Raw genomic sequence first — 71,239 nt, forward strand, 5'->3', positions numbered from 1 at the left:
GTTGATGTATATAGGCATTGTAATGGCAAATGGCAGTGCGGATGCGGCAATGTCTTCCACGCGTCTTCTGAAAAGCTGGGAGCTTTTGACAAAGTGGCACGCGTCTTCTGAAAAGCCGGGAGCTTTTGACAAAGTTGCACTCGCTTTCTGGAAAGCTGGGAGCTTTCGGCTTTTCACCCACGTTTGTCGGCTAAAGTGTGCAGCTGATTTCTCGCCTTCCACGCGTCTTCTGAAAAGCTGGGAGCTTTTGACAAAATTGCACACACTTTCTGAAAAGCCTGGATTGCGTCTGAAGAGCAGGCGATCTTTACGCCGGGAAATCCGGTTTTGAAGAGTGGTGTCTCTTCATTTCTGAATCGGTGAACGCCTCTCCTTTAATAGAGGTGATCGATCACCTCTATCTGCACACTTTGAAGACTTCCCAGAAATCATCTTCGGCCCGTCGAGATTTTCCTCCATCCAACCCTTCTCTTTTAACTTCTTGAACAATGGCTAGCTCATCCAACCCATCGAACATTTGCTTAGATTTGAGTCTAAGCAGTGATCCTGTTGCGTCTCGTCCGGGTAAGGTATGGTGCCCGTCTTTCTTATCTTCCCATGGCCCTCTTACAGATGAGGACTCTGTGATGACGGATCCCACAACGGCTACGATAGTGGCTCGGAACCTCCTCACTCCCAAAGACAGTCAGCTGCTTTCAGGACGGTCCGATGAGTTAGCCGTTCAAGAATCCCTGGCTCTGAGTGTTCAGTGTGCTGGCTCTGTGTCCAACATGGGCCAACGCCTTCTTGCTCGCTCCCGTCAGGTTGAATCCTTGATGGCGGAGGTGGAGAGTCTTAAGCAGGAGATCAAACAGCTTAAGTACGAGAACCGAAGTTTGCACGTGCTTGCCAACAATTATTCGTCAGGCATGAAGAGGAAACTTGACGAGCTTGATGACCGTCAAAGGCTTGCAGCTTTCTTCCAGAGGCACCTCTTTCCTGGGTCATCCAGCGTTCCACCAAGGTTTGGGGCCTTGAATGATCTATCTTCGGTGCTTTCCGCTCCTATGCCTTCAGCTCCGATGCCTCTTGCTCCAATGCCTTCTGCTCCGAGACCTCCTGTTCCGATGCCTCCTGCTCCGATGCCTCTTGCTCCAAGAGTGTTGCCACGTAGTGGGGCCTCACGTACTCAACCTTTGTAAAGGCTCCATCTTTCTGCCATGTTTAGATACAATTGTAATTTATCGAAAAAAAATCAATGAACAAGCAAAAGTTTTATTTACTGTATTGGGTTGCCTCCCAAGTAGCGCTTGCTTTAACGTCGTACAGCCGGACAAAGAACTTCTTTCCTCACTTAGGACCCATGACATGGAATTTATCTTTGAATGGTGGGTGGTACTTGAGATGATCCGGTAATGGTTTAAATTCTAGAGTGGGTGCCTGGATCATTAACAACATATCAGTATAAAAGAAAATTGAAATTCGGGGAGGTGGCTTACCTGTGTGCTCCGTCATAAACTCAAGAATAAACACCACTCCCTGGAAAGTTTCAGGGATATTGGACTTGGCCAGATTGCATGTGATGGTTATGACTTGTCCCATGTCGTCAAATTCAACTTCTTTGGGAATTGTTGTCTCAAGTATATCCTCTTTGATGAATTCTAGACATTCCTCAGTCACATCTTGCTCTTGATTCTTTGGAAAGGATTCGAAGATGCCTTTCTCACCCTCTTCTTCCTTGGATTGCATGATCCTGCAAGGAATAGGGATATTAGGTGGAATGGGGTTAGAACTAATTGAATTTGGAACAACCTTACTTGAATTAGATGGCGTAGGAGCAATAGGTGCCTCCGGCAAAGGTGTTTCCACTCTTTCCGTGGGTTGGGTGTATTCCTCTTCCTTGTGATTTGATTTTGATGGTTGATGGTCCGTTCCAACCTCCTTGTCACTTCTCAACATGATTTCCTTGGCAGTTTCAAATTCTCCCTTCGGATTTGCAATGGTTGAAATAGGGAGTTTGCCTTGGTCTTGAAATTGTCCTACGAACTCCGCTATCTGCCCAATTTGCTTCTCCAAGTTGTCCACCCTCTTATCTTGGATTTGCCTTTCTTTGTTTTGGGTTTGGACTTCCTGCGTCAAAGTAGTAAGTAATTGAAAAATCTTATCATTATCACTTGAATTACTTACATTGCTTTGGGCAGGTTGTGGTGGCTGCATAGGCGTTGTATAGAACTCCTCATATGGTTGCCAATATTCTCCTTGTTGAGCCTCCTCGACTTGGTTTTGTGAGCCCTGCACCAAACAAAGTAATTCATTAAGCTTTTGATTATAATCTATTGATGAACTTGAGTTTGGTTGGGCATATTGAATATGAGGTTGTGGTGGATGCATAGACGTTGAATAGAACTCCTCATAAGGTTGCCAATATCCTTCTTGTTGAATATGTTGAGGTTCCCACCACATAGAGTTTGAATGATCACTCCAATCCGAATTGTAAGTATTGGAAAACACGTCGTTCCTTGATTGATTATGATCAAATGCACCAACTCTTTGTGTTTGGTACTCTTCCATAAGCTGTGACAAAAGAGAAGCACTATCAAGTGCCATGTCTTGCTTCTAAAATCAATAAAACTAAAAATATAAACACACAAACGAAAAATAAAACAATCCAAGAGATTAGCAAAGTTGCTAATCCCCGGCAACGGCGCCAAAATTTGATGCGTGAATTATACGCGCACAAATTAAACCCTCTTTTTGACAATTGTAGTATGGATGTAAGTAGGGATCGTTCTGGACCGGGGATTAGGAGGGATTGTTAATCACTTGAATTTGACTTAAAAACGTAAAAACACAATATAAAACAATATTTAATGCTCAAAGAATGCAAAACTAAAAATAAGAAAGATTAAGACTAAAACTTAAACAAAATAAGGGGGGATTGGATTTGGACGAATTTACTAAAATAAATACTTGGAAACAAAACAAATTGTGAATATGGATTTGACGGAAATGAATGGATGGGAAGCTAGCTAAGGGGTTCATCTCCACACATGTTATACTTGCATACAAAACGATTTCTAATTACTTTTCAATAAACCATGAATTCTCAACGCTCCGGGTTAATTAGGTCCGCTTAAATTAACCGTCAAGTTTTCCTTAAGTTAATGAATTGGATGATTGCATACGACAACCCAAAGCATTCCTCACAAGTTCCCTACATGAATTGCATAATAGAGATACAAGCAAGAATCATTAAGCATCATGAAAACTATAAGTGTTGACGAGGCATTCGTTACTATGATTGCATGAAACTTATGCCAAGAATTTGTTTAACGCGATTGTTTATAAGCAACCTCCACTACTTGTGAATATAAGTTCATAACTATTACGTGAAACTCACTTATATTCTAGCGTCAAATTCATGCATGAAAATTAAGCGTCGACTCTCAATAAACATACATAAATAGGTTATCAATCAAATAGTTAAACAAATTGAATTCACAACTTATGAAACGTAATTAGAAGTACTCAAATCATAATGCAAGCATAAACATATATTTCGAATCACCCCCTAGCTAAAGGGGGTTTAGTTCCTCATAACTTTGAAATCAAAGAAACACCTAAACATTCCAACAACTCAAAACTTTGAATTGTATGAACGTTTAAGCACTCTTTTCTTCCAATTCTCATACTTACAAAACAAAGAGAATTAAAATGAAACTTTGAAATCAAAGAAACACCTAAACATTCCAACAACTCAAAACTTGAATTGTATGAACGTTTAGGCACTCTTCTCTTCCTCGTTGTTGTAGCACAAGGTTTAAGGATAGGTTGGTTGGGGGGATGGAAGTGTTGGGGAATTATGGAAATGGATGAGGATTGGTGGAAATGGAAGATGGTTTTTGGATTCTAAGGGAGACTCACGGCTAGGGAGGAGAATGGATGATTTTGAGGAGTGTTGTGTTGTGAATGAGATGATATTTGAATGAATGAATGCAAGGGTATTTATAGGAGGAGTGGAGATGTATATGGCTATTTGTTTAAGGTGTTTGTGGCTACAATGATGAAGAATTGCATGTGGAAATAAAAGGGAAAATGTGGTGAAATGATGAAGTAGGAAGGTGGAAATGCATGTGAGATGTTGGAAAGGAAATGGGAATATGAGTAGGCCATGACATGGGAGTTGTTTTGTTGGTGTAAATGTGCCATGGTTGCAATGATGAAGAATAAAGGGTGCATGTGGGGTGGAATTGAATGAATGCAAAGTGAATGAATAATGAAATGAGTTAAAGAGGGAGAATGTGGTGAAATGATGAAGTAGGAAGGTGGAAATGCATGTGACTTGTTTGTGGAATAAAGAATGAATGGTGGTGTAATGATGAAGTGAATGCATGTGGAATTAAAGAGGGAGAATGTGATGAAATGATGAAGTAGGAAGGTGGAAATGCATGTGAGATGTTGGAAAGGAATTGGGTTAAAGAATGGGAGTGCATGTGCAAGGTTGTTGTTGTGATAAGTGATAAGTGATAGGTGTATGGTTATGATAAGGAGATGAATGAATGATATGTTAAGTGATAAATGAATGATATGTGGTGATGATAAGTGATAAGTGAATGGAAGTGAATAGTGATAAATGGACTAGTTTAAAGGGCTAGGGTTTAAGTACATAGAATGGGCCTAAAATAGGTTGGTTTGCATGGCATAATATGTTTGATTGGGCTAGAGGTTTTCCATGGCTCAAAGGATTTGTTTGATTGGGCTAGGCCCTTTGTTTGATGTCCCCAAAGAGCATACAAGGCTTCAATTTCGTCCATCCTCTTTGCTCCATGATTAAGCTATCCAATCCATGCCCAAAAGTGCCCCAAATAGCCTCAAAATGCACTTTCTTGCTCCCTAAGCCCTTAGAACCTGAAAACACACAAAAGAAGCATAAAGGACTAAAATAACTATGAATTACCAACATAGATGCACGAAAACAAGCTAAGTAAGTCGCCTAAATATGCTCCTATCATGATGCCTAGAGCAGAAGCAGATGTAGCATTCGACCTTGGGGTGATCAAAGCAGCTCGGAATTCTTCGGATAGTTCTGGAGATGTTACTGCCTTATGGGTCACTCATCGTCTCGAGGAACTTGAGCTGATGCAATGGAAATATCGTGTGCTGAATTAATAGGGCAATAGATTTTAGGCGGTTTGGTGATTAAAAGCCATTTCTTTATGTCAACCCAGTCCTGTGGCTAGATAATTTTTGTTTCTCTTCTTTTCTTCCTAGGAGGGGACCAATGTCATAGAGACAGTAAGAAAAAATATGAAGTATTTGGAGCTAACAGAAGATTAGGCGCAAAACCAAGCGCAGTATCATCAAGGCCGTTCCTGAGATTTTGGAGGCCTTGTGCGAGACTAAAACGGAGGCTCTTGCATGGTCTAAAATTTTAGTTGCTATATTTTCTTTTATATTTTTATTTTTTATTGTGTATAAATTGATATAACGCAAAATAAAAAAAATAGAGAAAAATGAAGCATAGTGTGGTACTGTGGTGGTCATGTACCTATATGCGTTCTCTATGTTTTTTGTTCGAATCTCCTTATTTTTTAAATATAAAAAGCATGGTGTGATGACTATCTACCTATCATATCACCATACAAATATTATAATCTAAACCATTCATGCTCTTCTTATCATCTAGAGTTCACCTCAAGAAAAATTATGAGTTAAACGAATCACTGGTTATGATATTAGTAGCATCTAATAATGAACATTTTTTATTGCATTTTTTCTCACGCCCTAAAGTGAGGATGATTCTCACTCCCCCTCTCCTATTGATTGCCATTAAATTAGTTAAAATTTGAGATTCATGTTTTAAACAATTAAAGCAACTTAATCTAATGATAGGTGTAGTTGTACTATAATTTTCTTTTTGATATAGATGACTGAATAATCTTCAAATGGAATGAAACATAGATGACTTTTAAACGGTGACAAAAAAAATAAATGATTCTAATTATGAAATGTATTCTATTAAATGATATCATATAAGAAAGAGGGGTTTTAAAGATTATATCATATTTAAGAATTTTAATTTATTATGATATTTCTAACTGCAGATTTATTAGCAAAATTATCTTTTTTAATGAAAGATTTTTTTTTATTTTTTTTATTTTTTGAACAATATAATGAAAGAAACTAAACTACAAATATTTAAAAATGGAAAAAATAGTGTAGCTCAAAAATCCCAAAATAGTTACCCCGCACATGCCATATATATGAGAAAGTAGGAAGTTGAACCTGTAAATTACCACATGGAAGTATCAGTGCTTGACAACCATGCTATGAAAGCATCTATATATTATTTCCCAGCTTATATATATATATATATATATATATATATATATATATATATACACACAAAAAATTTAGAGTTCAGGGGCCCTATGCGGTCGCACTCCTCACACCCGTCAGGATGGGCCCTGAGTACTGTCCTAAGATTCATACATAAAACCCCACTTAGTGAAATAAAACATGATTGTTGTTGTTATTTTTAACCTTAGCTACACCAAATTTTACATATTGATGGTTAGTTTGTGGAATCAAGTGACTAATCTCGACTCACGGCATGAATGGGTAATTGCATTTGCAGTGTTGAATCACAACATTACTGGTGCGATCACATCCATGGATGAGTGTGGGATTTGTTGAGGACCTATGAACATCAATGGCTGGGCTAGCGTCACATACACACGTGATTGTCACGTCCACACGTAACTGACGCTAGTATGTTCCACAGAAATGTTATGCTTGTGTATTTCCGATATCCGAAGTTTTTGTTTGGAAATGAACCAATAGTACTTCAAAGTGGACTTTGGTGAGTTGTTATTTTCAATCTCCAAATTTGTATTCCAATATCCACTATTATTAGACCAAAATGGACTGAAGAAGAGCATTCCAATATTTTAGTTGAAGGCTGCCAAATTTGGTTGGCTTGGATCATTGCCCAATTTGGTCGGCTTGGAGCCTTGGATCATTGCCCAATATTTAAATGCTACAATGATCTGTGATTGGTAGCTAGATTGTAATTATGTAGCTACCGCTATTGTATTAATCTAACACAAACAATGATTACACGCGACTGAAAGTATTTTAGATAAAAATGTTTTTAAAATCAAATTTTAATAAAAATACGAATTAATTTTAGAAAAACACTTGGAGTGTTTTCTGCTAAAAATACATATTATCTGCTTCCTGGTGAAAGCACTGTTAAAATCTAAAAACATTTTTTTTAAAAGAACTTTCAGTCATTTAAAACACTTACTAAATTATCCTAAAAATTGTCTGAGATTTTCTCTATCAGCATACTCTTTTTTATTTCCAAACGCAACCATTTTCCCAGAAAAGAATAATAAGGTGGTGAGGGAAAAAAATAAATAAAAATATCAAATGCGACCAATGATAACAACAAAAAAGCCGTAACAGTCATTAAGTTATTAACAGATAAAATCAAGAAATTAATGGAATATAGCATCTCCAGTCAAAAACTTGAGTCTTTGAATTTTCATGTCAGCATTGACGCCTCCCTCCAAGGCTGGACATCCCATTCCAACTCCAACGACCACCTTCATCTTCATCTGTCACTCTTTGGCAATTCGCACTCCTCCATCTCTTATTTAAGCTGAAGAAGAAGAAGAAGAAGGAGAAGAAGAAGTTCGAGCTCCCTCACGTTGGCGGAAAGAGGTGACTTTTCTTTAGCTCTCAGCCGTTTTTGTTTCCTACTCGGTACTGAGAGCTCTGTTATGTTTGATTTCGGCAGTTGGGGTTTAGGTTTGGCTTAATTACGTTTTTACAACTCTATTTAATGCTGGGTTTTAGGGTTCTCGGATTTCTCCTCTTTGCTCTTCTTCATATCCGATTTCAATGATGTTTCGGGTGATTTTTCTTCAAAATTTGGGAATTTTCCATCTGTTCATCCGATCGGCAAAGTATATGGTTATCTAAAGTTGGGGAAGTGGCCTCTTTCGTCACTCGAATTCGGTGTTGGATTGAGAAGTAGTTATCAACTTTGATATAGGTTTGTATTTGCAATGAGTTCTTTTGAAAAGAATGAAACCGATTTGGAAGGTGGAAAATTGCAAAAAGATGGAGATAAAGCAACTACCCATAAGGTGGTTAAGATACAGAATAAGGCATTATTGTCTGGCCTTGCATATTGCCTGTCGTCCTGCAGCATGATATTAGTTAACAAATTCGTCCTTTCGAGCTACAACTTTGATGCTGGAATTTCTCTGATGCTTTACCAGGTAACAATTGTGATCGATTTTGTTTGCATAAAAAGAGTGTTTTACTCAACTCTATTTGATCGAATAGTTATTTGTTGAAATCTAACTGTCTCATGTTGCTAATGTGGATGCAGAACCTAGTCTCGGTTATAATCGTTTCTGTGTTGAGTTTTACCGGCATCATATCAACGGAGCCACTAACATGGAGATTGGTTAAGGTCTGGTTGCCTGTGAATGTTATATTCGTTGGGATGCTCATTACAAGCATGTTTAGGTATGAAGTAGGTAGAGCATTTCCTATTTTAGTTCATCTTGGTGCATAATGGCTTTAGGTAAAGTTTAAGTAGTTGGTCTAATATTACATTTGATGCCAGCGTCATCTTGTTTACATGCAAAATTTCATCTTGATGTTTTATTAACACCACTTAACAAGCAATCTACTTGGTTGGTGATACTTGTACTTAAATTGTTGTTACATAAAAACCTTCTATGAATCTTAAAGTTAAGTTCGACGTAATTACCATTCATGTAAGTATTCTTGGGTCTTTAATTCCTGCAGATCTAAATTAATCTTTTTCTGCACATTAAGTCAACCATTCAGTGCATTTTTTGTATTCTACAACTAGACAAGCAAGGATGTGTTTTTGTTCATCTGATTAGGCTCCTTAGGTAGTTGCTGTAGGGTGCACCCATTGTTGGTGTGCAACCATTAATACTCCATGGCCTCTTACTTTTCTCAACTCTAGTTAAATTCATGTTTGCAGCTTGAAGTACATCAATGTAGCGATGGTCACAGTCCTAAAGAATGTTACCAATGTGATAACTGCTGTTGGTGAAATGTATCTATTCCAGAAGCACCATGACAGCAGAGTATGGGCAGCACTTTTCCTAATGGTATGCTTGATAATTAGGAAAATGTCAATTTGAGATTTCAGTTGTTCATAAATGTTTCAATTGGGATTTAAAACAATAATTCAACATGCTCTTTCGTCTTCTGATTGCTGGCTTGTTTCTTTTACCTGAGAGGTCTTGTCTATCTTTCCTTTCTATGTTGTTATTTGTATCATCTTTTTTAACTTTTTCTTGTTTTTTGAAGTTTTTATTCATATCTTAATTCCTAGGATTTATGTTAAAAACAACATGATGTGTGGGAAAAGAAATAAGTTTTCTCAAAAAAATATGTCATATATAATTCCTTTTTCTTTTTCATTGGTTTGGAGCTTGTGCTTGGCAATGAATATACGAATTGAAAAGGCGAGTGCATACATGAGTGTAGTTAATTTTTTAAATTTTGGTTTTGATGAAATCAAGCCAAATCCATTAGGACAAGTGCTTTGCTAAGTTGACAAAAATATTGACTTCTAGGAGTCTGCACTTCTATCTTTGATGCATCATAATAGTTCTCTAAATTTGGGGGTTGATGTCCCGTGGGGTAAGTGGATTTTGTGCGAGTGCACTTGCACACATGCATGCATGCTTGCATGTTCATAGAGATATTGTCCTTTATTTCCAAGATCATTTGTCACCAACCTTATGCTATTCTTGGGTATCTATAAGATTATATTTTTTGAGTTCTCATTTGATGATATGGTTTGACATGGTTTTGAATCTAACATTTGCAGATAATTTCAGCAATTTCTGGAGGAGTCACTGATTTATCTTTCCATGCCGTTGGCTATGCATGGCAATTTCTGAACTGTATCTTGACTGCATCATATTCTGTGAGTTCAATATGTTCAATACATTTTATAGTGTCATTCTGTGTATGGTCTTTATTCCACCTCCCTCATCTGTGAGGACGTTTTTAGCAATAAGAATGATTAACCTAGTTTCTTTGATTTGAGAATATGAATTAGGAAGCTACATGATAATTTGGTTTTGGACCTACCTTAATGAGGATTATTTTCAGATCTAAGAAAAATTGAAGTCTTTAATTGTTAATTGTGGCCAGGACTAATTATGCACTTCCTTAGTGAAAGAAAAGGCAGTACTTGCCAAATCTAATTGTAGACAATAAAAACCATGCTTATCAGGTGGAAAAACGGTATCCTTTACTGGATTTCTGGTTTGGTCCAAGACCATCTATATCAACTCTGTTTCTCATCTGTATCAACTCAGTTTCTTTCTTATATATCAGAGGTCTTGTAGCCCTTCAAATATTGAGTTGATAAAATTTATACTTCATAGTGCAAAATCAACAAAGATTTCAGAAATGGACATTAGGCTTCTGTCTGAAATCTGAGTGCTTTCTTGTAGTTTTTTGGTCTGTGACTCTGTGTCCCATTCGGTTAACTTGTTTTATGTTTTAATTGTTGAATAACTATTTTATTTTGACAGCTTACTCTACGTAGAGTCATGGATACAGCAAAGCTGGTCACGAAATCTGGAAAGCTGAATGAGTTTTCAATGGTCTTGCTAAATAACACGCTTTCTCTACCTTTGGGGATTCTGCTTATTTTTGTTTTCAATGAAGTGGATTATCTCTTTACAACGTGAGTATTCATTTGTGATACTATTTCCCCACTTCTACCACTACACTCTTTCGACTGTGCTATAATGCCGTAACTATAGTTTTGACGATAAAGACAGGTGTTTGGAGTCTAAATGATTTGTTTACGTGTTATAAGTTTAGGCATTTCGATAGCTTAATGTGTGGGAGGATTATCAAAGCACTTTTTCTCTTATACAAGGTCATTCTGGTCAACGTAGTTCAAACTCTGGATGTTTCTGGAGAATTATAGAAGTATGGAAACTACTGCAATAGATAGACAAGTGTGAATCATATAGTGGAAAGGAATGACTTTCACACTCACATCGTCTTTAGAATCTGTCATATTGATGATTAAATGAAAATCTAGATGAGAGGTGTGATGTGAAAGCTTGCAACTGCTATTTTATGATGTCATTCGGCAAGAAGGCCCGTTCCCGTTCCTCTTTCCCTTGTGAAATATTTGTCCAAGTTTGAAATCTTCCAGATCGATACCACTTCCTCTTAACATATGATACAATCATGGAAAAGTAAAGTATGCACGAAGTACTCCATAGTTTGTTATTTCATTGTTGGTTTTACTATGTTGTTTGTTTTCTACCTTAACATGCAACTACTAGCTAATAACATGTATGCCAATCCATTTAGCTATGACTGAGGTCTAGAATCACTTTGTGGGATGTCTTGGGAATTAGGACCACGTTTACTTGTCAAAAGAAAAACAGGAAGGAGAAAATGTTAGGGTTGCGTTTCACATTGTTTTTCTTACAAATTTTCTTTCTTTTATCCTATTGAATCTAATGAAGGTTGAATCAAAATGCAGACCACTTTTGAGGTCTTCAACCTTCTGGTTGGTGATGACATTAAGTGGATTTTTGGGCCTTGCAATCAGCTTCACGTCTATGTGGTTTCTTCATCAAACAGGTGCCACCACATACAGGTAAGATAGAATGCAGCTGATACATAATATGATATCTATGGTTGTGACCTGGTTTAAGTGAGACTTTGATTACTCAACTTAAAGCTGGATACCTTACTCTTAGCTTTCAAATTTCCTTTTTTTTTATTTTTTTTTTAAATAAACTAAATAAATTTTATATCCCCTTTTCCAGGCTGCATACTTTTTGACATCTAGCCTGATAGCTTATATTCGTGATTTATGTAGTTTTGATAATCATAGGGTTCTTGTGTTTCACTTTGTCAGTTTCTCTGGCTTGCTTCTCGACTTTCCACTCCAGTTATGTAAATAAGAACTTGGAATTTGGAACTTGATTTTTTGCAAATTAAAAAAAAAAAATGTAAAAAAAAAAGAACCTCGGACTTGGAAGTCAATTTAAGACAATCCCAGATTTAAGTTTGTATGTGAAACCCTTCTCTTGTTGGCTTTGTGTTATTCGTTGGTTTAGTGTGATTACATTGCTATGCTTATTTTGAATCATAAGGTGTTAGTAATCCATTTAACTGGACATCTCTGATCACTGCTCAATCTCTGCAGCCTTGTTGGGTCGCTGAATAAGATCCCTCTATCTGTTGCCGGTATTCTACTTTTCAAAGTGCCGACCAGTTTAGAGAACTCTGCTAGCATTTTCTTTGGTAAGTTCTCTCCATCAAACAGGAAGAAGAATATGATGTACTAGACAACTTCGCAAATGCAAGCTTGAGTTTTCTAGCATTACCGATGAATTTTTTTCAATTTGTAGGTCTTGTGGCCGGAGTATTTTTTGCAAGAGCCAAAATGCGGGAGAGAGCTTAATCCTGAACATTGTAACTTGTGTGGATTATCTTAATGACGTCCGAGTTTTTACTGGGTGAAAGCTGCATCTGGCTGCTTTAATATCTCATTCTTCAACTGTGGGAGACCGGTTATAGATTCTCATGAAGTCTCGTGAAGTGACGGAGAAAGGAGTGAAGAAGATTTTGTCCGTCGGAAAACTTCCATTCAACTTCATCAGGCCATCTGGATATGTTGTATTGTACCAAAAGGAATACCTTTACCCACTAATTCTTTTACCAGTCTGTAATTTGTACTGTAACTCATTCTTCTGTATCATCTTTGCAAATCTTTTTATAGAAACATGTTTTGCTAAATCGGGAGAAAAATTAGCCCCCCAAGATGATATTGAAATTATTTCGGTATCAGTTTGGTTATTTTTGGGATGTGACATGAAAGCACAACTTAGCTGCATGAAAATGCATAACCTTACTTCTGTTTTGGTGCAAGGGAACGTATTCAGAATGGATAAGTGTTTTTCTTTTTAGAAGCTATGTAACTGTTCCGAGGGGAGGACGAGAGTTCAAACTCGAACATGATGAGTTGAAGACGAATGCTCTATCTACCGGGACAAATGCAATGCTTTCACCAATAGATTGAAAGTAGTTTTTTTAAATAACGATATATTTACATTAAGAGGTGCAAGAATCAAACCTAAAATCTCACAAAGAGAAGTAAATGGGCATAGCTAAAGTCACTCACATCTTGTTTTTCTTTCCATTATGTTTTTCTAATAAAAAGAATATTTCAGACTAAATGCATCTAAATTACAAGGAGCGACCAAAACATGATTTTGCTGCCAAAAAACGCATACTAAACTTATCAACACTAGTTTGCCAAAAAAAAAAAAAAAAAAACTTATCAACACTATGCCAAATGAATCTGGTCTGATTAAATGTTTTTCTCATTAGATTAAAAATTAATTTTTTAACATAACGATATATTGATACTAAGGATGTGAGAATCAAACTAAGACCCCACACATAGAAGTAAATAGTTGATGGGCATAACAGAAGTCATCACGTCTTATTCTTCTTTCCATTACGTTTTTTTATAAAAAGGATATTTCAGACTAAATGCATCTAAATTACAGGGAGCGATCAAACTTGAATTCAAATGGGGGAGCACGACAACTTTTCTAACAGGTTGGCTAAGTCTAGTTAAAGCTTCAACATGACTTCGCTGCCAAAAAATTATATTCAAACTTATAAACACTATGCCAAATGAATCCGATCAAATTTATTTATAACAAGTAAAAAAAAACAGAGACGTCCATGTAACTTGAAGACTTAAACCAGCTAAGTAAATTCATATGGTCTTCTTTTTCTAATAAACTAATTTGCATAATTAATTACGCATAACTAGATGATTATATAAAGTTCAATAATTATCCTGCAGCAAGAAAACAAAGTCAAGTGCACTTATCTGTTAATATTATATTAATTAATAGTATAATCAGAATATAATTGTGTTTGTGTACACGTATTATACACAGCAAGTACTCGGCAGCCTACGTCGATTACTTTTCTCTCAAATACATCCTCAAATAAGCCGATTCAAAGTATTTTCTTAATATACATTTTTTAGTATAAGCGACAGAAAAATTTTAATCCACGACTTACTAAATTAAAGAAAAATGAACTAACTATTTGCGCAATTCACCGCTTGCCCTTCTAATACATTTTTAAAGAGGCTAATTTTATAATTGATGCAGTTACATCGAAAATCGATAGTTTGACTCATACTTCGTGCACACAAAAAAGAGTGATGTTATTCCCATCCTAATGTCTTATCTTCCCACCTATCTTTTAATGAATTTTTTTTATTACAAATTTGTCCATTTGCAAAAAGACTGATAAAGACATTAATTATCTTGTTTTGCTTAATTTAAAATAAAAAAAGTTTGGGTGTGGGAGACGATTTGTCTACCTTAAACCCTAACTCATATTTTCATCTCCTTTCATTCGGAGAAAGTAAAAAAATATCAACGGACTTAGAAGATGACTTTTTTATTGAACAAGTAGAAGTGACGCTTCTACGGAAAAAGTAGAAGATTATGTTTCTATTGAAAAGGTAGAAGAGTAATTTGTGTGTAGGTCATTTAAATTTTTACATCGTATTTTTGAATTTGTCGTTGTCGAATTCTTTTGAATTTGGATACCTTTGTCGTTTCCATTTGAATTTGCAGACCCTAGTGGTTTTCATTTAGATATCATTTGTTATATTTTTTAAGAGACAATTTTATAATTTCATATGTATGTATATATATATTAAAGGTTATTTTGAGAATAATAGTGGGTGGGGAAATAACATTTTAATTTTTTTAACTTTTTAAGGTGGGTGGGATTATAACGTAGATGAGAAAATAAGACAATGAGGTGGGTCTAATAGCTATCACAAAAAATATTTACCTGTAACAATGGTATACAACATCATGAAAAACATAAAATAATTCGTATGCATTCCACCGTTCAAGATTCTAAAAGAAGCTAGGCGCTAGTTAGGCAGAGAGCTTGGGCCTAGCGCCTAGGCGGTTAGGCTGGGTTTAGGCGGGTGCCTAGGCTAATTTAACTAAAGCCATTATATTTCATGTAAAAAAGTGTACGTTTATATTTAAAATATGTATAATTTTATCATAAACTACAAAATAGAATGATATATATATTATGAAGTATTGGAACATAATGAAAACATGGGGAACATACATATAATGTGTGCTTATTTAAGTATTTGACAAGTCTCTTATAATTTATTGAAAAAATAAAATGCAAAATGAAAGTTATCTATTTTCTGCTTAAATGAGTCGCAACCTAGGCTGGTGCCTAGCTATCTAGACGAGTGCCTCAGTAGGTCTATGTGCTATTTCTTAATTTTCAAATGCCTAAATATTAATTAAGACGGTGATCAACCGTCTAGCGCTCGAGAGATAATTTTTAGAACAGTGCCACTGTTACACGGTTCACCTCACTACCATTTTATGGAGCTTTGACAACGTACTATATGCATGATACAGTTGACTTTTGCTGAATCTAGTTGCTTTTGAGGTTTTATTTCGTAATTTTAGCTTTAATTATAAATAAATAAAAAGTTAAAAAAACAATTAATCTCCAACAAACCAGCAAACCAACAAACAGATTAATTAATTAAATGCATAGGCTCATAGCTTTATCAATGCCAAGCTAATAACAATGGATTAATCCCTGCATTACAGTAATTAGGGATATAAATTTATGCAGTAATGATTACAATGGCACTGCTACTGTCTTTTCTTGTTGATGAGGTCACTAGAAATGTCTAAAAAGTCAAGAAAAACAAAACTAAATAGAGGGGAAACTTCCGGATTAGAAATTATTTATATGGATACAAACCTTCTTTCTCCATAGCTAGGAAGGAAGGAAGGAAGAAAAGAGAGAAGAATAATGGGGAGCCTAACGGAAGAACAACTGATGCAAATGGTGAGAGACTTTAATGAATCTTATTCATCAGACTCCTCCTCCTCAGCAGCTCCCAATTCAAACCCCCTCAATTCCAATCGTCAACCTAATTTACTCACTCTACAGGTCTCTTCTCTTTCTCAGTCTTCCTCCTGCTCCTGTACATATATATCTGTGTGTGTCTATATATATATATATATATAGTATATACATTTCTCCTTCAGTTTTCCTTGTGCTACTAAATTTTATAATTTTCGGAGTGGCACTTCAAAACATTCTCAACTTGAAATTCATAAAAATACGATCTGCTGTATTCAATCTTATATATGTTGATTTTTTTAATTAGGACTTAATATGGAAGGCAACAGACTGTGAGATTGAGATTCTTGAGAAAATCTTGAAGCATTTGAGCGACATGGGGACCGTGGTGGAACCCAACAATCTGAAAAATAAATGGGTTGTGAGGAAACTAAATGAGGATGGTTATGAAGCCTCCCTTTGCAAAACTTCATGGGTTTCTTCTTTTAGGCTCCCTAAGGGTAACTCTCTCTCTCTCTCTCTCTCTCTCTCTCTCTCTCTCTCTCTCTCAAATTTCATTATTATGGAAGAGTTCGCTTTTCTCCTCTCTCCCTGAATATCGCTTGTATTGAATAAATTTCATTTTCTTTTCTTGAGTATCCAAACGATATGATTTTGATGGGTTAATTTTGGTTTTTAAGCTGTTGAATATACAGGTGGATATGAGTACGTTGATGTAATGGTGAGGGAGAAGAAGAACAACAATGTTGAAGATGGTGGAAAAGTGACAAGGCTGATAGTGGACATGGATTTCAGGTCACAATTCGAAGTGGCAAGACCTACACAGAACTACAAGCAGCTCAAAGACGCTCTGCCAACCATTTTTGTTGGAACTGAGGCAAAACTTGACAAGATTATATCTCTGCTTTGCTCAGCTGCAAAACAGTCTCTCAGGGAGAATGGCCTCGTTGTTCCTCCTTGGAGAAAAGCCAGCTACATGCAGTCCAAGTGGCTCTCCAAAGACTGCAAAAAAATCTCCATCTAACCCAAAACATGTGGAATTTGGGTAGTTTTGTTCATATAGTTTTGGAACTGTCCTGGAAGCGGACTGAATCAATGGGAGAAACGCGTCCCAGCATTTTGTGTTGGCTTTTTGTCTGATGTAGGTTTTTTCAATGAAAGAGAAACAAGGTACTCTCCTCTTCCGCTTGGAAAAAACAAAATGCCGTTGGGCCATTGGTAGGGCGCCATTTAGCGGTTTGTCTCTTGTGACGATAGAGAAACAGGAATGCCACTAAATTTGTAGACTAAATTAGCAAACCAAATGAAATATCACCAATAGAAAATGAGTACGTTTATCAATGATTAAATAATAATTCAATTACCAACTTCTATGTTATTTAGTTTACAAAATTTCAACTTCTATGTTATTTAGTTTACAAAATTTAATCTATAAATTTAGTCTCCTTAGAGAAAGAGAAAGAGACTTGGGATCCAAAAGTCTAAGTCACAGAGAGACTTCGGATCCAAGTCACCGCTAGAGCATCAGGAAGGTGCTGATATTTTTGGATGAGGGAAAATGTCCATTTTTTCCCCCATACGAGCTGAAATTTTATGAATTAAAATTAAGAATTTACTCCTCGTAATAATGTAAAGAAAATTAAAAGATACTAATTGGCAAAAGATTATAGGGAGTGTTCAAATATTTCCCTTAATCGGAGAATCCGTAGTGAAAAAGTCGACGATCGATCGAGTACTACAGTCATGTAGGTTATAAAAGATTTAGGAGAGAGTTCAAATACTTCTTTTAATCATAAAATCTGTAGTGGAAAAGTCATTGATCGATCGAGTACTGCAGTCATTGAGTTGTAAATTAGAGAAAGTTCAAATACTTCTTTTAATCATAAAACCTGAATCAAAAAAGTTGTCGGTCGATCGAGTAAGTCATGTAGATCGTAAAAGATTAGGATGAGAATTGAAATACTTCAATTGAGTGTAAAATAAAATTTTTAGAGTACTAATAACAATTCTACTCTTTTTTTCTCCCCTCATCTAATTTGTTGGATAAAGTACAAAAAACTACCTCAACTATTAGGGACACGACAGTTTCATACCTCATCTTTTAAAATTGATAATGTCATACCGCATCTTACGAATTTGTGACAATGTCATACCTCCGTCAAATTTTCCGTTAGTTTTTCTGTTAAGTGCTGATGTGGCAAGAGACTGGGACCACTTTCTTAAAAAATTAATAAAATATTATTAAAAACTAAAAAAGAATATTTAATATTTTTTAAATATTAAAATAATAAATAAAAGTAAAAGTAAAATAAAATTTTTTTTTGAAAACCCAACCCCACCCGCCCCACTAGGAGAAGGAGGAAGAACCGAAGAAGAAGAAGAAGAAGAAGAAGAAGGAGGAAGAAGAGGAGGAGGACAAAAAAAAAAGAAGATTGAAAACCCAAACACCACCCCTCCCCCCACAAAAACAAGAGGAGAAGGAGGAAGAACCGAAGAAGAAGAAGAAGAAGGAGGAGGAAAAAAAAATGGAAACTGCAACCCAAAAAAACAAAACAAAAAAAAAAAAAAAAAAAAACCAGAAGAAGGAAGGAGAAGAAGAGGGGAAAGGGGATGCCGCACCTCTAGGAAATTTTTTTGTTTCATTTTTTCATTCTTAATTTTTTTTAATATTTAATTATTAAAAATATATTTAATTATTTTTTAATTCAGCTGGATTAGTAAGTGGTCCTTTTTTCTTGCCACGTCAGCCCTTAACAGAAAAATTAACAGAGTTATGACATTGTCACAAATTCGTAAGATGCGGTATAACATTGTCAATTTTAAAAGATGAGATATAAAACTGTCGTAACTCCAATAACTGAGGTAATTTTTTGTACTTTACCCTAATTTGTTTATCTACACCAGAGAGCTAACCTCAATAGCTCAAAAACTTTTGGCCACCACGTTTAAGTAATAATCATGCTAATCACTTTATTAATTGTCAGTTAAAGTATTATCTTCAATAAAGTTTCAGTGTAAGATACTGGTCAACTAGGGACGAAAATCAAAGTTTTTGATTATTTTATATGGCAGGCGATAATAAACTTACAATCTTAAAAATTATGTGATGACAACCGGCGTAAAATTTCAGTCTGTATATCTTCTTTCTCTTGAAATTAGAATAAAAATTAACTTGGTTCATCCACAATTCACTGCATGGCCGATTTATAGGATTTTATGCTTATAATTGACAACGTTCATATTATAAATTTTGTTTTAGAAATTATTACTGCAAAAAATCAATAAAAATACAAGGTCGTTTAGGCATCAAACTGTATAAAAACAAATAGACAAACCCCATAAAAGAACTATGAATTGTTTAACTATTTTCTATCGTTAATTAATTGAATAACGTTATTTTCAATTAATTTTTCGTAAAAATAATCTTTACAAAAGATTTATAATACAAACGATTTCAATCATAATAGATAGGCCACCTATTGAATTAAGGAATAACTCCTCCTCAATCTTAAGGACATCCCCCAGATATTCTAATTCCTTTTTTAGATTTTAAACGATGACCTTAATTGGTGACCATCAGAGACCATATATCATGGATGTTTAAATTCGGCTTTTTGAAAGAAAAAACAAGCCAAAAAAGTGTAGATTCATAATATTTCTATCGTGCTACCCCCTTGCCCGGCAGGATCTTAATTCTTAATTTTTTGTCCGAGTGTGAGGATGCCCAACTTTTAACTAGCATCATTGCAACAGTGCCCCTATAATAAAAGAACATTTAACTTTATATTTTATTTTGTTCTGAAAAAAAAACATATTGAATATTTTGAAGAAAAAACTCAAGAGAAATGCTAAGTAGAATTTTTTTTTTAATTTTAAACAAGAAATATTACTTACACTAAGACTTCTGATTTATAAGTGAAAAGAAATATTATTAGATTGTAATATAAGTGAAAATATCTATGAACTCTCCGCCACCTTATATTTTTTGCACAATATTTTATAATGTTATTACAAAAATCAACGTTAAATTCTAAGATGACAGAAAATTCATAAACCCTCTAGTAAGTCCCTTTTAATATTTCTCATCATGCTATTCTATAAGCCACACTTAATTAGTTATTTTTCGTGACTAATATATTTAAAAATATCATCAGTAAAAGACGGAAATGACATCGAGCAAATCAAATAAATTGAAAGTTGTTTTTACAAAGAGAAAGCCATCTACAAATCAATCACGCTAAGTTGCCAATTCAGTTATAAAGCTGCTGCTATACATTCGACAGAGAGAAAGCTCAAGAGCTGCTTCTGCTGCTACTCAAGCTAGCTAAAGCTAAACTTATCCGACTAGGACTCGCTTCTTCATACCTTTCTTTTTCTTCCTCTCACATTTTCTATTTTGTTCTTCTCTTTCTATATAAAATTAATATAAGATATTGACGTGGCTTAATCGTAACTGTTCAAATAGGAGAGGAAGGAAGGAGAGGGGAAAAAAAAAAAGAAGAGAATCATACTCCAAACTTATCTAAGCTGCGACGGCTTGTCAGGTTCTTGTTTGTCTTTTTCCCCACCAAAAATAAGCCACGCAGAAGTCAGGAGAGGGGATTCTCGCCAGATCCTCTTTGTGAGAATTTTGGAGATCTTTCAATTATATTCGTTCATCGTACATTATACAGTTAGTTTTCGTCATATACTGTTTATATTTAATTTTAAATAAGAAAATTTACAATGATTTTTTACCGCACGATGTATAATAGTGATTTGAGAATTCTCAAAATTGTACCATTAGAGTCAGGACAGTCATCTCTCCCATTTCTCACTTTCCCATGCATGCATAAAATACTACGGACACTTGCAGTGATCTAAGTACAAAAGTTGAAGGTTTTTATTTTTTATTTTTTACAAGAAGAATAGGTTGTTTCATTAAAAAATAAAAAAATAAAAAGAAAAATAAAATGTACAAGAGATGTAAGATGGTTACTACTTAAATACTCTCCAGTTACTAATTCTATGATCTGTAGATGATTTGGACAACTTTGTCACAAAAAGTTGATAGGCACGACAAACCTAAGCATCGAGACTTACAGAAACCTTCACAAATAGCAAGGCCACATCATATCGCCTAGGCGACACAAACCTAATCTAGACGGTGCAAACCTGATTTAGGCGGTACAAAAGTTGAACCTGATGGCTGATGCCTATAATAAGAGAATAACTTATATGAAACAAGTTTGATGAAATTATGATGTTCCGATTCTATTATACAATGATATGTATAAGTTTTCTCTACAAGATGTTGCATTATTGAATATTTGAACTCAATTTACACTTGTATAGTTACTTTATCAATGTTACTTAGGTTTTCACCTTCCTTGTAGTGAGAGGTTGAAATTTATGTTGTGACCAAAGTGTGATAACCAAAAACTTCATGGGGCAAACTTGCGACAAACCCAATAATCTACAATGAAGAAGCTATATACATTACACACAAGTATTTATGCATCCGTTTGAGGTCCTATATGTAATGTTTCATTAGTTAAGTTCTATAATGATGTAAGATGATAGTCTCATTCTCCTAGACCATGGTTTCAATCTTAATCCAATTCAAGAAATTTGTGGTCGCTCACTATCGATGATGCATACAGTACAACAACAAAAGTTAAATAACCATCTACCATTGAATTAAGATCGAATGGTAGATGACCAAAACTTTCTTGGATCATGGGGTCCACATAACCCTAATGGGTCTAATGGGAAGGCAAAACACTCATTTTCTCTCGTGCATCTCTCTTGAAGAGTAGAATACAGTAAATCTAGACTTTGTTTCTCACAATATCACAAGTACTTGCATGAATACAAGCTATATGTATAAAAGAAAAAGAGAGATTTAGGTATTGACATGTTTTTACCAAGGCATAGAAGTACACGTTATGTTAGTTCAGCTCTAGGGATATCTGGCTTGGTTAGCAGAAAAAAATGGTTCTTCTCACCGGTTCTTCTCGGAGGGAGGGTCTGAACTGCTATGGATCTTAGCCTCCAAATTTATGGGATACGTCTTCCTTCAGTTCTAACTCCAACAAAATGGTAAACAAAAGGACGTCCTGCAGTAACAGAGGGTTGATTCGGATGATCCCCCAAGCACGTGTAGCAATTTTTGATATTACAGCAAGTGAAAAACAGAACACCCATACACATCCACGACCACTTATCCACATCGCTATTCAAATGCTAGGCTATACAAGAAACCAACACTCAGATGGCATTGCTAGTACGAGCGATTCTCTGAGCTTCTTCCAAGTCCTTCAAGAACCTGCATTTTCCAGCGAAGGAATTATTGAAGCGGGACATCTTATTTTAGACAATTTCCATAAGCTAAAGTAACTAACTAGAATACCCTCCAATAATTTCAACAGATAATTCAAAACCTCCAAAGAAAAAGTATTAATATTTGTTCCAAAATCACTTAAGCAACTATCTACTCATCACAATCTCCCATTGTCCATAATTGGTTAGGTGTAAGTGGATGCTTATTTATCACGTTCTTGAAAACATTGTAGGAACTCAAATTGTAGATGATTTGGACCAATACAAACTAGTAGTGCAACCCGAAATAACCCAAAGAACTGAATATTTATCATGCCAAAAACTCTCAAACTTGCATCCAACACAAGAAAGAAGTGGTATCAAGTTGGACCACTAAAATACCATGTTTGAGATCCAAGCATTAGGTGCAGCTATTACAGCAATGTAAACTTCTTTTTCACTTATAATGCAAGTATTTTGGCAAAGATGACCTGAAACATACCTTTTAGAATTGAGAATCACAGAACCACCAAGTATAAAACGAATTCCAGTATTCATAGAATTTTGTAAAGCTACACAACGAGACTCCTCGTATGTTGTCCCCCCAACAATGAAAATGACCACTTCTTGAGGCCTGCATAGAGATAGGAGCCATAATTCAAAACAATGAGTCAAAATATAGTATTTTTCTATCCTCACACCATCATATTATAACTTTAACAAGATGATGAAGAGGCTATCACAAATTTCAAAGATTTATGCTAGGCTGTGGGTCCTTATAGAAAATCAGACAAGATAAAGTGGGATAGAGAGAAACAAGGTCAGGCAACTTGAGAGGAAGGGAAAAAGGATGACCAAGCAGCTGGTAATTAAAAACAGGAAGGGCTTATATCCAAGTCATTTGAGATGTCTAGGGAAAACCAGCAAGAAATCTGAACACTACACATGGTGTCTGAAATTATGAAAATTGTGAACTGTGAAGCATTCATGAAAACCAGTGATTAAGTTTAAGGTCCTTTAGATGGCCATCCTGCCTACAGGTCGAGGTAGTATGGCGTCAATGCCCTCCTAACTTGTCCATAAGCATTGATTTCTATGTATCTGACCAGTGAGCTCAGCACTGAATAATGAACTGTCAATAAGCTCTAGGTTTGTATAAAGAAGCACCCAAGAAATGGGCGGCAGCATGCACAGCATACAGGTTTCAGAGCGCAGGAGCTTCATTTCAACGTTCCTCAAGGTTTAAATGTTGGAGATATGAAATTCCAAAAATTAGTAAAATCCTCTAAACTAAAACACATAATATTCAAAGGTTGGAGACATATGGGTAGCATCAATTGAGTACATCTACATCTACATCGTACATATATTAAAACATGGGCTAAAAGTTTGGCATTCCCATCATATTTCTGATGAAATTAAGTACATGCAGATGGCTTTGAGCTTGTAAAAAACAATTGCTATGAATGAAACAACACCATCACCTAGCTGCAGCTACATTATAACTTGAAAGTGATTTCCTAGGGAAATTGCTTTAAAATGAAACAGAATAAGACTTCAGAGACCAACCTGCCCTGCTGGAAATGATTTCCCACAAATGGGTAATCCACATCTCTCAGCCGTCCCTTGGTAATGCTTTCCATAGTTTGGAAGAGAAGAGGCTGGTGTTGTGTGTACACATTCTCAACCCCCTAAAGCACATAATATATTACCTATAAGCTTGTAAAGCACACCCTACAATATGCACAGAGTATAAACTTTCCCAAACAAACCTTCAGCCCACGAGCCATGTTACGTGCGATGTTTAAGAAATCTCGATTTCCATAAAGATCCCCAGTTCGTTTATCCACACCCGCTTGCTTCAAGAGAAACTGGACAAGCTGTAATTCCACAATAGACAAGTTATTAAACTGTGAAATTACTCTAGTAGCTAAAATAAAGGTATATTAGAAGCTTAGGGTCTAATTGCTGCTCAGATGGTCAGTCTCCAGAACACTGGACAAGCATAACTAAAATTACAAATCACCACCATTGATTATCTAAATGAAAGTATCTTTTGAAATACCAAAAGTGTCAGGCTTTAGGAATGGAAAATTCCCACTTAAAAACAGATCTGTGATCCCCTTCCTCCCAAAGAAAAATGAAGGAAAAAAGTACATGAGGGTGAAAGAATCCAAACCAGGATGCTATTGGTTATATTACCCCAGGTTTGTACTTGGGAGACTTGGATGACAGTTTGTTAAATAACTGCATTAGTTGCACAGGACTCTCCTTCTCATAGCGTAAAGCATACAGCATGACAAGTACGTAAGCGGTCAATGTCAGATACACTTTCATTGTTTAATAGATTTGTCACCGCCTGCAATATACGTAGGAAAAAGAGATTGTTGTTTCTGACTTCGAATTCAAATTTCAATGACTGTTAAATAGTTGTTATCTCAAAGTCAATAACAGAACAAGTATATGGTAATGGTACAAAGCAACTAAAAATCAAATTCTCATATAACTTGCCACATGAATAGTAAGGCAAACAAAAACAAGAGTGGTAGATCTTGTGTCAACTTTATAGCACTAATTATTTTGTCGGCTAAAAAGTAATTGTATATTAATTTCAAGGAACTCCACCCTTTCAGACATGGAACAAGTTCCTTTGCATTTAGAGATAACGTGTGTGGTCATCCAATCATGAGTAGAAGGTTTACAAGTTGTTAAGGAGTATGCATGTCATTTTTCCATGGTAGATGCTCTCAGTGGAGGGAAATCAAAGTTAATAAATAACTTCAACCCTGTGATAAAACATTTACCCTGAGCCCTTACTGCGCCTTCTCTTTTTTGTACTTATGAAAAACCTTAAATCTATCTGAAATGCAAATGATAATAAATTCTCTCTCAATTGCATTAATTTCAATACTCTTGACCATCACCAATAAGCAGGCACAACTATTTAAAAAAGTATAGACATGTTCATTGCTCCTCATATGACTAGACCCTCTACACACCCTGCATGTACAAGCTTGGTTAAAAAAAAGGGACAAACACATTTGAAAATACTACTAAAACAACAAAATTATAAAATAATAACTCCTCCCTTATAGGTAGTTAGGATATGTAGAAAAGAGACAAAAATGTAATTGTAGACTTGTAGTGGGATAATAGAGAGGAATAAAAAGGGGAGAGAGAATGTAGCCGAAGTGGTTTCAATTTCATTTAATTATTTGAGAAATATGTTGTTTTAGTTAGTACCTCAAAAGCTGCCACCTGCCCACCGTTGCAAGCCAACTCCTGTTCTGTCTGTGACACTACCATAAGTTTTCGCTCTTCAACTAGCTTACTCATTTCTGTTACCAGTGCCACATGCTTTGAAACATTTCCATGCATCTTTCTGTACTCAGGGTAATTGTCAACAAACTTGGCCATGTCCTCTGCAATAATGAACATACACATTTGGTTATCAACGAGTAATCCCTGAGCGGCAACAGTTAGTAACTACAAGTCAAGAATCTCAAATTTTCAGTTTTGCATCCTACGAACCTATAGTCTGAATGTTCTGGTTACTTTTTGAAATTTGCTGAAATTCATCAACCAACTGCTTGATGTTCATCCCAATATCACCAAAGTTCTCATACATGTTCTTTTTGAAAAAGCATCTTGCTCTGATGACAGCACAACCTCCTATAAGCATCAATACAGATATATATTTGTTTAGCAAGAAAATTACAAAACACAGATATGTACAGTACTGAGAGAAATTACAACTCAACCTCTTGATCCTTCGGAAATTTTCCAATGTTTCTTAAGTCGACTTTGTTGTCTTGAATACCAATCAATTCGTGAACCATAGCCTGTAAGTAGTTTAATCAATGAGCTCAATTTATATTTCAGGTGTTTTTTATCCCAATGTAATTTAAAAGATAAGCATATATGAGCCATTTGCACATTTGTTGTAAAAGTTAACAACGACACAATTACCTGATAGGTCCATTGATTCAGCAACGGGGTCACAGGATCATCCCTCCTATCAATTACCAGCAACAACGGAGAAATTTCTGTTCGTCTGAAATCAAAAAGTCCACTTTCCTGCTGGTACATCAGCTTCTGTTACATGCCCAAAATACAATATCAGTTTCCCTGTGCAAACTTTCATGGTGAGAGTCTTCAAGCTGTAAAATCCCCTTTATATGACATGTGACATGCATAAAAAGTTGAGCTTATAGAAAACGAGAAACGGGAGAATACAAAACCCTAAAAAAGTTCACATTCAAAATAGTATCAATACAAGCCCACATACAAAACTATTTGGAACACATGATTATACTTACTGCTGTTTCCTGCGCAATCCTTTTAGCAATATCAGATGTTCTCTGATAACGAATAACTGGTCTTCGTTTTAATGCCAAAAAAACAGCTGCAATTCCATCAACTACCCGATCACAGAAGCGCTGTAAATTTGAATGATCTACAACTGCTGGGAGCATATACATGTGATTTGATGGCATGTTCAAAGTGAAATGGTAAGGATCAGTTGCAACAAAGTCTGCATAGAACTCCTGCAAGACCAAGATAAACCTCATATGAAGAGTAAGAAAATAAACCCATATTTGAAGTATAATGACGGATTTGTTGTTATTAAGTTTAATATTAGAATGGCTATGTTACACAATTTTATATTTTTTCTAAAATGAAAACTTCACATGCAAATTTGATCTGTCTAGTCGTGCATTAGAGCAAGGTTTATTATGATTAGTTTTTGGCTTAAGCTATTTCATCAGTTCTTCAAAAGAAACAAGGATTTAACAGAAAAGTAAAACCGATTCCAACTTGAATAAAAACAATATATTTCGCATTAACTTCCTTACAAAGTGAGTAAAAGAAAAAATATGCATCCTCATAATATATAATAAGCTTGCTTGGGATTAAGGTCCCGTTCTCTTGGAGACTTAGTGACCAAGAGTCCCATTCTCTTGGCGACCTAGTGACCAAGGATTCATGGTCACCAACCTTGGATTTGATATTAAAGGTTGAGATTAAAACACTAAAATCACATTCATTTAAGTTGAGATTAAGGCATAAAAAAACAAATTGATTAATTCTCCACCCTTGATATCAAATCAAAGGGTAAGTGAACATGCATTCCTTGGTCACTAAGTGACCAAGAGAACATTTCTTCGTTAGTGACCAAGCAAACATTTTTGCCTGTCACAAACTTACTACTTATGAATCTATGATGTATTTCTCGAATTGCAGGCATCCCAAATAAAACTGGAGTCCAAATTTAGTTAGCAATTTACATTACTACATAGATAAATTTTCAGATAAACCGAACAAATGATCAAGAAAGCATTTGAGTGAATGATGAATTACCTGAAGCTGCTGCACAACTTCATGCTCATCTGAATCAGCTAAAATATGAATCTGGGTATCCTTCAATATGTTGGAGAAAACTGCAAATTCCAGTATTGCATGAGAAATGAGCTCCAAATATCATCTGGGTATCCTCCAAACACACTCCACAACCAAATTAACATGAAGAAACATCAAAACTTACAGAGGTGATACTCCCCAAATCGAGGAGAAACCAAGTGCCGGCGCAAAAACTGTATGTTCTCTGAAGTGGGTGCAAGAAAGTAAACAGCTTTGAGATGCGACATGGATTCTCTGGACTTGGAAATGGAATCAACCAATTCCACCAAAAACACTTCTTTCTGCAGAAGCTCGGATTGCGAATACGCCACGCTCACTATACTAACCTGCGCCACATTCAATTACCCAAAACAACAACAACCCATTATTTACTCGATCAAAATTGCTCCAGAAATTCGTGAAATTTTGAAAGTTTTCCAGAGTTGAAAGGGTTGTTACCGTGTGGGAATCGAGGATGAGAACCTTCATGCCGGAGATGTCCTGCAACATCCGGTTTAAGTAATCCCGTACGGCCGTGACCAGCACCATTTTCAAGCTACGATCTGATGCGGATGATTGTGATGATGATATGTTCAATTGTGTATAAGAAAAGAGAAATTTGCAGATCTACATAGACCCGAGGGGGAAGGAAGAACAAGTGAAGAAATGGTCTCTAAAACGCGCCGTTTTGATCTTCATTTACTTTCTTTTTCAACTTTAACTAAGCTACTTAATCTACGATCTAGGGTTATTTCTCGTTTTGTTAGTAAAAAGTCCAAAGTTCGACTCTCATAAATAATGATTAGGCTCCATTGAGTAAGCACATCTACTTTACTTTATAGTTGCAAGCTACCTATTATTATCGATGGTGGTAGGGATGTTGCTGGCGATGGTGGTGTGCGGCCGATAGTAATGGTGGTATAGGTGGTGGTTTTTGCTTTGTGAACCAATATGTTTATTTCTACACTGAATCAATTTTTGATATAGATTTTGCCATATTTTATCATCTCATTTTTATAAGTTAGAGATACATGAATATAACTTAGGTGTGCAAAATACAGTTACACAGGAAAAGAAGGATAATTTCATTTTTGAACATTAATGATGATATTGAAGGAATTAATAAAGGGGTAGATTCTTTCCTATTCTAGTCTCCTCCCTTTCTCTCATCACCTCTTACACTTTTTACTTTGACTTTCTCTTTTTATAAAAACATTAATATGACATGTTTAACGTAACTTAATTATGATGACTCAAATAGAAAAAGAAAGAACAGAATCTTACTGCATTAAAAAAAATCCTCCATTCGGCTTTCTGTAGAAGCAACTTTTAAGAGTAAGTGAGAAGTTGCTTTTGTGTTAATTATTAACAAAAATGGGTGAAGCAGTTGAGAAATAGTCAAAGGATGAATGGAAGACTTTCAACGAATGGTTATGGCATGACTGACATGTATTGTGTATATGATATTTGACCCAAAATAAAAAACAAGAAAATTCAGATTCTATTAACTTGTTTTCTGACCCCCGTTTAATTACACTGCAACTGCTTTCACCTGTCTTCTTCTTTACCTTCCTTCCTTGTTCACTCACGGATCATAGATTCCCAACGACTTTTTCTTCAGAACAAATTGGAATCATTTTCCTGGAATTTGTGTCTTTCCAGTTTTTAAATTTTTGTAGGAGAATAGTCCCCATTGTTTGGTGTGTTGATCCTTTTGAGCAACAGCATAGAGAGACTCCCATCCATGTTTGTTCTACTGAATCAGCAACCATGAGAGCTTCCTCCCCAGCTCCCATTGAGCACCGACACCGCCTTTCTGCTTCTGCCAGGTCTCTCTCTTTCTCTTTACTGTGATTTGCATTCGTTTTGCCGACGGTGTTTGATTCTTGGTTTTCACACTCGGAAAAATAAGCATGTAAGAAAGCCCTCACTTGAATTTCTCAAATTTTGGGTCATGATTCGTTTATTTTGATGAACAGCGGGTCCCGAACCAATTATTATTCTGGTGAGAATTTGAACGTGTCTTGATTAATTGACGAGTTATGGTAATGATTAGGCTACACTTTACTCAACTGTTTGAAAAGGGTTTGGCAATATCATTAGCAACATTTCTGAATTGTACGGCGTATTCTTGGTCAATGGGCATCGTGCAAGCGGTTTCGCTATCGGATTTTAATGGGGATGTAGAACATTCATTATTTATACATGTGCTGTTTTCACATATCAGTGAGCAGTGCATTCTCAACGATCGATTTGATTGCCTAACAATCGATTGTATTGCTGGGTGGAACTTGTTTCCAATGGCGTTCGCTTATTTACTGCTCGATCTAGTTGTTATGCATTCCGTTTATTGCCCTTTGCACTTTTTTTAACTTGCCATTCACACATGTGCTCATGTATGCAGTTGCCAATCCCTTTTTTTTTTTTTTTTTTCAGTGAAGACTGTAACAGAAGAAGGCCCCAGAGGAACAAGGATTTTAAAGATAGGAACTTGAAGCCCACCTTGAAGCTTGTGTTGGCTGTTATCATACTGGGGACTTTTCTCACACTCTTCTTCTCTCCTGGTGTTCATCATTCAGATCATCAATCCCGTTCCGTATCTAAGTAAGTCCCTATTGGCTGATTACCTTGCTTTTACTTATTAGTTATGTTATTAGTTTACTCTTTGTTACTTTCTTGCTCAAATGGAAAGTTCTTTGGCGTTAGGTTTTCGAATAATTTTCCCCACCTGGGAAAATATGTTGTCAGCGCATCCCTCTTTGTTTGGAATTGGAAAAGTCGTATTTTCAGTTTTCAGGCAAATGGGAATTGGTCTTTTTTTTTTTTTTTTTATCGCTTTGCTCTCTCTGCCGTGGAGATTTTTTGTAACAAAAGTTTATTGCCTGCAGCCCAAATTCTGATGAAGGTTGACAAAAAAGAGTGTTGCTCAAGATTTACGTTATGTATCATCTGTAGAAACTAACTGGGATGAAATTTCTGATGCTATTGAAAATCTGACGGACAAAAAGGATTATCAGGGAATTGGCCTGTTAAACTTTAATGACAATGAGATTGACCATTGGAAGGAGCTGTTGCCAGATTGTGAGCATGTTGTCCTACGCCTCAACCATGCGTCAAAAAACATAACATGGGAAACCCTGTACCCTGAATGGATAGATGAAGAGGAAGAATTTGAAGTTCCTACTTGTCCCTCTCTACCAAAGCTTCAAATTCCTGGCAAACCTCGGCTTGATCTGGTTGCTGTTAAGCTTCCCTGCAACAAGTCAGGCAGCTGGTCAAGAGATGTGGCTCGGTTGCACTTGCAGCTTGAAGCAGCAAGGCTGGCTGCAGCTTCCAAAGGGTATCACCCAGTGCATGTGCTTTTGGTGACAGACTGCTTTCCAATCCCAAATTTGTTTACTTGCAAAGAGCTTGTCAGACGGGAAGGGAATGTTTGGCTTTATGAACCAAAACTGAATACGTTGAGAGATAAGCTGCAGCTCCCTGTAGGGTCATGTGAGCTGTCAGTTCCTCTCACGGCTAAAGGTCAGATTTAAACTAGTGTCTCTCTTTTTTCATCAAAATTTGTTTTTGTGCACTGAAAGCTGCTAGTCTTCCTTCTGTTTTCCTTTTATTGTTCAAATTTCACTGTCTTGGAATCCTTTATAATATAGAGTTCAGTTCACTCAATAAATTATTTTCACATTTTGTATGTTATAGCTGGGCATTGTACAATACAATCGGTAGTTGTTCTAAAAAAACTTGAGTTGTTTCTCTGGAGCTTAATTTGAGGTGTAGGTAGTGATCCACACCAAGGAGACAACATCACTTATGTAAATTATGAATTAGATAGGTAGTGGTCATCCACCGCATCAAATGAACTTACAATATTGAAACAAGTAGTGTATTCATATGGTTCCAGACCAAGGCAGATATCACGATGACAATGGTTTAGGTGTTTTTGAGTTTTAGTCAAACTTTTTTTTGGGTCAAGTATAGCCGGTCCATCCAGATGTACATGCATGATGCAAATGCATGACATCCTTCAGTGTCACTGATTGTAGTGTCAGGCTCACCATTTGGTCGAAGTGATCAAATTACTCATGATTTATGATGCTCAAAATTGTCATGCAACTGAAAACCCTTTATATATGTATGACTGTGTAAACCACCATGTGTATCATGTACTCAGGCGATCTGCTACATCAGTGATTGATGTTAGTGCTGACCACCTGCTAGCCTTAATGTTAGTTGTTGAAATTTTTTTGTGAAGATCTTTTTATATTTTTACTCTTAATTGTTAAATCTAAACTCCATCTTGTAACCCATGTGGTAGGTTACCATAAGTCATGGATACTTTTGATATTTAACTGATGAACTAAATAATTGCATGCAGAAAGCTTTTACTCGGAAAGAGCCCACCGAGAAGCATATGCAACAATCATACATTCTGCCCATGTATATGTTTGTGGAGCCATTGCTGCAGCTCAGAGCATCCGTATGTCTGGTTCAACGCGAGATCTTGTAATACTTGTTGATGAAACAATCAGTGAGTATCATCGTGGAGGATTGGCAGCTGCTGGGTGGAAGGTTCACACGATCCAAAGAATCAGGAACCCTAAAGCTGAACCAGAAGCATACAATGAATGGAACTACAGCAAATTCCGTCTTTGGCAGTTAACTGATTATGACAAGATCATTTTCATTGATGCTGACATGCTTATACTCAGGAACATTGACTTCCTGTTTGAGATGCCAGAAATATCAGCGACAGGAAATAATGCTACTCTGTTCAACTCCGGTGTGATGGTTATCGAACCATCAAATTGTACATTCCAGCTGCTCATGGATCATATAGATGAAATCGTCTCCTACAATGGTGGAGACCAGGGTTATTTGAATGAGGTATTTACATGGTGGCACAGGATTCCAAAACATATGAACTTCTTGAAACATTTCTGGGAAGGTGATGAGCCAGAGAAAAAGGAGAGGAAAACTCACCTCTTTGCAGCTGAACCTCCAATCCTCTACGTCCTCCATTACCTGGGCAATAAACCATGGCTTTGCTTCCGTGACTATGACTGCAATTGGAATGTGGACTTTCTGCAGGAGTTTGCCAGTAATGTCGCACATAGAAGGTGGTGGAAAGTGCATGATGCTATGCCGCAAAACTTGCAAAAGTTCTGTTTGCTTCGGTCCAAGCAGAAGGCAGCACTTGAGTGGGATCGGAGACAAGCTGAAAAAGCAAATTACAGTGATGGTCACTGGAAAATTAAGATAAAAGACAAGCGTTTAAAAACATGCTTCGAGGATTTCTGCTTCTGGGAGAGCATGTTATGGCACTGGGGTGAAAAGAATTGGACGGATAATGCTACTGCTACTCTGTCACCACCTGCACTTACAACTGCATCCGTCTCTTCTTCGTGACTTGTTTCGCGTCACGTTTTCATACTTCATACCGAGGACACAAATCAAAACATGGTGCATGCTTACAAATGCGCGAAAGAAAAGCTTATCTCCTTAAAATTCAGTTAGCATCTAGTTCAACAACTTCCTTGTAATTCATTTTATAGTCATTATTCCTAATACATCATACACCCATTTTCGCATCAAGGTTGCATACATTTGTGTATTTTTAATGTTTTTTTTATTCTTTTTGAGGCTGCATGCCATGATGTCTTGATTTCTAGTCCCCTCAAAAGTGGCATTTTTTATGTTGGCTGCTGTCTTTTTTTTTGCGTCTGGATATCCAGGTCGATTTGGTTGCTTTTACTTGGTCTTACTGTTCCTGGATTCTGGGGTGAAGTATTTCCACCATTATCATATCTGATTTTTACAAAACCTAATAAAAACTGGCATTTTATTGGTGTTGCTAGACTAGGAAATAGACGATTCAATAGCTGCAAAAGAAAATTGGAGCAATGATCCCTGAACTTTGGTCCAATTAAAACATTGGTTCCAAACCTAAAAATCAGTGACTGTTGGTCCCTGTTTTAATGTGAAGTAATAATCTTTTTGGCTAACTTTGTAAAAAGTTTCATCCAAAATAAAGCGTTTAGAAGGGACAAAAATAGATGGAAGTTTAAACGGAGTTAGTCAAAATGACTATTGCTCTACATTATAACACGTTCAGGGACTAAAACTCACGAATTTTTAGTTCAGGACCAAAGCTCCAATAGGACTAAAGTTCAAGAACCATCCTCCAATTATCTCTTCATGCAATGGTGTTGTAGTCCAATTGGTTAAGAACATTCTCTTTTGCCCTCAAGATTCAAAGTTCGAAACCTCATCTCCCTCCATATCGCTTGTATATATAAAAAAATCATTAGGTCTATATATCATAGACTCTTTAACATTGAAAATAATGTGGTATCGTCCGACTCATAGGAAAACTTCAAAAGCTTCAAATCATAGCTCTGCCCCTGAATTTAATCCAAGAATTTCTCCATATGATGGGTGTGTTTTGACCTACCCAAAAATATTTCTCTGTTTGAAGGGAGTTGTTGATGAATGAAAAGTTTGCCATAATTCATTCTTGAAAATCATATGGTTTTTAAAACTTGTTTTTGGAACATTTCATAACTTTCTTGACCACAATCATATATGGATCACCTACTACACTAAATAATTGATATTAATGAAAATAAAGGACAATGCTTGCTTGTTTTGGTTGAGATGTCATTATTTAGTTAACATAAAACATATACCAAACACAGGTCATTACCAAGAATGGGTGAGAGTGGTTAGGTTCAAGTCATCTAATCCCACTACTAGTTAACATAAATAAACCCTATACCAAAGAAAGCTTATAAACATAATTGAGTGTTAAGTGTATCACATCACTATCACCTTTGTTTTTTATTTTTGGAAACACTCATTTTAAGGAGAGATTTCTCAACGTGCCGGAATACAGGCACATATGTTATATGCATTATACAAGTGGGGTGATACTTGAAAAGAGAAAAAAAAAAAAAACTTGCCTCTACTTGTATAGTAATATGTGAAGTACCATCCTGTATTTCAGTCACATTGAAAGTCTTTAACCGGCCCTTAGTTACTGAGGTCTTAAATAGTCTAATAATATTTTTCTTTCCTTTAAAAAGAGTCGCCGCAGCAGTCCACCCTTTTAAGGGCCAAGAAGACTCATAGAGGCATTTTAGCCTCTTCTGCCATCATCGTGTAGGGTTTTGGCACCTCTCTAGCTATTACTCCAATAGTTAGGGCTATTTTGGCCCAATCACTTATTTGGTGGGGAGAAACTAATCCAATTTGAAGTTGTTGATGTTTATATCGGTCAATCATAGAAGAAATTTTTTGATTCATTTCATTTTGATCAAGCTTCCTTCCTATTAATCTAGAAGTTGTTTTTAGAAACAAGGAAATGGTTCAATTCCAGAACCAAGATTTGTAGTTCTCGAACGAGCAATTGAAAAGATTCTGGAGCATTATCGGGTTTAGGTATTGTTCCTCCGATAATTGTAGTACCAATTACTTCTTGGCGAGCTCTAATATGATCAGATTTATAAGTAAGCATCTTTGTAAAATATGAGCAACACCAAATCCCTCTAGAACCCAAACTTCCATTCTCCTAGCCGTTGTGCCGATTGATTGGCCCTTCCTCTAAGGGGTTGCTACGTAACAAGTGCATAATGTCCATTGGAACGTCCATGTATTTATCAACTTGATGAATTAATTTCAAGATATAAGGCTTTCCTATTATAACAGGTTGTTCAAAAGGATTTCCCATTCTTCTATCCACTAATGTCAGGAATTGAAGTCAAGATGTGTCGTGTGAAATACGAACCTAAAAATCGTCCCCAACCACTGAGTCATAACGTAGTAATTAATAGTCTAATAATATTAAGTTCAAATTAGCATTAGCCTTTCTAAATTTGATAAGTCTCGGAACACGGGCAATGCTAATAAAAAAGATTGACATTAACCAAAATCAGGAATTCCACCAAAAAAAAAAAAAACAAAAAATGAAAAACCAAAATTGGGAATGAGTAGCTAATGGGTACACCATTTGACACGAATTAGCTGTCTATATTAGCAGCATGTCTAACTTTATGTTTTATAATTGTTTTTTGAATTGAGTGAGATTCTACCCAATCTAATCGTTTCGATTTTAAGCGATTTTAAGTGTACTAGAAAAGCACATTATTTTAAACAAGTTATTTGCATCCATGTGTGCAATATAGAGGAGAGTTCTATTCTTTCTTATTTGAACGGTCACAGTTAAACTACATTAACATTTTATATTAATTTTTTTTATAGAGATAATAAGACAAAAAATAATGTGTGAGAGGAGGGGAGGGAAGGAGATGAGAATATGAGAAGAGAGAATCCTACTGTAATACATTTTATAATTAGAGTTTTGCTGCCATTTAGTACTTCCGTATAATAGTACTAAGAGTTTCGTCTTTATTGTAAGTGAGAGGTTTTCGATTCTTACTAAAAAACGAATTTGAACAACATTATTACTAATTAATTGTGAAATTTATTTAGTTTTCTCATATCTTTAATCTAGATAATATCGTTGTTTTGAAAAAAAAAAAAAAAAAAAAACAATAATAGTATTCACAACGATCTTCCCTTCGATTGGGTCTTGAGCAAAATTACAAAAGAAAATCTTCTTGTTTGTCCTCTGACCAAACAGAATCCACGTGTCGTTGTTTATATGGCGTTAAGTTTTTTTAATATTACTTATCAAGCCACGTCAGTTTGGACTGTCGTCCCTATCAATTTTCTAGGTTACTTTACTTTTGTAATTCAAGCAAAAGTCTATTTTTTTCTTTAACCAGCGTTATTATCTAAATTAAAAAATAGAGTAGTGGGTTAAATATTACAATAAACTAATAATAATGTAATTTAAATTCATTTATAATGATAATCAAATTAAGAAGTAAAAAAAAAATTATTATACCCATTATTATTGTTATTATAAATAAAAAGGAAAAATTTGAAATAGGTCAAATTTTATAGACTACCTTTTGAAATATGTCAAATTTTTAATAATTTATGACTTTTGAAATAGGTCTAATTTTTAGTTTCTTTGACCAATTTCAAAAAACCCCTTATAAAAATGAGATAAGAATTGCTGTTCACTGCTTTAGGAGAGTAGGTTTGCTTTATATTTGAGCCTAGTCTTCTTCATCATTAATCATTATTGCGTAAAGATAGGGAGAGAGAGAGAGGGCCAAAACAAAAGAAAAACTTAGCGTAGAAACTTTGACACTGATGAAAAAGGGTGATGTAGATTAAATGTTAATAGCAATTAGAACGTTTATCAATATGTAAGTATTAATCGAATCATCAAATTACAAGTTATCTAGTTACACGATTTTGTTTACAAATTTAGAGGGGTGTAGTCAAATTAAGATTTTAAAAGATTTTAAAAATGATAGATTTTATAGGATTTAAGAGGATTAAAGACTCGTACAAAATTCATTTGAATTTTAAAGAATTTGAATGGATTGTGTGAATTGTGGTGGAAGGATTTGAAATCCTAGGGGGTGAGGTTGGATTCTTTTTAGTCTTGGTTATAGTTCTCAAATCCCACAAAATCCACAACTTATTGAAATCCTTAAAAATCTTAATTTTTTTTAATACACTTATATTTGAATAGATTTTAAAATCCTTTAAAATCTTTTAATTGACTACACCTAGATTTGAATAGATTCTAAAATCCTTTAAAATCTTTTAATTGACTACACTAGGATTTTAAAGTCTTTTAAAATCCTCTCAAATCTGAGTTTGACTACAACCCCTTAGTCTCTTCAATAGTTAAGAAATGAATAAGACCAAATAGGTGTACCAAAAACTAAAATAGGATGACCTAACCCACAAGGCAAAGCCAAAGCCAAGTTCCACAAATTGACCAACCGTCTCCTGACCTCGTTTATGTCTCAGTGACTCAGCCAACCAAACTCACTCCATTCCATCACATAGCATGGCTCTTATAATGACTTTTGTTCGGGTTGGATCTGTCCTTCGCACAGCTTCCCGGGGTCTTGCTTGTCGAGCAAGGGTTGCTGCTTGGTGTGCTGCAATATGAGTTTGCTATTAGTTTGAATGGTGCCTTTGTGGGGTCTTTGTTAGTCCTTGAGGCTCACAATCAAAACTATTATAGATTTGAGCGTACTAATGTTATCTTTGTATAACAAATTGTTTTTTTTTTTTTGTTATTATCTGGGTTGATTACTTAAGCCACAAGTTACTTAGACTTTTTGATCTTATTGGATTATTACAGATGGGTTAAGTCCGTATAAGGTTCTTTTTCTTGTCTTGTAAACAAGGACTTTTACTCATAATATTGTATGTCTAGATAAAGCGAGTTTAGGACCCTTCCAACCATTTCTTTGATTACAATTAATACTAAAGAAGCAAGGTTAATTAGTTTAGCTAGATTAATCATAGATGAAACTTTGAACGAAAAGCAGTTGAAAATGAATTAAAAACACAATGGAAGACGCATTAAACAACATATCTACTCTATGTAAGCACAAACAAAAGAGACTTGGGCAAGATTATAACCTTGTCAGGCAGGGTTCATCTTCTTGCGACCATTTCTCTTTGTGTTTTACAAGGGTTGTAATGTTTGGAGAATGAAATATAAAACGGGTTTACTAAAGGGATTCAATACTACAATACTGGAAAAAGGTAGCAGAGCTTCTAAACCTTGACAAAAGATGGCTTTCTATGGTTTGCTGCGACTGTGTTTTGAATTCCATCACACAACATGACTCTTATAACGACTTCAAATTTGTTGCTGTGACTGTGTTTTGAATTCCATTGTTTCTTTTATATAAAAAGTGGTTTTCTAACTTTAATCCTTGAAGAAGATTGAAATTTAAAATAAACATGGTGTTAGATTATATATTGATTATAGTTCTTTGATGTGGCTTTAATTCAAAATAATTAATGTCTATTTTATTCAATGTCTCCCATTATTTAAATTTATTAATATACACATTTTAATATATTTTTTGACCAAACAAAAGTTTTTTTAATTTATTAATTTTATTTAACATTATTCAAACTTGAAAAACTCAATTAATTCTACCTAAATATTAGTATCGAAATGTATTATATTGAATTAATGTATTTAAATGTTAGTACCCATTACCCAAATGTATGCACCGAAATGTATTATATTAAACTAATGTACCTAAATGTGTATACCGAAATGTATTATATTAAACTAATGTACCGAAATGTATTATATTGAATTAATGTACCTAAATGTTTGTATTTTAATGTATGTACAGAAATGTGTGTACATAAATGTATGCACCAAAACATATTATAATGAATTTAATGTACCTAAATGAAGAAGACAAAGTACATTGAAATATTTGTAAAATAAAAATTAGCTTATCTAAATGTTTACAGCAAAATATATTACGATGAATGAAATGAAAATTATAATTATAATGAAACAAAATTAATACATTAAAATTAGGAAGAAACAGAAAAATAATTAAAACATAAAAAATATAATTAATAAATGAGGTGATTAATGTATCAAAAGACTAAAATTATATTTTGATCTTACTCATGATTTTAGTCTAAAAGTCATCATTGCCAATGATTAAAATGAAGTTTCTTAATAAATAAAATCTCTAAAACAACACCAAGAAATAAGAATCATAAACGAAGAATATTGTGTGCAACCAAAATATTGTCACGTGCACGTAATGTTATTTTTATGTACTGACGAAGGGGATGAATAACTTTGTATTTTTTATTTCAACGGGAGCGAATAACCTTTTTATGGTCAATGAGAAAGTATGTAGTTGTTGTAGTTGTTGTTATACTACTAGGATATGTCCCACATAAAATGAAGTTTCCTATATATAGAGAGAGGTGTGTGTATATATCAAATGAGGAAATGCTTCAGTTGAATCAGCAGAAAAGATGAGAGGCCCCTCCCCTACTACTACTCCCACTGAAACCAGACACCGCCTTTCTTCACCACCTCAGTCAGTCTCTCTCTCTCTCTCTCTCTCTCTCTCTCTACATTTTAAATTTTCATTTCTTAGTGACTTAGTGTAGCTTGACTTCATTTTGATTGGGGTGTTTGATGCTTTTAGCTCCATACTAAGCATGTACGGAATTCTCTTCGCAAGAACGAAGTCGGTTCTGTATCCACACATGTTCATATGTTTTGCTGGCGACAATCATATCAACACATTTGGAAGACATAGGCTTCGTGATTTAATTACCAAACTCACTAGATGGCCTTTTTCGTTACATATATGTGAACTGTATAGTTGCAGATGAAGAGAAGGCTAGTTTTGTTAAAGGGAAATAAAAAACACACGCTTCTCATGCAAACCCCTTAGTTACTGCTCTCTTTAGTTTTTATCCATTAAATTTGTCACTCTTTGTACTTCTTTCACTTGCCATTTAGAATGCGCTCATCTTTTACGTATCCCTTTTATGTTTCAGTGAAGACACCAACAAAAGAAGGCCGCAGAGAAACAAAGTTCTTAAAGATATTGAGAAAGCCCTCCACTTTCACGCTCAAGAAAGAGCCTTAAACTGCAAGCTTACCTTGAAATTGGTGTTGATCGTTCTTGTATTCGGGACTTTTATGACGCTCCTCCTATCTTCTACTGTTTATAATACAGATGACCTCTCCAGCTCTGTATCTCAGTACGTCCTATGAGCTTATCACCTTGTTTTCACTTCTTGTTTCGTGGTATTTGTTTACTCTTAATTAGGTATTTTATTGCTTCAACATTCTGTCTCTTTTCTGATGTTGAGGCTTTTGAAAGTTTTGTTTTTCCTCTTTGCTTTCTCTCTATCTCTCTCTCCAGTGCTAATAGTTGTAACATAAGTTTATTGGCTGCAGCCTAACTTCTCAATGCAGATGGATGAAAGGAGCGTTCCAGCAGATTTACGTTATATATCATCTTTACACATAAACTGGAGTGAACTTTTGGACTTTGTTGGAAAACTTACTCACAAAAATGATTATCGGAGAATTGGCCTATTAAACTTTAATGACAATGAAATTGACAATTGGAAGAAGCTCTTTCCAGATTCTGAGCAGGTTGTTCTGCATCTCAACTATGCACCAAACAACATAACATGGGAATCCCTCTATCCTGAATGGATAGACGAAGAACAAGAATCTGAAGTTCCTACTTGTCCCTCTCTACCAAAGCTTCTAATTCCTGAAAGTTCACCGCTTGGTCTGGTTGCTGTCAAGCTTCCCTGCAACAAGTCAGGCAGTTGGTCAAGAGACGTGGCTCGTTTCCACTTGCAGCTTGAAGCAGCAAGGCTGGCTGCGTTACCGGAAGGATATCACCCAGTGCATGTGCTTTTGTTGACTGACTGCTTCCCCATTCCATGTTTATTCACTTGCAAAGATCTTGTTAGACGTGAAGGGAATGCATGGCTCTATGAACCGAAACTTACTACCTTGAGGGAGAAGCTACAGCTCCCTGTAGGATCATGTGAGCTTGCAGTTCCTCTCAAGGCTAAAGGTAAGAGTTAAACCAGTGTCTTGTGTTGCTTTTTCAATTATTCAGTTTCAAAGTTAGATTTTTCTTTTGAGTCGTTTTTGCGCAAGGAAAGCTTTTGGTATACCGTCTCTTCCATTAGTCTTTCTGTTTTCACTTTTAAGTTTCCAAAACTTGGTGTTTCCGTATCCTGCAAAATGTGGAGTTTAGTTCATTCGAAATAAATTACTTATTTAATAATGCATCTCACGAGAAAATAAATACAAGTCATTGTTACTTTGAAATTCTACTGAGCTCTCGTAACTGCATTATACTTGAGAGTGATCAAATACATGTTTGTACACAGAACATTTTGACTCGGTAAAACCCCACCGAGAAGCATATGCAACAATCCTACACTCTGCAGATGTATATGTTTGTGGAGCCATTGCTGCAGCGCAGAGCATCCGTATGGCTGGGTCAACACGAGATCTTGTGATACTGGTCGATGAAACAATCACTCAGTACCATCGGAGAGGACTGGAGGCTGCTGGGTGGAAGATCCACACAATCCAAAGAATCAGGAACCCAAAAGCTGAACCAGAAGCTTACAACGAATGGAACTACAGCAAATTCCGTCTTTGGCAGTTGACTGATTACGACAAGATCATTTTCATTGATGCTGACATGCTTATACTTCGGAATATCGATTTCCTGTTTCAAATGCCAGAAATATCAGCCACGGGAAACAATGCTACTTTGTTCAACTCAGGTGTGATGGTCGTCGAACCATCAAATTGTACATTCCAGCTGCTCATGGATCATATCAACGAAATTGTATCCTACAACGGTGGTGACCAGGGGTATCTGAATGAGGTATTTACATGGTGGCACAGGATTCCGAAACACATGAACTTCTTGAAACATTTCTGGGAAGGTGATGAGCCAGAGATAAAGCAAATGAAAACTCACCTCTTTCAAGCTGACCCTCCAATCATCTATGTCCTCCATTACCTTGGTAAGAAACCGTGGCTTTGCTTCCGCGACTATGACTGCAATTGGAATGTCGATTTTATGCAGGAGTTTGCGAGTGATGTTGCACATAATACGTGGTGGAGAGTGCACGATGCTATGCCAAGAAATTTGCATAAGTTTTGTTTGCTTCGGACACAGCAAAAGGCAGGACTAGAGTGGGACCGAAGGCAAGCGGAAAAAGCAAATTACACTGATGGTCACTGGAAAATTAAAATAAAAGACAAGCGTCTTAAGACATGCGTCCAGGATTTCTGCTCCTGGAAGAGCATGTTACGGCACTGGGGTGAAAAAAGTTGGACAGATAACGCTACTGTTACTCCCTCACCACCTGCACTTACTACTTCATCGGTCACTTTTTCTTGACCTGTTTTCTTCTTTGGTACTCGATGACATAAATCAATAAAAATGGGAGAAAGAAAATTGTATCTCCTTACTTAGTATAGCTCAACAACTGTCTTGTAAAATTCTGTACTCGTATTTCCCTATACCTATTTTCATCAAGGTGGCATTGATTTTTCTTCACTTTCGAGTGCTTTCTTAGGCTGCAAGCCATGATATAATGATTCGTAGTCATCTGAAAAATTTGTATTTAGATGTTAGCTAGTGTTGAAGAGAAAGTTACCAAAGTAAATAGTAACGACCAGCTGTCAAAAGTTAGTTAGGAAAGTCACTTTTGTAATTACCCTTTCTATTTTGGTTTGTTATTCTTAGCTTTCCTATATACACTCTTTGTAACTTAATCATTAAGAAATGAATTAAACATTTCTCAATATGGTATCACGAGGCCTTCTGTCTTCCGACTCCTGATCCTTTGGGAGAATTTTCTTACCTACCAAACAGATCGCTTCCGTTCTCTTTCGTATTCATCCATGGCGGCCAATTCCTCTCACTCCTCTTCTCCGATGAACACAAACCTTATTTCTTCTATCCAAGCATCGATCAACTCGATCACAATCAACAATATCGGCAACATGATTCAAACCAAGCTGAATCGCCACAATTATCTTGTGTGGTGATCTCTCTTTGAACCGATCTTCCGCCGCTACAAACTCACCGGCATCGTTGATGGATCTGAGCCTCCACCGCTTCGATTTCTTGCTAATAATTCTGGAAATCTCACTTCGATTTCTTGCTAATAATTCTGGAAATCTCACTTCGATTTTGAATCCAGAGTTTGAGATTTGGTACAAAAAGGATCAAAACATCATTATATAGATCAATTTCACTCCCTCTGTAGATCTGATTCCATTCACAGTTGGTGTTCAATCTGCGCTTGACCTCTGGCTTAATCTTGAAAAACGCTTTGGATGTGTATCTCGCTCTCACATTTATCAATTGTTCACGAACTTACAATCAGTTACCAAGGGTTCCCCCTCTATTTCTGAGTACTTGCAACGCATCAAGGAGATTACTGATGCTCTTGCTGCGGCTGGCGCTCTTGTTAATGATCATGATTTGCTTCTTATTATTCTTAATGGACTCCCTAATGAATATGATTCTTTTGGGGACTCGATTCAGTTTCGATTGGTTGATACTTCGGTTGATGACCTTTATGGCTTCTTGCTTAGTAAAGAAATGGCTCTTGCTCATAAGAAATAAGCTCAAGGATTTTCCACTGTTGAATCTTATCAAGTTCTTAACTCCATTCAAGCAACTTCAACTCTCCCTCCCTTGTTTCCTACACCTCAGGCATACATTGCTCAGAACACTAATCTTTCTAACTTCACCAAAGGCAATTCTCAGCGCCATAACAATTCTTACAATCGTGGAGGCAATCACTATCGATCTAACCGCTACAACAATAATTCTTACTATCGAGGAAGAAATCGTGGTGATTTTCGTTATTCCACAAATACTTTCAAAGCCAATCCTTGCCAAATCTGTGAAGATCCAAGTCATCTTGCTATTGACTGCTCAAATTGGATGAATCCTAATTTTCAGGGCTGAGTTCCACTAGCTAAACTTGCAATGTATACAAACACCAACACTTATTCTCCTCCATGGCTGGTTGACTCCGGCTCAAGTTCTCATATGACCAATAATCTTAACAATATCCAGAATCCACAACCATACAATGGTCCTGACAAAGTGTATATTGGAGATGGCCAAGGTTTGCCAATTCTCCACTCTGGTTCTACTTCACTTCATACACCTACTGCAACTTTTCATTTAAACAATATGTTGCATGTTCCACAATTAAAGCATGATCTACTTTATGCAAATATGTTTCTTCGGGACAATTTGTGTTCATTGACTCTAAATCCTTTTAACTTTAATGTCAAGGATCTTACTACGGGGATGATGCTTTTTAGAGCTCCTGTTCGTCATGGTCTCTATCCTTCTATGCATCTTCTCACTCTTCAACACCATATCATGCTTATACTGCAATCAAAGCTTCTCCTACTACTTGGCATCAACATTTGGGGCATCCCACGTTCAAGACTTTGCAATCTGTGCTCTTAAAGTTTGCCTTGCCTATTTCTAGTTCCCTTCAACAGTTTTTCTGTTCAAATTGTGTTTTAGGCAAATGTGCCAAGTTACCATTTCAGAATTCTATTTGTAATACATCTAGACCTTTAGAGTTGGTTTATGCAGATGTTTGGGGACCTGCTCCATTGCTTTCTGTAAGTAGCTATCGGTTTTATGTCATATTTGTTGATGACCTTACCAAATATACTTGGTTGTATCCCTTTAAGTACAAATCAGATGTATTTTAGGCTTTCATTGCTTTTCAAGCACTTGTTGAAAACTTTTCTGGCTATAAAATTGGAACCTTGAGATTTGATTCAAGGGGTGAGTTTCTCAATTCTGATTTCAAGCACCATCTTTTTGTTCATGGCATTCAACATTAATTAAGTTGTCCACATACACCCCAGCAGAATGGTTGTGTAGAAAGAAAGCTCATGCATGTTGTCGAAACTATCAAGACTCTTCTCATTGCTTCTAAGGTTCCACATCATTTTTGGGTAGAAGCTTTTCTCACTGCAGTTTACTTGATTAATAGACTACCTTCGGTGTCTAAATCTTCACTATGGGAACAATTCTTCAAAAAGTGTCCAGATTACTCTCAACTTAGAATTTTTGGTTGCAACTGTATCCCTTGGCTTAATCCTTATACTAAGTCAAAACTAGACCCTAAAAGCAAGCCATGTGTCCTCACTGGTTACAACCTCTCTCATAAAGGTTATAGATGCTTGGATCCCTCTATAAATTGAGTTTATGTATCTCAACATGTCTATTTTGATGAAGCACATTTCCTTTTCACAATTCAAACCTTTTTCAACAACAACAAACCACATGTTCCTCCTCACCTCATTATTTCCCATTTTCTCTCACCTTTCCGAAACTCTACTCTCTATCTCAGCATCTTCCATTTCACAATCTACCTCACTTTCTCAACCTCATACCACTGCTCCAAGTTCTCCCTCCCCTCCAAATTCAAACCCTGCACCTACACTCCTACCTGTTTCACCCATTCAAACCCTGCACCAAGTTCTCATACTCTACCAGAACCTACAACTACCATTGCACCAGCCTCATTATCCACAGTCTCTATTCACCATATGCAAGCTCGATCTAAATCAGGGATCTTTAAACCCAAAGCCTTTACAGTAACTAAACATCCACTCCCTCCTCACTTTGATACAGAATTTGTCCCTATCTACATATCTCCAAGCCTCCAAGTATTCACATGGAGAGCTGCAATGCAGGATGAATTTAATGCCCTCCAAAACACTAGAACCTAGAAACTTGTACCCTCTGATTCTACCTACAATATTGTTGGCTATAAGTGGGTTTTTCGAATCAAAAGAAAACCTGATGGATCTATGGACATGTACAAAGCTTGACTTGTTGCAAAAGGGTACAATCAGCAAGAAGACATTGACTACAATGACACTTTTAGCCCAGTGGCTAAACCAATAACTTTTAGAATTCTTCTCACTCTTGCAGTTGAATAAAACTAGTTTATGCATCAACTGGATGTAAGCAATGCATTCTTGCATGGCTTCTTGAAGGAAAATGTCTATATGTCTCAACCTTCTAGCTTCATTGATCAAGATCATCCCAATCATGTTTGTTATTTGCAAAAGTCTCTCTATGGCTTAAAGCAAGCCCCTCGAGCATGGTTTGAAAATCTTTAATCTGCATTACTACCTATGGGTTTTCAAGCCTCTCAATCTGATCACATCTTATTTGTTCTTAAATAACCTATCTTGGTCATCGTCTTAGTCTATGTAGATGATATAATAGTCACTGGACCCTCATCTACTGCGTGTGCTAATGTGATTACTCAACTTAGTGCTCAGTTTCCAGTTAAGGACTTGGGAGGTTTGCACTGTTTTCTTGGCTTGGAAGTTACTCGATCTGCTTTAGGAATTTTTCTTCATCAGTCCAAATATATTTTGGATCTTCGCAAATGAACTAAAATGGATGAAGCAAAACCTTGCATTACACCTCTTGGTTCTGCAAAATTGGATCTCATAGGTTCTCCATTAACCAACGCTGAAGAATATCGATCAATAGTTGGGGCACTTCAGTACCTCATTTGGACTTGACCAGATCTTTCACTTGCAGTGAACTTAGTGTGCCAGTTTATGCACTCTCCTCTAGAACCACATTTTAAGGCAGTTAAACGTATCTTCGATACCTTAAAGGCACTCTTGGACATAGTTTATGGTTCCCCAAAACTGCTTCACATCTCATACTTAAAGCATTCTTGGATGCTGATTGGGCAGGGTGTTCTTGGGATCGACATTCTACTGGTGGTTTTTACATATTCCTTGGTTCTTCCATCATTAGTTGGAGTGCCAAGAAGCAACACATTGTTGCTCGTTCATCCACAAAGGCTGAGTATAGGTCCCTTGCTCACACTGCTGCATAATTGACATGGATATGCAAACTGTTCATGGATATTAGATTTCAGTTGCCTTCTCTACCTCAAATTTGGTGTGACAACATTTCAGCCATTGCATTGGCTTCTAATCTTGTGTTCCATGCTCGTACCAAGCATGTCGAGATCGATTATCACTATATCCGAGAGCTAGTCCTTACCAAACTTCTCACGGTTCAGTTTGTGTGCAGCCAAGATCAAATTGCTAATATTCACACCAAATCTCTTCCCAGGCAACGATTTCTTCACCTTCGTACCAAGCTTTCACTTTAGCCTTCTCCGTTTAGCTTGAGGGGGTGCGAAGAGAAAGTTACCAAAGTAAATAGTAATGACCAGCTGTCAAAAGTTAGTTAAGAAAGTCACCTTTGTAATTTACCCTTTCTGTTTTGGTTTGTTATTCTTAGCTTTCCTATAAATACTCTTTGTAACTTAATCATTAAGAAATAAATGAAAACATTGCTCATTAAGTGTCTGTCTTGTTCCAACTTTCCAGATACATTTTATTATTTTGAGTACCAGATAAGTATTGGCGTAATTCTTACCTTCGTAGGCAAGAAAAGTTCCATTTTCTTGGTATTTCCGATGTAATTGACACTAAGAAGGTAAAAATCATCAGTCCCTAATGCATTAACAAGAGAAGTTTGGAAAATCATCGATGCACTGTAATTCTCTTATCCATCATCTGAAGCAAAACATCGATATATGCTCGAGACTCGAGCAGAAGGCACTGGTTTTCCTTCATTTCTCTCCCAAACAAGGACAAACAAGATACTCCTAACCTATTTATTAAGCATTGACATTTGCTAGAAACCACCTCGAACATAGAAAGGCAAACTAAAGAAGTGCATAGAGTTACCACACTATTCTTTCATCTTGTATTCGTTCATGTTTCTTTTAGTTAAAGATTGTAGTGGATCAAGTTTCAAAGGTACCACCTTTCCAACATATGTTAAACAGTTAGGTTTATGTAACCTGCTCAACTTTGGTTCCTAAACTTGTAAATTTGCAAGTCCTACATCTGTATACAAATGAGTAATGTCCAGTCCATTATTGCTCATTTGTATTTGCCTGACCATTTGCAAATTCCAACCAAATGGATTCTTATTCGTCTCAAGTTTCAAACTATAGGTATGTGTTTGATGAAGAGGTCACCTGAAGTCGAGTGATGAATGCTTAAACCCGAATGGGCGGGGTTTTTTCATAGTCATAACCTGCACGAATCCAACTCAACATTAGCTTGATCATTTTTTGTGTTGACTCTTTGCATGACCATACCCAACCAAACCAAACCGAACACAACTCGATCGTAGCCCAAATTAATTGATGCACATGTTAAATCCAAGTCCAACAGCCAACACCCTTCATAATATCATTTAAGCTTTGTATGAATTAAGAGCTTTTATAGTTAGCCTGAAGTTGATTCTCGGATACTTATTACCATTTCATGTGGCAAGTAATGTATAGTATTAGGGATGACAACGTGCAGATTGGGTTGTGATGTGCCACATTCCCATAACATAATCTGTTTATTTTCCTAGAACCAAAAACCTTTTCAAATGAAAACAAGGTGGTTTCGAATACGAGTTTCAAATAGATACCCCAGTAATCATAACCTAATCAAAACCGGACAATTTACTCGACGATTACCCATAATTGCAAAATACTCAAAAATTGATCCTCGAAACCAAACTATTAGGTTATGTGGGGATCAGATTTAACGAGTTAAATTGTCATTGCCACATACAACTAGTATTTAATAAGATAAATACATTAATTAACGTGTCATATACACATTATTTGTTATGTCATGTACACATTATTTGTTAGGTCAAATGATACTCAAATACGATACAAAAGAGTAATTTCCTTGATTAAATACATTACCCTTAGTATCCCAATCCTAATTTAATTGAACGCATTCGAACTCCGCCGTTGGTCTGCTGAAGCTCGAGCAGCCCAAGGGAATTCAATTCAATTCAAATACTGAACTCTGTTTCCGCTTTTTTCACTGTCAGAAGGAGAAGCAATGGACTCAACATTGAATTTCATAGCCTCTGCAGTTACATTCTCGCCAATCACATCCATCGCCAGGCCTTCTCTCTCACCTCACAACCTCTCTTTCCATTCCTGCCATGCCCAATTCCCTTTATTCCAAACAAGTCCTCTACCCTCCGCGCCCGCAAGCCGAACTCAGAGCCCGAGCCACTTCTCAAACCCACCATTATTGATGAAGTTTCAGAGGACGACGAAGACGACAACGTTATCTGGGACGACGACGATGGTACTTCTGTAAATTCACCTGTTTCCTCTTTTTATCTATCATTTTATTTGTGTGGATAATATGGCAATTGCTTTAGGGTTCTGGAATTTGAATGTTTCTTTGTAATGCTGTTTTGGTGCTTGTAAAGTAGTTAAGGAGATAATGGTGGATTATGCTTTGATGGGTAGCTGTAAAATCTAAGCAATGGCAAAAATTCCCATGCTTTACTTATATTTTTATTATCCGAAAATTCGGCCACAACTGTTAATGTTTTGCGTGTGTTCTTAATCATATAGACGCATTAATGGATGATGAGGGTGATGATTATTACGAAGAGGATGAGTTTGTGGCGGATGCTGCTGAGCACTACGTAAGTTGTGTGTATGAGTTAGTGGCAGTGCACTGTAATCTTAGGGATTGATCGTATCTAACAACCTTTTGCTTGTGTATCAAGGCTGGAGATGGAGGCGGAGGTGGTGGAATTTCTCTTGCTGGGACTTGGTGGGATGACAAAGCACTAGAAATAGCTGAAGAAGTTATTCTGTCCCTTGATGGCGACTTGAAAATTTATGCATTTAAAACGTTGCCAAATTTCAACATTCAAGTGCGCATTGAGAGGCTTTCGAATAAGTAAGCATCGGACCAAAACTAAATGTTACTGGTAAATAGTAATGGAGATACTTGTTAACCTACAATGTATAGGATATTAGTATGTGATGCATATTGCATGCTTGCCATGTGTAAGAGCGTATCTTGACAATTCCAGATTGCAATCAAGGAGTTGATTGATGTACATGCTGAGTATGTCAAAATTATGTTTGATGTTGTAGGTTTTATGGAAATGGTGTTACCTTGAGTAAACAGTTCTCTATTTTTATTTGCCAATGTCTTCAGAGTTCTTCATGTTCCTTTGTTGTAACAACTCGTCATGACTATTCTTCTGTTTGCATCTAATTTCCAATCATCTTCAATATAGCTGGAAATGGCGATGAATTTAATCAAACCATGTCATTTGTTTTTGCTTGTGGTTTGAAAAATAGCTATTAGATGATGGTGCTGGATAATTCTGGATCCTTTGCATTATAAGTTAAATGGTAAATGTCTGATTTGTCGTTTTAATTCTTGTTCTTTTGCTAAAGGTTTCATCTGAAATTATCATTTTTTTGAATCGTCCATTTGGATGTGGGACTTTAAGTTCCTTGGAAGTTATGCTAAATTTGTTAGGAATGCACTACAAAAGTTAGATAGAGCGACTATGACTAGAAGCAATACATTTAAGAGAATTTTGAAAGGTGTCATTTGAAAGTACTTTGTTTAGTGTCTTTGTAGTGTTTTGTAGGATGCTTGAGTAGTTCTTTGGTACCATTCTTGTAGTTCATTTTTAACAATCGAGTCTAAAATCCTTGGTACTTGAATGTCCCTTCTCCAAACATAGCATAAAGATTTGATGGATGCAAATTTAAAGGTGGAAAAATTGACCTAAAAAGATAAGCTATTAGGAGAAGGGATAACAAAGCATATCAAGCACAACTTAACTGCACACACTAACACTTCCTCTCATGTGTAGGGTGTCTACAGAAACTTAACCAAACTGGACCTTACATGTGCACAATAGAAGTTACCAGAACCAAGACTCGAGCCATGACTCAATAACATGTCTCTGCAACTATGTTAACTTGCCACTATCGCGGAAAAGCTTAAGGTACTATATGACACATTGACACTACCAAAAAGCAACATAAAAAACAGGTTTACTTGCCAATTTAAGTTTTCAACAGCCAGGAACAAGTGGAGTCTGGGTAAGATTTGTATTGTTACCAGTAAAACACTTGAATACTTCTCATGCAATAAGAATTAGGGATTACTGAAATCTTTGTAGGCCGTAATCAGACCGGTTCATCTAATATCTAATGCGGGTGTGATAAAGTACCGGTATTGGTTGAATTTCAGTTCCCAACTATTCTCATTTGTATTTGTTTTTCCATTTTCTTGTTAGTAGACAAAGCAAATCTGTCTGTTAATCTCCACAAATTGTGTAAGCTGTCGTATGAATGCCTTTTGAGCTCAAACCACATGGATTTACTACAGATCCGGCTCCCCGAGTATGGAAGATATTGAGGCTTTTTCTAGAGCCTATAGGGCAAAACTGGATGAAGCAGAGGTTGCTAAATCACTTCCTGAGAATTTATCTCTTGAGGTATACTTCTATTTCTCTCTCTTGACTTTCTTATTACCCTTTTCTTGGTTTTTATTCTTTGGCTTGTCATTTTTCTATGTTAAGTGGTTGGGAAGACATACATTACAGATTTCTCGGCATAAAACCGTAAGTAAAGGCTTGCGCTTGGTTGTCTAGGTTTTTACCATGGATTAAGCTGTAAAGCTGAAACTTCTGAAATTTTTACTCCCTCATTGTTTGTGTTTTTATCTCGTGGTTCTAATGACATATGTTTTTGCTTTCAGGTGTCATCTCCAGGCGTTGAAAGGGTAGTTCGGGTTCCACATGAGTTGGATCGGTTCAAAGAACGACCTATGTATGTGAAATTTGTCAGTGAGACAGCTGAAACCGGTGCTCTGTCGGAAAGTGACGGTGTTTTCAGGCTTGTTTCTTTCGATGTGGAAACAAAAAGTTGCGTTTGGGGTTTAGCAGATGTAAGGATTAATAGAGAAAAGGCAGGAAAAGGAAGACCACTCAGCAAAAAGCAGCGGCAGTGGCAATTGAACACACCATTTGATTCCTTAGTTTTGGTTCGATTGTACTCTGACATTTGATAATTCTTTCTGTAAATTACTTTCTGACTCAACAAACGTTGATGTAGTGCAAATGTGCAATCGATAACGAATTCGAGTTTCTAACACGCCTCTTCTCTCGATTGACTCGATGGTTAACCATGGTCCGTAATTCTATTGACACTAGGAAATATAGGGAGTAAGAACCCTAGAAAATGGCGACAGGCCCCTGCCCGCCTAGAAGATTAGGCATTGGGCTCTTGCCGCTGTCTGACTAGCGCCTTTTAGAACCTTGCTAGTAATGCATTGATTATTCTGGAGATACGAGAAGAGGGACAAAGCTCCATGCTGTCAATAAATAAGAGGGTGTCTATAAAATTACCAAAATTCCAACAAGCACGAACAGAAATCCTCATTAAATATATCAAACTTCAACATTCACACATCTCACTCTACTAGATTTTACAAGTAAACATGTCATTAGCGTACTTAGGTTAGGTGTTGTTGGAAGCAGCAGCTTTGTCGAGAATGTCGAAAACCTTTTGAAGGGTCACGTCCTCCACAATAACAACCTTGTCTCTTGATTTGGAGCCCGACCCGATCGAAACCTGCCGTCTTTTTACCCCTAAAACCGAGCTCATGTACTCGACCAGTGCCGCATTCGCCTCCCCGTCCTTGGGCGGCGCGTCGATTTGCACCCCCAACGCCTCGTCGCTGAAATCCGTGATGGCGGCGATTTTGGAGCCGGGCTTGGCGTGGATGGTGATGGCCACCGACGACGGAGGTACCGACCGAATACAGGCCGGGAAGTTGTTGTTGTCGGACTCAGTTGGCTCCGCAGGGCTCGCCGACTTCGCCTTGGCCTTGCCTTTCTTGCCCGGTGCCATTTTTACTTTTCTTTTTTTTCTTCTGTATTCGCATTGGCCCTTTATAAAGGTTCAAAACAGTTTTAATCCTGTAGTCCCTGTATAGAGACCTATAGCTTTGATTTAGATTCAAGTTATTTTTATTATAATGCTCTTTCTTCTTGTTTAATTAGTTTTATTTGCAGGGTCTAAATTTATTATTGAGTATGTTTGTCTCGGTTTTTGCTTTTTATCTTATTTTTTGACTTATATTTCTTTTTTTCGTTCAAGGTAATTTATATCGAATAGCGTTTGTAGATTGTCACTTAGTTGCAGTACAATGACATTTAAGTTTTGTTTTAGAAGAGTTTTTGTCCTATGTCCTCACCTTTTGTATTCTTTTTCTTTATGTTTCAGGAGGGGTGTTCTCCCTTCTCCTTTTTGGTACCCGTTAACTTATGAGGGGTATAAGAAAGTCCATCCTACTAAGGCAATAATTGCCCCATCAATTGAGAAAAGGCAATTATTGGCTTGGTAAATAGTAAAGGCCTGAGTGCATATTTACTTTGTAAATGAATTGCTGGGGCAATTGACATTAGAAAATTATTTTTTAAAAATTAATATTATGCTTAATTTCAAATAGAACTTTTAACTAATCTCGTTATGCTACGTATTATTATCTGCAATTACAATCTCGTTTTGTCACGCCATAGTTTATATTATCTTTTTTGTCACTTCTATGTATTTTTATAATTTTATAATTTTTTTTCTAATTTAATTAATATGGATGGTTGGATTACATTTTATTTTTTATTTTTATTTTTTAACAATCCAACAATCCATATAGTCCACATTGCCCCAATAGTAAAAATGTAATTTTTTAGATTGTTTTTGTTGAAAAAATTTGGACAGTAGGATAGCTAACCATTAGAAACCTAATGGTTGTTGGGTAAGTGTGCCTGCAGTGCGGGCCCCAGCGTCTGGGTTTTGGTCGGCTGACACGCCATCATATGTGCGCTTGACACCAAAAATATATATAATGTATCTGATGTTAGGCTGGGCGTCAACCTAAAGTCACATGGCCTCAGATGCTCACTTGAGCTATCCTTGGATAATTGTTCAATCCGTTTGTCTTGGGCACACGTGTGGCCCGACTGATTGAGTTGGGGTGGTGAGGATTGTTGGGGTTTTGGGGGATTCAATTGCCCAATTTTTCAAGGTAATTGTGTAGTGGGTGGGCTTGCTCTAAGGTTTTTGTCCTTCCTTGATTAAGTGTAACTTTTTTAATAAATTTCTCTCATATCGCTGAAGTTAAAAAAAAACTCAAAACCACAAAACAAACTTATAACAATGACGCAAAATTTTATCGAGAATTACACAAATTTCTCCAAAGCTATTTCTTGTTTGCTTACAATTACATTAAATTCATTTAAACCACGAAGAGTTTTTATAAACAGAAGTTAGTTTAAATGAAGAAGATTGCACAAGTTAAGTAAGGCTTGTTTTAGTGAACAAAAGTTGGGCTCCTAGAGGGAGCGGTTAGTTGGGCCCACTGACATTCTCTTTGGCGCGCTCTTTTGTCATACCATACAATTTTGGAGCCAACACCAAACGATGCGCACCGAGACTGGAGCCAACACCAAACGATGCGCACCCGTCTCGGTTAAGGCTGGCACCAGTACGTCATGAGTCAATGCGTCTCAGACCTCCTTCCTCCAAAACCTTACACTTCTTCCAACGAAAGCACAGCCTCTCTACTATTCCGTCCGAGTCGGTCTACCAAGATGGAGCATCTGAGTCCTATTACACCCATCTCTTGCAGATATGTCTACAACAATGCAAGTATATTCAGACCCGTAAGGTGTTCGACGAAATGCCTGACAGGTTGCTGGCTCGTGCTTCCAGGACCTGCAAGGCTGTCCACGCCCGCAGCTTGACATTTGGGATTGAATCCAAAGGGCTTCTGAGAAATGCCATTCTGGTTTTTATGCCAAGTGCGGTAATGTGGATTTTGCCAAGAAAGCATTTGACTGCCTTGAAAACAAGGCTGTGTTTGCTTGGAACTCAGTTTTGTCAATGTATTCGAGTAAGGGATTGCTGAAACAGGTTGTTAAGTCATTTGGGTCGATGTGGAATGGCAGGGTAATGCCAAACGAGTTCACTTTCGCAATGGTTTTGTCTAGTTGTGCAAGATTGGTTGATGTTGAATACGGTAGGCAAGTTCATTGTGGTGTTATTAAGATGGGGTTTGAGTTGAGTTCATTTTGTGAAGGTGCACTCATTGATGTGTATGCCAAGTGCAATTGTATAAGTGATGCACGACGGGTATTTGATAGTGTGTTGAAGTTGGATACAGTTGCTTGGACAACAATGATTTCAGGGTATGCTCAAGCTGGATTACTCGAGGAGGCACTTGAAGTGTTTAAGGAGATGCAAAAAGTTGGTGGTTTTCTGGACCAGGTGGGATTCATGACCGTCATAAATGCATGTGTTGGTCTAGGAAGGCTAGATGACGCATGTGAGTTGTTTTCCCAGATGCCAGTCCTAATGTTGTAGCATGGAATGTGATGATTTCTGGGCATGCCAAGAGAGGCAATGAGGAGAAAGCTGTTAACTTTTTCTTGAGAATGAGGAAATCTGGCAAAAAACCGACAAGATCCACACTAGGAAGTGTTTTGAGCGCAATTGCTAGTTTGGCTGCTCTAGACTATGGCTTGCTAGTTCACAATATGGCAGTAAAACTGGGGTTAGAGTCTAACGTTTATGTGGGAAGTTCCTTAATCAATATGTATGCCAAGTGTGAAAAGATGAATTTGTCAAAGAAAATATTTGATTATCTACCAGAGAAAAATGTTGTCTTGTGGAATATGATGCTTGGGGGTTATGCCCAAAATGGGTATGCCAGTGAAGTTATAGAATTTTTTACCATTATGAAGGGGTTTGTTAGTTGCATTCACATATCATCAAGAATAAACTTGCATCAAATTTATACGTGGGAAATGCATTGGTTGATATGTATGCTAAATCAGGGGATCTGAAGAAAGCAAGGAAACAATTTGAGCTCATAAGAAATCGAGACAATATATCATGGAATGCAATTATTGTTGGATACGTACAAGAAGAAGATGAAAACGAGGCTTTTAATATGTTCCGAAGAATGAATTTGCATGGAATTGTGCCTGATGAAGTCTCATTGGCAAGTATACTAAGTGCGTGTGCAAATGTTCAAGCACTAAAGATGGGACAACAAGTCCACGGTCTCTCAGTTAAAAATGGGCTGGAAACAAGCCTTTATTCTGGGAGCTCCCTTATTGACATGTATTCTAAATGTGGGGTCATTGGCAATGCATGTAAAGCTCTCTATTATATGCCCCACTGGAGCATGGTATCTGTGAATGCTCTAATTACTGGTTTTGGCTATAGCAACTTGGCAGAAGCTGTTAATTTGCTTCATGAGATGCAGAGATAGGATTGAACCCAACTGAAATTACTTTTTCAGTCCTTCTAGATGCATGTAGTGGACCTCTCATGTTAACTCTGGGAAGGCAAATCCACTGCATAGTACTAAAGAAAGGCCTTTTGTGTGATGTTGACTTTTTGGGTGTCTCTCTCTTAGGTATGTACATGAATTCCCAAAGCAAAGTAGATGCAACAGTTCTTTTCTCGGAGTTCCCAAAGCCAAAAAGCAAAGTATTATGGACCGCTATGATCTTAGGACTCGGTCAAAATGATTGCAGTGAGGAGGCGCTACAGTTGTATCAAGAGATGCGTAGCCATAATGCTCTACCCAACCAAGCAACATTTGCTAGTGTTCTTCGAGCATGTGCTGTCATTTCTTCTTTGAACAATGGTAGAGAGATCCATTCCCTCATTTTTCATACCGGTTTTGATCTGGACAAGTTAACTTGTAGTGCCCTCGTAGACATGTATTCTAAATGTGGGGATGTGGGTAGTTCTGTGCATGTTTTAAAGAAATGGGTACTAAAAATAGTGTCATTTCTTGGAACTCAATGATAGTTGGGTTTGCTAAAAATGGTTATGCAGAAGATGCATTGAAGATCTTTGATGGGATGAGACACTTTCATGTTTTTCCTGATGATGTCACATTCCTAGGTGTTCTCACTGCATGTAGTCATGCAAGGAAGGTAGCTGAAGGCCAACAAATGTATGATTCTATGGTTAATAAGTATAGTATCCAACCCAGGGTCGATCATGTTGCCTGCATGGTTGATCTTCTAGGCCGTTGGGGATTTCTTAAAGAAGCAGAGGATTTGTTGACAGACTAGATTCTGACCCAAATGCTATGACTTGGGCCACATTACTTGGTGCTTGCAGATTACATGGAGATTACATAAGGGGACATCGTGCGGCTGAGAAACTCATTGAGTTAGAACCACAAAATTCTTCAACATATGTGCTGCTTTCTAATATACATGCTGCATCAGGAAACTGGGATGAGGGCTAGCTCTTTGAGGAGAGAAATGAAAGAAAAGGAATTGACGAAGGTTCCTGGTTGTAGTTGGATTGTAGTGGGACAGACAACAAATTTGTTTGTTGCTGGTGATAAGTCTCATCCTAATGCTGGTGAAATCATTGCGGCTTTAAAGTATTTGACAGCAGTAATGAAAGAAGAGGGCTATGTTGATGAGACAGATTCTTTCTTGAATGAAGAAGAGTGAGAGATGCTCCTATCCCTATGGTATTGAGGCCAATTGCATATTGTAACACTATGCATGAACATCCCAAGGCCTCTCCCTTTGCAAGACTGTGAAACCCGAATTAATATCTCAGTAGTATTCTTTAACTTTGTGAGAGAGATGCTAACCAGGGTCAGACGTCATGCAGGGTATGTTGATGCCAATGTCAGTGCCTGGAGGAACTTTGGTTTACTATTTTGTTGAAGCCGAAACAGACACTGACAAGGAAGCCTCTTGCACTTTGTCTCAAACATATACTGAAAAGGAAGCCCCTAACTTTGTCTCTTTGGTCGTTGGTTCCTCTTGGTCCTCTGCAATGGAATCCAGTGAACATATCTTGTAATAGTGAGCCTTTTCATGTTTCTTAAAAAAAATTTGAGGTTTAAATTTATAGGTTCCTTATTTTTTTGTTTAATATTTTATGAAGCTGCTGCTTTGTATTTGTTTTGGTGTTTCTTCTTTGTCTTCTTTGCCATATTGACGATTCACGTTATCATTTTTTACTTTTGATAATTTTGTTGCTCAATGCTTCAGAGATGTAGCGACCTTGTGGCTTTAAAATTTTGCCGTGAAATTTGAATAGTAATGTCTTTGGGCATGAAATATGTTCCTACTAAGTGCCATGAATGGAAATAAATTCATCTATAGCATGTTAAAAGGGAAAACTGGGTTTAGATGAGCAAATTCTCATTCATAGTAGTGTCAGATTGTACAATTCAGACGTGCACCAAAGCTTGCTTGTCTTAATGATGACTTCTGCTCAGTATTGGCAATAGTTATATGCTGCCAACTTTTTTTCCAGTATTTTGTTGTCTTCTGCTGCATTTGGTTTCATGTAATCCTATATGATCATGCTAAACCAGTAAAACAATTTAAATTAGAACTGTTTTAAGTGAAAGCAGGTCACTCTTGAAATGTCATCCACTTTGAATTTATAGTTTGTAGATAGGGTACTTTATATAAATGCTTTTACATCCAGAATGAAATTACCCTTGAGGCTGTTAGTTTTAAGAAATTGCTGCATTTGTATTATTCACAGGCAGGCTCATCCGCAACAAATAGTATTTTATTGTTACTTTTGTGCTCAGGTCCAGATTGCTGCTGTATTTATGGAGATGACTTTTAAAGATATGAGATCAGCTGTCTTGTTTCTTTTTGTAAAGATGACAGCTTCCTTGGATTGAAATGGATTACTCATTTGATATGCGTGAAGTGTGTACAAATAACTAGTGAAACTAAGTCACTGTGAAATGTGTCTTTGTAATGCTGTTTTGGTGTGTGTAAAGTTGTTAAGAATAATGCTTGACCATTATGCTTTGATGGATGTTGGATAGTTATAAATCTAAGCAATGAGAATGATTATCATGTTTCACTCATATTTTATTATCGACAGTTTGGCCACAAAAGTTTCATGCTTGCGAGTGATCGTTGTTATGAAGATGAGTCTGTGTCAGATGATGCAGATCTCTATGTTAGTTATGTGCATGTAAGTTTAGGGTGCATGAATTTTTGGCGGCGTGGTGTAATCATAGAGATGTACCCTAACAACCTTTTGCTTGTGTTGTAAGGATGGATGTGGAGTTGGAGGATGTGGGATTTTTCTTGCCAAGGCATGGTGGGACAACAAAGGTTATAAAAACTGAAGAAATTATTCTGTCCTTTGATGACGAGTTGAAAAGGTAAGCATTTGAAACGTTGCCAAATTTCACCATTTAACTGCATATTGAGAAGTTATTTGATAGGTAAGCATCTAACCAAAACTAAATGTGAGTAAGAATGGTCACGGCTTGTTGATTTTCAATGTTTTCCATGTGTAAGACTGTGTCTCAAAAATTTTAGAGAGCAATCAATGAGCTGATTGATTTACTTGCTGGTTCTGTCAAAGTTATGTTTCATGGGTTGCAGGTTTTATGGAAATGTTGTTACTGTTAAACAGACATCTATGGTTTGCATGCAAAGATGTCTATAGAGTTCTGCCTTCTCAATGGGGATGGTTTTCGTGTATATTGTAATAACTCTTCATGACTAATCTTCTATATGTAGCTATTAGATGATCTGAAAATTCTTAGAGGGGGCAGTACATCCAAAAAGGTTAAGCTATTGAGAGAAATGATGCATATAAAGCACAACTTAACTGCTCACACTAACACTTCCTCTCAGGTATGGAATCTCCACAGAAACTTAACAAAACTGAGCTGTGCACGTGCAATTGATCTGAAATTTTTCAAGCTCATTAACGTTGGTTTTATTTTGGTTTTGTAGCCTCAGTTTTGAGAGTATGGTGATGCATTGTGTTTTCTGAGAGAAACCATGGTTAGAAAGGATGGCTCCACACTTGGTGAGATCAAAATGCCTAAGGGTCTCATGCTTTTGTGAGAGTGCTCTAATCAGGCGCGTGGTTAGGTTGCACAACCCGAGTTTTCTCCTGTATTTCATGCTCCCCAGTGGTAGCCATACAAACTCCACAAACTGCTCCTTGATACTGATCTTTACCTACTTGAGCTCTTATTTTCCAAATTTCATGATTAATGCATGGCCGTTATTAATTTATTAGGAGAAAGTGATGTAGATTGGTTACATATAGTCCAATATTTATGTTATTTTTCTTTTAATTCTTTGTTCGAGATCCAGTTGGTCCTGCTTTCCAGTTTTATGCCCGTTTGTGTTTGAAATGGCAAATAGAGAGGAAGGAGATATCTCAATGATTTGATCCTAAACCCCAATTAAACAAAGGCAGTTACTATTTCAAATTCAAGTAAAATGCTTTCCTTATTTTGCCAAAAAAAGCACTCCCGAAGGCTCATGGAGGGATGGGTTTTAGAAGCTTTATGGATTTTAATGATGCCCTATTAGCAAAACAATGCTGGCGTTTGATTCAGGAACTAGAGTCCCTGTGGGCGAGGGTGTTGTAGGCTCGTTACTTCCCTCATTGTTCATTTTTGAATGCAAAAGGGGAAGGTCGGGCTTATTGGGTATGATCGAATTTGTTAAGGGGTAGAGATATTCTGCTTAAAGGGTCCCACTGGCAGGTGATGTGTAAGATCCCATATTTTTAGTTGTATTTGTGGCTATTAATTTTTTTATTTTATTTTTTATATTTAGAATGAAGCTTAGATAAGTTTTTACATAGTGCATCATGTGTGATGCATGTAGCTATGCATATTTACACCTCACCATTACCATGACTAGGTTTTGAGTTGGAAGGATTAAGGTGGAGGTGTCATTAGTTTGCATTTATAGGACAAGTGTCTTGAAATTCATGTTTTTATTAGTAGGAGCTATCATTTAAAAATCATGCAAGCAAGAGGTGGAACCTTAATGTTAGAATGAAGGCAAAAGGTGTTCTTTTCATTAGTCTAGCTAGATTGCTTACTGTTGGAAGCTATATTCGAACGTGGCACACCACAGTTTATGGTAATCTCCTTGTATATTTGCTTAGTGAGCACTCTACACAGTGACTATGTGAAGCTACTTAGTTGGACGTGTCTTATCTTCTATTTCCACCTGTTATTGGCCAACCACTTGTCTAAGTCTACTGCCTATTTAGATTACCACGCAGCAGCTTGTAAGAGAAGGTCAATTGATTTGTTATATCTCTAGCCGCTAAGCCAACCAATAAGAAGTTAGCTTGACCTCCTCATTTCTAGTATAAATAGGAGGCCATGCTCCATTGTTTTCGCATATCAAGGAAACATGCAGAACATGCATCGAAGGTTCAACGTAGAGAAAGGGACTGAGGGTAAAGAGAGAAAGAAATAGGATTTAGGGTTTGTTGTGTGGAGGTTCTTTGTGTACTTGTCTTGCCAAGGTTCTAGTTATCGATCAATGTGAGTGGTTTATGTAATGTGTTTCAAAGTATTCTTATTTTCTGATAAATGAAAACCACGAACTATTGTGGGTTTTTATCTATTTATAAATCTCTATCTATTTTAAGTTAAGCATGTTGGATTTGTTGAAATGCTTTTGGAATTATTAATATGGTGATAAGTGGATTATTTGGATATGTTCATGGAGTATGAGAACTTTAGTGTTGCATAAATCCGAGGGATAAATGTAAAATGCACACGGGGACATTAGGGCAAATGACCATTAGGGGTCACGTGGTGAGTTGCAATTTATGAAGGATATAATGAACACGTGAAGGGATGATGTGATATGACATTATGTGTATAATGATTTGATATTATTATCCTATTTTATAGTGTGATTAAAATGGCAAGCTTGACTGGCATATTATATATTATACTCACTGAGCGATGATGGTTGTTGCTTACCCTTCACCTATTATTTTACAGATGAGTTATTTGGCAAGACAGATGTTATTTGGCAAGACAAGTATTGGAAGAGTTGAGGTTGTGATTGAGGAGAAGTTTAAGGATTTTTAATTTATTATTTTTGTACACCCTATAAGGATTTTGGAGTTATTTTAATAGAGGAGTTTATTTTCCAATCCGTTCCAATTTCTTTTAATTATGTAGCTTTTCACTCATGTTTCAGATTCGGGTTTGAGTTTTTATTACCGATCCCGGGTTCAGGGCGTGACATGACGAGTGGCAATCGAATTTGGATGGTTGCCCTCATTTCCGAATGGTCACCTTATTCCTTCTGGGGAGGTGCAGGTTAGCCGTAATACCACAGTGGATTCCCTTATTAATCCAGCCATTGGGGATTAGAATATTGACTTTGTTCGACCGTTTATCTCATTTGAGGAGGTTGATGCTATTTTGGCAACTCCACTTGGTGATTCCATGATAAGGACAGATTGGTGTGGCCTTTTGTTCAGAATGAGGTTTATTCTGTCAAGTCTAAATATCATTGCCAGTGCTCTCAGGTCACTTATACGCTCCCTGGAGCTCTTCTTCGGCTGTATCTATCCCAACGTTATTATGGAAGTGGGTGTGGCAGCTTAATATTCCTCCCAAACCAAGGTGTTTCATATGGAAGACTTTGCATCGTACCCTGCTCACAATGGAAGCTCTTTATAACTAGAAATCAGAGCCTTCATCGATTTTCCCTTTATGTCATGCTCATGAAGAGTTCATTGAACACTTATTTCTCCTCTGCCCGTGGGTGGAAGCTATTTGGTTAGGGGGTGCTTTAACATATCGGGTTAACAAGCAGGATATTACATCATGGGGAAATTGGCTTATGGCAGTAAGGCAAGCTAATGTTCCCTCGAAGGCTAATTTCAAGCGGGTTCTGTCTCTCATTGCCTTCTCTTGTTGGCATAGTTGGAAAGCAAGGTGTAGTTTTCTCTTCCAACATAAATCTATCAATCTAATCCAGGTATTATCTGTTATTTCCACACATGTTGCTGCTTTCATTGATGCCATGCAGGCTTCCTCCATTCGCACTGTGCAGCCGCAATCCTGTAGTGCGGTTTAGGTTTGTTGGATGCCACCGAATATTCCCTTTGTCAAAATAAATGTTGATGCAAGTTGGGATGTTGCCATGGGTGGTGGTTATGTAGGAGTAGTGTTTTTGGGTCCTTCTGGCAATTTCTTGGCTGCTCGTAGAAAGATGATAGGTGCGACTTCTGTTGCTAGTGCTGAAGCGTTGGCCTTGAAGTATGGTTGTGAGTTGGGTCTCTTGATGGGTCTGACCCATGTTGTTGTTGAATCTGATTCTCAAGCAATCATTTTATGTTTGCGGGGAACAATCTCTGATAGCAGATGAGAGGTTTTCCTATTTTAGCAAAGTGTTTGAAGCTTGAGGAAGCCTTTCAGGACTATCATTGGTCTTGGATTTCAAGATCATCCAATTTGGCGGCTGACCATTTGGCGTCACGTCGTTGTATGGAGATGTGTAATGTGTCTTGGGTTGATCGACCCCCATCCTCGCTAGTGCATGTACTAAATCATGATGGTTTACCTTGCCCGCCTAATTTTATGTTGGGGGTGCAAGGGGGGACACTTAGAGCTTTGGCTTCGAGTGCCGGGTTTTCTACCCTCTTGTACTTCCTGTCTGTTTTTTGGTTGTTTGCTTGTTGTTTGGCTTTTGTTGTCCTCTTTGGCATCTTTTACCCTGGTTAATACATTTCCAGTTTCCTAAAAGAAAAAAAAAGAAAGAAAAATCCATTGCCTACTTTTCTTTTGATGTCATTTTTCTTGGAAAAGGGATCCTCTCCGAATCTCTTCCACCTAATTCACCAAGCCTAGTAATCTAGACTGTTGAAATTTGATCCAACGATTAAAGTTATTATAACTTTGGGTAAAGTACAAAAAACTACCTCAATTATTGGTGTCACGACACTTTCATACCTCATCTTTTAAAATTGACAATGTTGTACCTCATCTTACGAATTTGTGCCAATATCAGACCTCCGTCAGTTTTTCTGTTAAATACTGATGTGGCCAGAAACGGGACCCATTTTTATTAAAAAAATAATTAAATATTTAAAAATTAAAAAAAAACAATAAACAATAAACCAAAAAAAACCCATCAACCCGTGTCCCCTCTCCCTAAAAACCCAGATCCCCTTCTCTGAGTTTTCCCCCACCCAACCCTCTATCTCATCTCTCTCTCTCTCTCTTTCTCTTTCTCTCGTCTCTCTCGCCTCTCTCGCTTATCTCTCCCTGCAACCTGCATCCCTAAAATCCCAAAACCTAGAAACCATTCCCACTCGAGTCATCACTGCCGGCGAGCTCTCAATCCTCTGAGCCGACGATCACCGATTAAGCCCAAACCCTTCCTTGCCACTCCTGCTGGCTTTGAAGCTCTCTTTCTAGCACCACAGGTGCTTCTGGTTCCTCCACTTCAAAAACCACGACAAGTTGAAATTGTGCAGAAGCTTCACCCTTTTAGAGCCCATCACCATGGACTTCACCTTCACTTTCTCCTCCTCATCCGACCTGCCTATATACACCATTTATCTGAAATTCAGACCAAATAGAGCCACTCTCAAATCACAACTCTCTCTCTCTCTGTTTCTCGCACCTCCTCTGATTTTCTCGGAAAATCTAGGAATTTTCTGGAAAAATGGAGAGTTTTTCTATTGGGATTGTTGTTTTTGTTGTTGTTATTGTTTTGTTTTTCTCTTGCAAATCGACAAAGGGGCAGGCTCCGAGGGCGAGGACGAGAAAGGAATGTTGTTGTGGAGGTTGTGGCTAGAGTTAGGGTTTGGGGGTGATTGGGGGTTATGGCTATCATCGCTGGAGTCAACGACAGAGATAGGGTTGTCGTCGGTGGGATCGGAGAGAAAGGTTGGGGGGGACGGGTGGGAAGGATTTCTGGGTTTCGAGATTTTAGGGATGTATGTTGCAAGGAGAGAGACGAGAGACAGGTGAGAGAGAGAGAGAGAGAAAGGAGGAGAGAGAAAGGGTTGGGTAAAAGAGAACTCAGATAAAGGGATATGGGTTTTTTGGGGAGGGAGGACACGGGTTGATGGGTTTTTTTCGGTTTTTTGTTTTTGTTTTTTTTATTTTAAATTTTAATATTTAATTATTTTTTTAATAAAAAATAGGTCCTGTCTCTGGCCACGTCAGCATTTAACAGAAAAAGTAACAGAAAAACTGACAAAGGTCTGACATTGGCACAAATTTGTAAGATAAGGTATGACATTGTCAATTTTAAAAGAGGAGGTATGAAAGTGTCGTGACACTAATAGTTGAGCTAGTTTTTTGTACTTTACCTTATAACTTTTAAAGAAACCCCCTGTTTGTAATCGTTGGATCAAATTTAACGGCCCTGATTACTAGGCTTGGTGGATTAGGTGGAAGGGATCCGGAGAGGATCCCTTTCCCTTTTTCTTTTTCTTGACTTTCCTTTCCAACTGACTTTCTACAAGACATGTGGTAGCATTGAAGTATTCCTACAACTACAACGGAGAATGGAGTACAACTACTCCGGATATTTTAACGGTTAAAATTCACAAAAATCAAGATCTAACGATTATAACACTTAATATCACGTGTAATCTGGAGCACCCGAGAATTTTTGGTAATAGCAATTGCCATCTTGCATGGTAGAAAACACTCCGGGGTTTCCGACAGGGTTCCTTTCCCTTTTAGTGGACCACTTCATTGTTGCAACTTTTCCTAGTACAGAGTCTTTCTTCCTGGCTCATGTGTTTATCATATAGTGGCATGTTTGGAAGATGCTAGCGCCACTCTCCCTTTTTAACTTTTGTTCCCAATTTTCTCATGTAGGGTAGGGTTGGGGTTAGGTTTTCTTTTCATTTGCTTTGATGGTTGGTCAAATCCCCTATCCTTCATTTGAATGCGAACGTCTTTTTTCTCTCACGCTCACGAGGGATTAGATTTTATGTTCTTTATTTTGTCTTTTTCTTATTCTAACGAATTAGTTGTAATTTCATTTTTCAATTTAATAAAACTTCTTCTCGTACCATCGATGTTTCTTTAAAAAATAATAAATAAATAAATAGATAGGAAAATAAAACTCATTGCACTTCATTCCAAGTATATGTTTTAACTAGCTAGTAATGCCCGCGCGCTGCTGCGGGATTACAAATTTCAAGAATAACAAATTTGTAAGTGGAAATACCTCGTTGAAAGCCTCCTGGAAGTAGTACAACACCTTTTGGAACCTTTGACTCATTTTGGTCCGGAGTGCATAATGCGCAAGCAATTTAAGCATTTCCCAGCACCACAGAGCATCATATTTCCTAGGATTCATCAACAATGCCTCCTCCAGCTTTGAAATAGCAGCTGGGCAAACAAACACAAATCCGCATTTACAGATTTTCACTTCACTCCCAAATAAATAATTAATAAAAATAACATGGAGAATTTCTACGTCTAAATAATTAATAAAAAAAGGATATTTCGGGGAAATTCAAAGTTAACACCTTGAGTTAGCTTCTTTGATTCCAATACATTCCAAAACTGAGACAGATTGCTCTCCATTTCCTCTCATAATACAGACATGCAATTTCTATTTTTGGATCAACATAGTCGACATCTTTTACAGTCGGTTAGATTGCATCTCCTTACATGATTGAAAAAACAATTGAATCACAATTAACATTTGTTAACAAAATTTTTAGATCATATATTCAATCTCATAGAGAGATTACAATCAAACAGTTTTTATCTGGCGGTGAAACTTAAAAACCAAAAATGCACCTTAATGTCCTAGAGAGAACAGATTTGCAAGCAAAAGTAGGATATTGAAACAATATTGTGATAATCACGAAATAAGTTCATGGGTTTGCTAATATTGATTTATTAGGTAATTTAGGTTCCAACTTTGTCTCAATTTATCATTTTATGTTAAACTGAAAGGGTAAACATTTAGGCACTTACCAAGAAAAAAGCAATTAATTATTTGATGCTACTTACAACACCAATTGGCATAAATAGGCTTTGATTAAAAGGTTAAGTATTTACCAAAAGATTTCAGCTGCAAAAATGCATGGAATATCTACAAAGTGTTTGATAAATCCAGAATTTAATTCTTTCTCTTCCTTCATTTTCCTTGTACCCAAGAAAAGAAAAGCAATTAAGTGCCAAACTTTAAAAAGAATCTGTAAAATCTAGAGCAAACATTAAAGAAAGTTAACAGTTTAGGAAATAAATGTTTGCCCAAATAAGAAAAGGAAAGATGTTTCCTAGCTATATTTCAAAGTATTCTAAAAAATGGAAAGATGTTTCCTAGCTATATTTCAAGCAAGCTCATATACATAGAACATATCAATTGTCTCATACACATAAGTCAAACAAAAGCATTAGAGCTAATAATAAAATGGAAATGAAAACCTATTAACAAATTTTTTGTGTAGATCGCTAACTCGCTATTCTTAATTTATCAAATTGATTAAAATTACTAATTCTCTTATATCTGTCAATACCCCTCCCATCCTAGAACAATAAAAAAAAAATCTCAATTTCTTATATCTCAAAAAGAAAAGCACATGCATGTCCATTTCAAATCTTACAACCAAAAGAAAATATCAAGGTTTCTTAGTTTCTTACCTGAATCCACCAATTTGAATCAAATCTCTGCACCCCAGCTTGAAATCTGTGTAAAATCACTTGCACGAACACAAATCTTATACATGCAGAACAGTTTAGATGAATTTGAGAGAATAGGTAGTAATTAGGGGTGGGTTGGAAAAACCGAAAACCGAAAAAAACCGGACCTAGGCCGAAAAAACCAAAAAAAAAAAAAACCGAACCGAATTGGTTGAACCGAATAATGTCTGGTTCGGTGCCTCGCCTGTTTTCCCAAGGCTCTCACTCTCAGTCTCTCCGCTCTCGGTCTTCTTCATCCTTTCCTCTCTCACCCTTATCTCTCTCTCTCTCTCTCTCAGACTCTGTCAATCTCATTCTCTCTCAAGGCTCAAGCTCACTGTGACCATTCTCATTCCCAATTCATCCTCTCTCAAGCTCTCGTTGTCGCTGAGTCGCTGTGACCATTCTCATTCCCAGCAAAAGGTTAGTGACTCTCACGTTTTATTTTCTGCTCTACATTCAAACCAAACCTCTAAAGCTCGAGTCTTAAACAGGTCAAAGCACTGGAAGTGGAAGCTCGAGTCTTAAACAAGTCAGAGCACTCTCATCAACAATTAGCAGTGGGCGTCGGGCGAGTTATCATTAGAAGTGACTCAGGTGCTTCAAAAATTCTCTATTATTTCTTGTTTGAAAACTTTGATTGAAACCCATCTGTTTCCCCCAATTCATGTCTTCATTCAATTTGTTTAAAATTAGGGTTTTTCTTCCATTTTTTTAAAATACATGATTGTATTGAATTTTGGTGAAATTTTAATCCAAAGAACAAAGAGGGAAAAGATCCAATTGCTTGAAATTATGAAAACAGACCCTAAGTTTGTAAAATTGTAACTAAAGTAAGGATTTTTATTATGTTCATCATTTGAATTGTCTGTAGGCTAAGATATGCTTGTTTTGGTTCTCTGCACTCTGCAGATTTGTGTGAGTTCTTCTGCAGATTTGTGTGAGTTCTTCTGCAGAGTTTTGGTTCTCTTAACTCTGCCCAATTATGCTTTGTGTTACAAAAAGATAATGCCACAAAACCATAAGAACCTTAAACCTTTTGCCAACATTTCCCACATGGTACATGTCTGGTTTTAGTCTAACTTTAGTTGATATTAAAAGTTAACTGGTCTCGTTGATCAGCGTGATAGCTGTCTATAACCCATAGGCTTGAAGGAAAGAACGGATGTATGGTTGGTAAACAGAAACAAATTTTGATTGGTTTTTCTTTCTTTTTGTTACAACAAAAGAGTGTCTAAAATATCATAAACCAATAGACTAGAATTGGAGTAATATTGAAGATATTTTGCAGTTAACACAAAGACTTATGAGACCAACAAAAATCCAAATGAAGATAGACTCCAAGAGCTTGAACAACATCAAGATAATGAGTAGGCAGTGATGAATTTGCATTGGCAACTAGTAATAGATGCATGTGTTTGGGTTGGGGAGATATCGTTAGCTAAATGCATTCTTTTGTAGCAATAGATGCATGGCAGTCCTCATTTACCTAACTTCATTGTTTTGTAGGATTTGTCATTAGTACGAAGAAAATCTAAAAAGTCAGCGAGGCTGGAAGCCTGGAACATAGAGAAGGCAGTTCGTCAAGTAGATGTTCTTCTTCTCATTTACCTAACTTCATTGTTTTGTATTGGCATATTAGCATGTCTATGTATCAAAAAGCAAGAAAAATATCAAGTAATGAGATACACCTGGCTAATTGAATGAAAAGCACTTTGATTTGATTTTCAATTGAACACCCTTGGATTGTTTGTTTGAGTTCGAATTTAGGAGGATTCAATTTCATAATACTATCGCTTTTATTGTCCAATTATGCATGAGCTAGGATTTAACATTGCCTAATTAGTAGCTACTTATCTTTTATGCCTAAAAGAAGGTTGGAGATTAAAGAAAGGAATATGTCTGAAAGGAATATTTCAGGAGGCTTAGCTAAAAATAAGCCTTATTTTAACGTGGACTACCGCTAGAATAACAGGAAAAAAAAGGCCAATTGATCCCAATAACTTGAGATTAATCAGAACCTGTATACATAAACAATGAATCGCATAAAAATGAATAGACAAAAGTGTTACCAAACAACAACAAACATTTCATTCCGTCATACGTCAACTAGTGAGGTTGTGACTTGGAATCGAAGCTATCCATGCAGCATATTAGACAGAGTTGCTTTTAGACAGATCTAACCTTGTCACACCAGAATTAATCAACATACCTTTAATAAAAAAACCTAACAGTTATAAACCCTAAAGTCTCTACGGTTGGAGTATTGAAATTGCATCTTCTCAAGATATAATAATGTGCTTGCTAGTTTTCTACTAATGTGCTTGCCAGTTTTGATTAACATTTACTTTTGTATAAGTTTGTAGTACTAACTACTATCCTCTTATTGTTTTGTGTGAATTAGATGAACGCAAAGGCGTCAAAGGTCTCAAAGGCCTCAAGCTCAAGTTCAAACTCAATGAGATCAAAATCAAATAGCCCTCATGATCAAACAAACTCATCTTCGAGTATACCATCGGAAGTAAGTAGTCATATCTTTCTATTACTTTTGCCCTTGTGTTTAATAATTAATTCATTAATTGTAATGAATCTCTTATTGGAAAAATTAATTGTATGATTCTCTTATTTTAGATGGACATTGGTGAATCAACTCCGCCTCAAAACACCATGGTGGCACATCGACAAACTCCTAGTTCTCTTGGTGGATCCGAAAATCCTGCCGATGCAACTCCAAAAGAAGGTGACCAAAGTGACCAAGTAAGTAAAGAAGAAGCTCTTTTGGAATCCTTAAAAAGTCATGAAAGGTCTAAAGTTTGGGAGCACTTTGAAAGAAAAATTGAGGGTGGTAGAGTTAAGGGGTTGTGCAAGTATTGCGCTCAATCATATATGGCCGACCCAGATAAAAATGGTACAACTAATTTAAGAAACCATATAGCAAGATGTAGAAGCTACGGTCCTAATAAGGAAATATTTGCCGCAAATAGGCAAAAGATCTTAACCTTTGCCGACACGAAAGATACGTTGGAAGCTATAGGTTTTTCTCAACAAGAAGTAACTAAGGCTTGTGTTGAGATGATAATTATAGATGAGTTGCCTTTTACTTTTGTTGAAGGAGAAGGTTTTCGCCGTTTTTGCATGCAAGCATGTCCTATGTGGAGAGTGCCTAGTCGTAAGACAATTGCTAAGGATGTACTTAGCTTGTTTTATTCTGAAAAGGATAAATTGAAGAGTCAATTGATGACATTTAGGGTGTGTCTAACAACGGACACATGGACTTCTATTCAACAAACCAATTATATGGTTATCACCGCCCATTTTATTGATGATGATTGGATGTTACATAAAAAGATTTTGAATTTTTGTGTTATTCCAAATCATAAAGAAGAATCCATCGCTCAACTTTTGGAGGAGTGTTTAGTGGAGTGGGGTATAGAGAAGGTGTTAACCATTACGGTTGACAATGCTTCCTCAAATGATTCCGGTTTAAGGGACTTGGTGCACCGAATAAGTGGGTGGGGGATTCCTAATGCACTCTTGCATGATGGAAAATATTTGCATATGAGGTGTGTTGCTCATATCCTCAATTTGGTTGTGAATGATGGGATAAAATTGTTGAATACGGCTATACAAAGCATTCGTAATGCGGTTAGGTACGTAAGATCTTCCCCTCAAAGGTTGGAAAGCTTTAAAAGGTGTGTTGAG

The 71,239-nt window shown here is 36.7% G+C and overlaps 7 protein-coding genes and 1 pseudogene across 11 annotated transcripts; 6 read left to right on the forward strand and 2 right to left on the reverse strand.

The window, feature by feature from the left end:
* The first annotated feature begins 7,480 nt into the window (after positions 1–7,480).
* Positions 7,481–12,876, forward strand: LOC103940152 (GDP-mannose transporter GONST1). 4 transcript variants are annotated; one of them, XM_009350235.3, is made up of 9 exons: positions 7,481–7,707; positions 8,042–8,270; positions 8,384–8,523; positions 9,014–9,143; positions 9,872–9,970; positions 10,587–10,741; positions 11,561–11,677; positions 12,233–12,330; positions 12,438–12,876. In XM_009350235.3, the coding sequence occupies exons 2-9, from the start codon at positions 8,055–8,057 to the stop codon at positions 12,488–12,490; spliced, it is 1,008 nt and encodes a 335-aa protein (XP_009348510.1). In that variant the 5' UTR covers positions 7,481–7,707; positions 8,042–8,054; the 3' UTR covers positions 12,491–12,876. The 4 variants fall into 4 exon arrangements, with proteins under 4 accessions (XP_009348510.1, XP_009348509.1, XP_048431912.1 ...); XM_009350234.3 differs by having other exon boundaries at positions 7,482–7,707; positions 7,843–8,270; XM_048575955.1 differs by having other exon boundaries at positions 7,482–7,707; positions 8,092–8,270.
* Positions 12,877–15,857: 2,981 nt separating this feature from the next.
* On the forward strand, positions 15,858–17,158 carry LOC103940150. Of its 2 annotated transcripts, none has more exons than XM_009350227.3 (3): positions 15,858–16,068; positions 16,289–16,481; positions 16,662–17,158. In XM_009350227.3, exons 1-3 carry the CDS (start codon positions 15,928–15,930, stop codon positions 17,003–17,005), a joined length of 678 nt encoding a protein of 225 aa, XP_009348502.1. In that variant the 5' UTR covers positions 15,858–15,927; the 3' UTR covers positions 17,006–17,158. The 2 variants fall into 2 exon arrangements, with proteins under 2 accessions (XP_009348502.1, XP_009348503.1); XM_009350228.3 differs by having other exon boundaries at positions 16,677–17,158.
* Positions 17,159–21,781: 4,623 nt separating this feature from the next.
* Positions 21,782–28,356, reverse strand: LOC103940149 (vacuolar protein sorting-associated protein 45 homolog). The gene is given in 15 exon segments (XM_009350225.3): positions 21,782–22,288; positions 22,784–22,915; positions 23,851–23,972; positions 24,054–24,161; positions 24,484–24,585; positions 24,587–24,640; positions 25,525–25,703; positions 25,813–25,926; positions 25,929–25,953; positions 26,043–26,123; positions 26,251–26,376; positions 26,601–26,828; positions 27,643–27,722; positions 27,827–28,028; positions 28,141–28,356. Coding segments are annotated over 15 exon segments (1,701 nt in total). The 5' UTR covers positions 28,231–28,356; the 3' UTR covers positions 21,782–22,230.
* Positions 28,357–29,111: 755 nt separating this feature from the next.
* LOC103940148 (putative UDP-glucuronate:xylan alpha-glucuronosyltransferase 3) lies at positions 29,112–33,269 on the forward strand. Its single transcript, XM_048575875.1, is given in 4 exon segments — positions 29,112–29,510; positions 30,118–30,325; positions 30,570–31,206; positions 32,057–33,269. Coding segments are annotated over 4 exon segments (1,935 nt in total). The 5' UTR covers positions 29,112–29,451; the 3' UTR covers positions 33,088–33,269.
* Positions 33,270–39,507: 6,238 nt separating this feature from the next.
* On the forward strand, positions 39,508–42,668 carry LOC103940156 (annotated as a pseudogene).
* A 6,313-nt stretch (positions 42,669–48,981) lies between these two features.
* On the forward strand, positions 48,982–52,152 carry LOC125473300 (the record flags this gene model as incomplete). Its single annotated transcript, XM_048575960.1, has 5 exons — positions 48,982–49,318; positions 49,594–49,667; positions 49,752–49,927; positions 51,386–51,494; positions 51,758–52,152. Coding segments are annotated over 5 exons (1,005 nt in total), but the record flags the coding sequence as incomplete, so codon positions are not given.
* A 266-nt stretch (positions 52,153–52,418) lies between these two features.
* On the reverse strand, positions 52,419–53,006 carry LOC125473301 (UPF0235 protein C15orf40 homolog). Its single transcript, XM_048575961.1, has one exon. The coding sequence runs from the start codon at positions 52,909–52,911 to the stop codon at positions 52,519–52,521; it is 393 nt and encodes a 130-aa protein (XP_048431918.1). The 5' UTR covers positions 52,912–53,006; the 3' UTR covers positions 52,419–52,518.
* Positions 53,007–54,326: 1,320 nt separating this feature from the next.
* LOC103951151 (pentatricopeptide repeat-containing protein At3g09040, mitochondrial) lies at positions 54,327–60,180 on the forward strand. The gene is given in 11 exon segments (XM_048575866.1): positions 54,327–54,848; positions 54,851–55,405; positions 55,408–55,815; positions 55,818–56,333; positions 56,336–56,826; positions 56,829–57,135; positions 57,138–57,325; positions 57,327–59,037; positions 59,135–59,245; positions 59,610–59,726; positions 59,829–60,180. Coding segments are annotated over 8 exon segments (2,973 nt in total). The 5' UTR covers positions 54,327–54,562; the 3' UTR covers positions 57,549–59,037; positions 59,135–59,245; positions 59,610–59,726; positions 59,829–60,180.
* Positions 60,181–71,239: the final 11,059 nt, after the last annotated feature.

Source organism: the organism of the source record quoted next, unplaced genomic scaffold (genome assembly GCF_019419815.1).
Source record: "Pyrus x bretschneideri cultivar Hongxiangsu unplaced genomic scaffold, Pyrus_bretschneideri_v1 Contig81, whole genome shotgun sequence".
Taxonomy (NCBI): domain Eukaryota; kingdom Viridiplantae; phylum Streptophyta; class Magnoliopsida; order Rosales; family Rosaceae; genus Pyrus; species Pyrus x bretschneideri.

Bases quoted from the DNA above. Each gene is read 5' to 3' on its own strand.
- LOC103940152 (XM_009350235.3), top strand. From the start codon at position 8,055: ATGAGTTCTTTTGAAAAGAATGAAACCGATTTGGAAGGTGGAAAATTG. The intron at 8,524-9,013 runs GTATGAAGTAGG...TCATGTTTGCAG, and splicing joins CTCATTACAAGCATGTTTAG to CTTGAAGTACATCAATGTAG. The intron at 9,144-9,871 runs GTATGCTTGATA...TAACATTTGCAG, and splicing joins GGGCAGCACTTTTCCTAATG to ATAATTTCAGCAATTTCTGG.
- LOC103940150 (XM_009350227.3), top strand. From the start codon at position 15,928: ATGGGGAGCCTAACGGAAGAACAACTGATGCAAATGGTGAGAGACTTT. The intron at 16,069-16,288 runs GTCTCTTCTCTT...TTTTTTAATTAG, and splicing joins CTAATTTACTCACTCTACAG to GACTTAATATGGAAGGCAAC. The intron at 16,482-16,661 runs GTAACTCTCTCT...TTGGTTTTTAAG, and splicing joins TTCTTTTAGGCTCCCTAAGG to CTGTTGAATATACAGGTGGA.
- LOC125473301 (XM_048575961.1), bottom strand. From the start codon at position 52,911: ATGGCACCGGGCAAGAAAGGCAAGGCCAAGGCGAAGTCGGCGAGCCCT.